The sequence below is a fragment of the Mixophyes fleayi genome, chromosome 4, assembly GCF_038048845.1.
Source record: "Mixophyes fleayi isolate aMixFle1 chromosome 4, aMixFle1.hap1, whole genome shotgun sequence".
NCBI classification, from domain to species: domain Eukaryota; kingdom Metazoa; phylum Chordata; class Amphibia; order Anura; family Limnodynastidae; genus Mixophyes; species Mixophyes fleayi.
In genome coordinates, this window is record NC_134405.1 from 62125604 (window position 1) to 62197692 (window position 72089).

Consider the following 72089-nt stretch of genomic DNA (forward strand, 5'->3'; position numbering starts at 1 on the left):
TCTTTTTTACAAAGAAGAACCCGGCTCCAGCGGGAGAAGTAGAAGGTCGGATAAATCCACGCTGGAGATTCTCTTGGATGTATTCAGATGTAGCTTGAGTTTCGGGTAACGAAAGTGGATACACACGACCCCTAGGAGGAGTCTTGCCAGGTAGAAGATCAATCGGACAATCCCATGAACGATGAGGAGGAAGACGTTCAGACTAAGTTTTATCATATACATCGGCAAATGAAGCATACTGAGGAGGGAGTCCCGGTGAGGAAGGTGAAATGGAAGATTGCTGTATTTTAAGAGGAACGACTTGGGAGAGACAACGATGATGACATTCAGCTCCCCAAGACGTAACTTGAGGAGTGCGCTAGTCAATCTGGGGAGAATGACATTGAAGCCATGGAAGGCCTAAAACAATCGGACTTGTAGTAACAGGAAGGATTAAAAAGGAAATTTCTTGGTGTAGCACACCAATCTGAAGCGTTACTGGAGACGTACTCTGGGTGATGAGACCATTGATAAGACGTGATCCATCAATAGCAGTCACAGTAATTGGTGTCTTCAGGGTAATCACTGGTAGGGACCATTGATTCACTAGGGATTCAGAAATGAAATTTCCCGCAGCTCCAGAATCAATAAGTGCTTGGGACTCAAAGGATTTGGTAGCGAAGGAAATTTTAACATCAAAAGCGCAGACTTTTAATTTCGTAGAACATGGAGAGGACTCCAGGGACCCTAACTTCACCTCTCCAGAACTAGTTAGGGCCTGGCATTTCCCGATTTTTTAGGGCATGAATTGAGCATATGTGTGGAGTCAGCACAATAGATACAAAGTCTATTCTTTACTCTTCGGTTTCTCTCCTCAGTAGTTAATTTGGAGCGTCCTATCTCCATGGGCATCACAGGAGATGAAGCTGGACGAAGTTGAGAAGTTGAACGAAGAGGTGCTTTAACTGAAGTTGTTTTTTCAGACTCCCTTTCACGGAATCTCATGTCTACTCGATGACAAAGAGAAATCAAATCTTCTAAAGAAGTAGGTAGTTCTTGAGTAGTCAGTGCATCTTTAATTTTATCGGAGAGCCCCTGCCAGAAGGCGGCAATTAACGCTTCAGAGTTCCACTGAAGCTCAGAGGCTAATATCCTAAATTGAATGACGTACTGTCCTACTGTACGAGAACCCTGACGTAAACGGAGAATGCTGGATGCAGCGGAGATGACACGACCTGGTTCATCGAATACACTTCAGAACGCGGAAATAAATTTGGCACTATCCTGTAATAATGGGTCGTTTCTTTCCCACAGAGGGGAAGCCCATGCGAGAGCTTGTCCAGAAAACAATGAAATAAGTTTTGAACGATGGGTAGAAAAATTTTGAGGTTGGAGCTCAAAATGAACAGAGCATTGGTTGAGAAAACCCCTACAAGTTTTGGGGTCTCCATCATACTTTGACGGAGTAGGCAGGTGAAGCGTGGAAGCCATAGACACCTGGGATGGCACTGGGGAAATGGAGGAAAGCGCACAGGAGCATCAGCATTAGCTGTGATATTCTGTCCAGGTGTTCCTTGGCAGGCTAACGCCTGGTAACATTGTAATAACAGCTGTTGGCGAGCATCCTGTTGCTCCATACGGGTGACCAGATGCTGCAGCATCTCTTTAGCTGTAGGTTCCGAATCTGGGTCTGTCATGGCCTGATCTTACTGTCACGGGCACTAGGAGTATTTACCCAGGGATCACCAGATGATGGACTTACCAGAGCAGTATAGGTGGTAATATGGTACTCTGGTAGCGGGGTGATCACGGAACAGGAGACAGCAGATGGTAGAGAATGCTCGTGGAAAGTCTATGACTAGCAGCACTGGTAATATGTAGGTAATAGTACACGAGGAACTAAATGGACAAAGGAAACGTGAGGGTAGTCAGTGGTCTGCGGATAGCAAGTTGTACCACTGCTATAGTGAGGAGGAATGTCCAGAAGTAACGAGGAGGTGATGAGAGTCAGCGGTCTGCGTATAGCAAGTTGTACCGCTGTCTAGGTGAGGGAATGGAATCCAGGTGGAGGTATCCGGGAAGTCAGTGGTCTGCGTTAGCAAGTTGTACCACTGCTATGTGAAAGGATACAGGAAACAGGTGACTAGGAAACAGGGAACAGTGGTCTGCCTCTAGCAAGTTGTACCACTGAAATATATATGTGAGGAGCAGCACGGGGAGAGAAATGCAATGCAGAGTATACACGGGCACACTGAACTTGATCCCACGATGATATGCACAATATAGTAATGACTGAACAGCACTGCACAATAATACAAAGTCACAAGAACTATCCAGGCAAAAGGTAACACAGTCAAATGATGGCAATAGTCTCAGCGGATAGTAAACTCCAGAGGAGAACAACTCAGTCCAGCAAGATATGCAATACACCAGCACAGTCAATGAGAAGTATGCATACCGTGGTTCAGGAGAGCAGGCTGTCAGACAGAAGTGCAGAGATACCTGAACGGCTGGAGGCCGGCAGGATACGAAGTCCCAGAAGGGTAGAAGCGGTAATCAAGTAGGTAGACCAGCAGGGATGGAAACAAATACTCAGGAAGCAGTAGTATATAGAACTGGACACCTGGAGAACTCTGAAGAGTAGAGATGGTCTAGACGAGATGAAAGCAGCGGAGCGTTGATCCAATGCAGACAGGCGAGTTGACACAAGCGGAGACACTGTAGAAGCACGGAGAGCGGATCAGCTGGCTGCAGACACGAGGAGTACTGGAGGGTTGCGATGAGCAGGGAACTGCAGATACCCGGAGGCAGCGGATAGGAATCAGCTGGTGCAGTCACGATGAAACACGGGAGACTTGAAGTGAGCAGGATACTGTAGATACACGGAGGCAGCGGATAGGAATCAGCTGGTGCAGTCACGATGAAACACAGGAGAGTTGAAGTGGACTGCAAACTGAAGTAGCACAGAGGCAGCGGATAGGAATCAGCTGGTGCAGTCACGATGAAACACTGGGGAGATGAAGTGGTCTGGAAACCACAAACGAACAACAGGAATCAGCAGGAGCTGAACACACGAGGAAACACAGGAACACCTTCAGAGGCTCATGGGGAATGAGACTCCAAGATCCAATTAACGAAAAGGAACATGTACTGAAGGTTTGAAAGGGCTGCGCATGCGCAGACCCTCAGGATGGTGGACGGCCACGGTTCCTAAACACACGAGAAGTAGAACTCACAGTCCGGTGAGTGACACAAACAAACTTATTTTTAATCTGTCATATCTGCTCAGGCTTCTAACCATAAATGTCTTTTTTAATACATTTAAATTTGTTCTAAACCCTCTCACCCCAAACCCTCTGACTACTATCTGTGCCCAAGATCTGGCTTCCTACTTCAAGGACAAGATTGATAATATTTTATTTAAAATGATGGTGCATGGGGTATGTGAGAGAGATAGGAGAGAAGATGGTGTATGGGGATATGTGAGAGGGGAGGAGATGTTGCAGGGGGATATTTGAGAGGGGACAAAGGAGAAGATGGTGCAGGGTGATATGTGAGAGATAGACTGGGAGAAGATGTTTCAGGGGGAAATGTAAGAGGGACAGGGGAGAAGATGATGCAGATGGATATATGAGAGGGACAGGGGATAGATGGTGCAGGGGGATATGTGAGAGGGACCCAAGGAGAAGATGGTGCAGGGGGATATGTGAGAGGGACAAAGGAGAAGATGGTGCAGGGGCTATGTGAGAGGGACAGGGGAGAAGATGGTGCCGGGGATTAGGTGAGAGACAAAAGAGAAAATGGTGCAGGGGGATATGAGAGAGACAGGGGTGAAGATGGTGCAGGGGGATATGTGGGAGACAGGGGAGAAGATGGTGTAGGGGGATATGTGAGAGGGACTAAGGAGAAGATGGTGCAGGGGGATATGAGAGAGGGACAAAAGAGAAGATGGTGCATGTGGATATGTGAAAGGAACAGGGGAAAAGATGGTACAGGGTGATATGTGAGAGAGACAGGGAGAAAATGTTGCAGGGAGATATGTGAGAGGGAAAGGGGAGAACATGTTTCAGGGGGGTATATGAGAGGGACAGGGGAGAAGATGGTATAGGGCGATATGTGAGAGGGAAAGGAGTGAAGATGGTGCAGGGGATTAGGTGAGAGTGACAAAGGAGAAGATGGTGCAGGGGGATATGTCAGAGAGACAGGAGAGAAGATAGAGCAGGGGCATAGGTAAACGAAATTGTAAAGGAAGAGACAGCTTAAGAATTGAAACATCAGGAATGCATCCACCATAAAAGACAAATAGTAATGAAGGATCGGACTGCACAGAGGGGACAAGTGTTAAAACAATAAATAAATAAAAATTCAAGCATTCATATTCCATTCACTTATATTTTTCATACCCCACTTCTATATTTCCACTTCACCCACTGATTTGGACCAAGCACTCGTCCTCCAGATGGTTACCGGGTCTGCTTCAAACACACTGTGCACTTGTTATCTTAGTCTCTTGTCCTCACATCGGCCACCAATCGCAAGCAATGGAAGAAGGACCCTTTAGGTTCACTCTAAAAGTTACCTCCTTATTTTGCAGTGTCTATATTCCTCAATGCTGATGCAATTTCAGGATTACAGTGTGCTTAGATGTGCTGTGTTCTTGAGGACACAGTATTATTATTATTCTTTACTTATATGGTGTCACAAGGTTTCTGCAGCGTCGTACAAAATACAAAAAATAGTAGACCAAAACAGTACATGGTACAACAATACAGAGCAAAACGAGTAAAACCAAGACTTCAAAAGCTCCAAACATGTCAAGTACAGTGACAATGGAGAAGAAGAAATAGTAAAGTAACAGAAGGGTAAAGAGTATTGCTCATAAGAGCTTACATACTAAAGGGAGAGGAAACAGACAGCAGGCACAAGAGGAGTCAGTGGAGGGGATCGGATGCAAGAGAAGACCGGGAAGTGGGAGGTAGGGAGAACGAGGGTGGTGAAAGTTAGGTGGATGGCTTTAAGGAACAGATGGCCTTTGAGAGCCAATTTGAAGGTGCTCAGATTAGGTGACAGATGGATGGAGCGAGGGAGGTCATTCCAGCGAAGGGCGGCAGCATGGGAAAAATCATGAATTCTAGTAAGGGATGAGGTGATCAGTAGGGAGGACAAGCGACAGTCATTGGCCAATCACAGGGAATTGGCAGGAGTGTGAATAGAGAGGAGGTTAGAGATATAAGGGCCAGTGGAATGGTAGAGGGCCTTGTAGGTGATGGTGAGGAGTTTAAAGAGGATTCTGTAAGGGAAAGGAAGCCAGTGTAGGGCAAGGACGAGAGGGGAAACAGAGGAAGAGCAGTGTGAAAGAAAGATGAGTCTCACTGCTGCATTGAGAATAGAGCAAAGGGGGCAAGATGGGAGTGAGGGAGGCCGGTGAGAAGGTTGCGGTAATCGAGGCGAGAAATTATGAGAACGTGGATAATGGTTTTGCGGGTAACCTGAGAAAGGAAGGTCCAGATGCGGCCAATATTCCGTAGTTGGAAACAACGTGATTGGGCAAGAGAAATGTGACTTTCCCGGTTGTGGTTCTGAAGTGCTCCAGTTTAAAGTGCTAACTAGTGCATCTTCACTAAGTTGTTGGCACTGAGGGAATCTCTGCAGGTTTTTCCCCATACTCTCCTGGGACAGAGTTAGTATGAAGAGGATGCAGAAAAAGCACAGAATATGGCACCTTTTTTCTGGTACTCTCAGGGATGGTACTCCTTGTTCCCGTTGTGTAGCAATGCAGCATTGACTCCAGCGGCTGTAGCAGCCTTGCCTGGTGCAGAAATCCAAGATGGTAGCCTGCAATTGATGGGAGCACTCTGTAAATGCGGGGGATGTCAAATCACTCAAGTGCACCCCTTATCAGGCTGGATTGGGTTACATGCCTCTCAAACAGCTTTTGCTCAATCAGTACATATACTGAATATGCTTCGCACTCACTACTCCACTCTGGGACTTGTTTATGTGGTGGAGCTGGGGAACGGCTAAGGTTAGGACATAATTAGCTTGCTCAATTACTACAATTATTAACAAAACAAATGTGTGTGTTTGGTAAGAAAACTAGAGAGATGTTCAGTCGTATGTCTGGGGGGAGCTGGTAAATATTCATGTGTGTATGAAATAGTAATGGTTATAAAGTGTGCACAAATATAAGTGAATAATGTCACAATTTGATAGAGATACACACTGATTTTTCCGGTGGTGGTCAGCATGTCAATGCTGACTACCCCAGCAACACTTACCATGACATGATGATTCCGAAGGGCTCCTTATCGACAATCACCGATCACGACTACTGTTGAAAGCGTCTTGAACCAATCACGAAGAAGTAAGAAGCCGGCTCCCCTTCATGACGTCATTCACCGCGGCCACGGTATTATCGATGTTCTTAATCGGGTAATGTAAGTATGCGCCTATGTACAATGTACTTTACAAAGCCTTCTACATTGTACATAGGCGCCTACTTACGTTACACCCTTAACAGCACTGATAATCCCGTCGCCATGGTGAATGACGTCATGAAGGGGAGCCGGCTTCTTACTTCTTCATGATTGGTTCAAGTTGCTTTCAACAGTAGTCGTAATCGTTCATCGTCGATAAGGAGCCCTTCGGAATCATCATGTCGTGGTAAGTATTGTAGGGATATTCAGCATCGATATGCCGTACCCCACCCGATTTTTCCTTAGGGGATATAATAATTGCAGTACAAACAAGTGCCACCTATGGACACTACAAGCAGGCACCAAATTAGTATCCCAAAGGTAGAAACGTCCTTGTCAATATAAACAATCTTAATAGAATCACCTCAGACCCTCTCCATGGAAACAATCAATAAAAGAATGAATGGATCTGTATCATACAAGCTGACTTGTATCAGTTCCCTAGATTGTTAACATAAATTGTGCTGTCTTACCCATAGTCTAGCTATTGGTGGTCTTCCTAGTAGGCAGAAGTTTATTTCATGATTTCTCCCTCGAGCATCCACATGCTGCCAAGTTGTCTCCAATATCAAAGGATCAGTTGCTGCCTCTCTCACCTGCATGCTGCAACTGACTTCTGAATCCCACTGGCTGGTTTTTCCCACTGTATTTCCTATGCGTTCCATTGAGAAGCACAGGATACTTAATGGTTTTGCTGAACAATAATCAGTTCAAAATAATTTTAAAAGGTTTCTCTCTTTATGCAAATGTGTATAGTAAAGTCTGTTTTCTACTGTACTGCCCGAATGATGATAGCATGTCTGTGTACAGACTGTGTGCTCTCTGGGGCTCAGTCAGGGGAGGGCAGTTTCAAATGGATACTATAACCACTGCCTCTGGTGCTGCTTGGACGATTAAACTTTGTAATGAGAGCGGTGCTAGGGCTAATAGTAACACATTGTGACCGCACTCAGCTCCAAAATACAAACCAGTCACCCTGTGTCTGGAAAATGTAGCTAATTCCTACACCTCAGAGATGAAAATCTCTAAGCAAGAAGTCAGCCATATTTGTACTCTCAAATTAAACCCCTCTGAGTACACCCAGCAGTCTCTATCGATTTGGGAAATAGCGATTTTGACAGAAACACATCTCTGGGGATTTTACATGAAATCTCAGATTCATACATATGCGAGTTTCAACTCTCCCGAGAAAATCATTGGATTTGAAAAATCACACCTTGATACATTTACCCCTGTTCTGGTTTAAAAGGATTGCCCAAAAGTTGGCAACTCTGCCGTAACACCAACTGTTTCTACTATCATCATTCAAAGAATGGTGGAGGATTATTTTAACAACAGCATAGAAATAGACACATCAGGTAGTCCCTTTGCATACTGGGAGTAAAAAAAGGGAATTTGGAGACCCATGTACAAACTCGCTTTGCAATACCTAAGCTGTCCACCTTCCAGTGTGTACTCAAAAAAGTTTGCAGCACAACCGAGAACCTTTTTGGCAATTGGCGTAGGAGGCTACTTCCTAAAAATGAGTAAATGACGATGTTCATCAAAATGAATTATAAAATCCAGAGGAAGGCCTTTACTGGCATTGAAATCAAAGTACAGAGACTTCTGTAATGGTGGTTTCCAGCGGAGAGGAATTAATATTGTGTGAGGATGATGTAGATTGCAGGTGCTGGGATCTAGCTGAGAGAAAGAAGCTAGCTGATGCTGGAATGCTTACTAATATTTTGGGTAAAATGGCATGTTTGCAATGTTATGTTTTTCTACAACAATGTTTCACCTTTATTAAAGATGTGTTTTTTTTCTTTAAAAAGGTAGAAGCTTTGTTTTACATTTTTATTTTTTACATTTATGTTACACAGACTTCTGTAATGGTGGATTCCTGATTATCATTCAAAAGCACATAAAATCGTTGATCGAGATTTTCAAACCAACTTGAAATTCTCGTTAAATGGTGGAACAATGTCGTTCCAATTCTGCAGTGTGTATTATCTGCAGAATTGGAACGACAATTTAGCAATTTACCTCACATTGGCAACTGGTGCCCGGAGGTGCTGCGAAGGTTCATTGGGGTTTGTGCAATGTGGTTGACAATATAATTGTAAAGTAAAGTTGTAAAGCTCAGCAGGGGCGGATCCAGAGGGGCGATTCGGGCGATCACCCTTCCCCCCCTAGCACACTGCTGCCTCCACAGTTTTAACAAAAATCCTGAGCAAAGGGAAAAAAAACGGAAATGTGACATCAATCTGAAAACCCTCTATACAACTAATAGAGGTCAGCTGTGATACTAGAAACAACAGGCAGACAATACAAATGGTGTACTTTTGTTTAGTGTTATCACCACAATTAGCTTGTGTTGCTTGCACACCTGACAATAACTATGGACAGGTGCAAACATTTTATATATGGATCATTGCATTTCCTTTTTTAAGCAAAATTTCCCAGACAAAAATATCGCCATTCATTTTGATTAAAGAAATCGTAAGGATTTGTCCTTTTATTAGTTTTTAAACTGCGTAGTGCCATTTCTATAGCACTTTTAGATACTATTACAATTGTTATATTGCACCATAGTTGACATAGTCTTTGGGGACATAGAATGGCAAACATAAGCTATAGCCTAACATTTTGCAAAGAGCAATGAGCATAATTGCAAAAGTCAGGCGCAAAAATTCCTAGTTACACTTTTGCTTTATCTTCATCTGCTTACAAAAAAAACTGTGAATTGTACATTTTCAAAAAACGTCTTTTATTCCAGTGTCACTCTTCAATATTGGTTTATTTCAGTGTACTCAACTCGGTAAGCACTCAACACATTACTACACTTCCCAGTTTCCATATTGCCAAGATTTATAGCAGATGCAGGTTTTCATTACCTATAAAAATATGATATTGTATTCTTAAAGTGTATAGAAGAAAGGGGCAGTATGCACTGTGCTGAAAACTGTCACTTTGTACATGCTGGGTACATATATGTTCAGCATGAGCCCCTTCACCCGTGAGACATTCATCTGATTCTCTTTATACCTTCATTAAATTGCAACTGTAGTACCATGACCTGAACTAATTAATTGATGTTGTTATTATAATTACTATTAACCTTTATTTATATGGAACCATAATATTATGCACCACTTTCCAGAGAATGTTTTTAATCATTCACATCAGTCCAGCGCCAGTGGAGCTTACATCTAAATTCTCAACCACACAAACACGAACATTAATCTCCCAGCAACAACAGCATTAACAACAAATATTCCATTCACCCATGACAAGTGGAAAAAATAGAAGCAGACAAGGGGATACTGCATTTTTATGTGACTGTGTGTTTCTGATACTTTGTATGAATGCCACTCCAAACCCTTATTCAAACCCTAGCAACTTTATTTACAAATGAAATGCAGGCACCCATGCAGAAAGGCAACAGACGGCTAGAGAGGCGATGGGGAGATTAAGGAACGGTGTGGTATAATGTAGTCCTTGCTAGATCTATGCGAAAGTCCAATTACATCAATAGTAGGAAGAGCTCTGGGGTTGTTGGGAGGTGCAATTACATAGTTAGTGATTTGTTTTGACACTCATGCAATTTGCGTTTGCTTGCCACATTCGTTAATTTGAACTTTATGTCAATATACTATTTTATCGTCTTCCGAATGCATTTGGACAATGTAACGCAATTCGCTGTTGATTAATTCACTATCTATTTATCCGCAAAAAGCTGTTTTATGCAGGTGGGATGAGCAACTATAAAAAGACGCAAACAGCATCAAATTTAACAACATAATTCATTAATTAAAAAAATCGCCACCTGAAGGAAACATTTTACACTTTGACGGACTGGAAGCTGTCAGTGATCGTTATGATAATCACATTATATAAGATCGAATCTGAGTCTAAAAACAAAGAATATGTTCTCTTAGGAGAGACAAACTTCCCCCGATGGTATAATGATGGTATTGCAAATGGAATTTCTATTAGTGGCTAACTATCACTATATAACACAATAAGTTCTATCCCAAAGCCCCTAATAAAGCATAACACATCCCCCACATTGGGTTCACATGGTAGGCAGTGAATATTATGATGGATCGCACATCACAGATAACTCATAACAAGAAATACTATACCCATAATAATGAATGTATAATAACATATGCATGTATTAGGGCACCTAAAAAGGGGAGATGTATTCATAAAATTGATTCAATATATCTCATCCCATCTGATAAAGACTAATATCTGGGACATAGTTCACTCCTTCTAGTAGCTTCACAGAAAAAAAAAATAACTTTATAGACAAATATGTAACCCTTGGATTTACAAAACTCATTCCCCACATTAGGTTCTCATGGTAGACAGTAAATATTATAATGGATTACACATTAGCTTAACTCATAGCAAGAAATATCATACCCATTAAAACAAAATATAAAATCCCATCTAATAAAGACTAAAAAACTGAGACTTGTTTACTCCTTCCAGTCTCATTATATAATTTTACAGATACAGAGAGATATACATTTTAATTGCCTTATTACCAAGTATATAACCCTAGGATCTACCCCATACTCTCATAATTTATAAAAAAAAAACACTTAAGCTCCATATTCCATATTCAGTCCATCCGGAGCCAACGTTTTAAGTCTGTAGATACTTTCCATCAAACCATGTCTTTGTAGTCCTTGCTTTGTGCACTGGGGCACAGTCATGTTGGAATAGAAAAGGGCTTTCCCCAAACTGTTGCCACAATGTTGGAAGCATAGCATTGTCCAAAATAACTTGGTATGCTGAAGCATTAAGGTTGCCCTTCACTGGAATTGAGGGGCCTAGCCCAAACCCTGAAAACCAGCCCCATACAATTATCCCTCCTCCACCAAACTTTACAGTTGGCATAATGCAGTCAGGCAGGTAACGTTCTCGTGGCATCCGCAAAGCCCAGACTCGCCCATCTGACTGCAAAACAGAGAAGCGTGATTCATCACTACACAGAACACATTTCCACTGCCCCACAGTCCAGTGTTGGTGTGCTTTACACCACTTTATCTGACGCTTGGCATTGGTCTTGGTGATGTGAGGCTTGCATGCAGCTGCTCAGCCATGGAAACCTGTTCCATTAAGCTCTCGACGCACAGTTTTCGTGCTTCCATTAATGCCAATGGAAGTTCGGAACTCTTCAGCTATGGAATCAGCAGAGTATTGGCTACTTTTATGCACCATGCGCCTTAGCAGTCGTTGATCCAGCTCTGTCATTTTACATGGTCTTCCGCTTCGTGGCTGAGTTACTGTTGTTCCTAAACGCTTCCACTTTCTAATAATATTACTTCGTTTACTGTGGAATATCCAGCAGGGATGAAATTTCACGAACCTTCTTATTGCAAAGGGGGCATCCTATCACAGTACCACGATTGAAGTCACTGAGCTCTTCAGAACAACCCATTTCGTATCACAAATGTTTGCAAATGGAGACTGCATGGCTAGTTGCTTGATTTTATTGACCTCTGGCAACGGGTCTAATTGAGACACCTCAATTGAATAATTAACAGGTGTGGCCAAATACCTTTGTCCATATAGTGTATATCAGTTATTTGGGGGCAAGTAGGAACACTGGTGTTAAATATATATTGGCGGTCTTCCCCATGTATTTGTGGGATAAGGCTGCACTGATGGATTAGGGGCTGAGTAACTCTGATGAAGGGGACTGGAGTGGGGGCTGGGTTACACTGATGCAGGGGACTGGAGCCGGGGCTGGGTTACACTAATGCAGGGGACTGGAGTGGGGGCTGGGTTACACTGATGCAGGGGACTGGAGTGGGGGCTGGGTTACACTGATGCAGGGGACTGGAGTGGGGGCTGGGTTACACTAATGCAGAGGACTGGAGTGAGGCAGGCTGTGTAACACTGATGCAGGGGACTGGAGTGGGAGCTGGGTTATGCTGATGCAGGGGACTGGAGTGGGGGCTGGGTTACAGTGATGCAGAGGACTGAAGCGGGGGCTGGGTTACACTGATGCAGGGGTCTGGATTACACTGATGCAGGGGACTGGAGTGGGAGCTGGGTTACAGTGATGCAGAGGATTGAAACAGTGGCTGGGTTACACTGACGCAGGGGACTGGAGCATGGGTCTGAGTTGCCTTGATGCAGGGCACTGGAGCAGGGGCCTGGGTTACTCTGATGCAGGGCACAGGGGTGAGGGCTGGGTTACACTGGTGCAGGGGACTGAGTTACACTGATGGAGAAGACTGGAGTGGGCAGTACTTATGGAAAGGGCTGAAGGTGAATGGAGTGGAGAACTAGAGGGCAGGACACGTCATGGGTGGGCAGGACCACACAGTAATGCTATTATTGAACCTATACAGAACTGCATTCTAACATTTGTCCATTCCACAACACTATTTTGTTGGGGTCTGGGATCATTTTACCTTTACAGAGCCTATAATGTGAAAGAAGATGTCCCAGAGAGTTTCTCACAGTTACTGCTCTTCTGCCAGCACATGTGTTAGGGTGGAATTGTATGATTATTGATTTAATATCTATCATGTGCTAAGCTTTAGAAGCTAATATGTTATGCTATAACTTTAAGAGAAATTAAGCAGATATTATTTTCAGTTTAAAAAGACAAATTATTTAAGGTTGACTACCCAGCAGAATGTTCCCATCAACGAAAACATTCTAAGAACATGTAGTAACGTTCTTGATAAGATAAAACCCAAGGACTCAAAGATGGGGGCAGCACAAGAATATTGGTAGAAAGCCTGGAAAGAGATAACACATAAAGAAGAAAGAATTGTTTGATCTTTGATGCAAAACTGAAATATATATTGTTAATTGATTTTCTCTCATTATTTTACTGTCTTATAATTGGTTGTTCAGTATCTATACCCCTAGACTTACATGTATAAAAATAGACGCTGAAGCGGTCTCAAATTGTAACAGAATAAAAGCAGCTCAGCATTATATTATTCAGGTGTTGAGTATTTTCTGTTCACCAGTCGACTGAAAACAAAGAAAGATCTGACTGACATTGAAGGTGATTGATAGAAGTATCGGTGAACCCCGATACCCCAACACATGGGATGATTCACTCTCAATTAGGGACTTGTCCAAAGCTTGTGCTTTTCCTCTGGTTAAAGTGCACTGTAGCCTGAGCAGCATTTATTCACAATTCAGGTAAACGCTAGACAGACATGAACCCAATACATGAGGACATGCTGCATCTGTCCTGTATTTACTGTTAAGACTTGCGTGTACTGCTGCTGCATTCTTCTTCGTGTATACTGAGTCCTATTACTGCTCAGTGAACGCAACACAACCAAACTTTTAACAGGCTCAGAGAAAGTGCTGAAGTGTCCAAGATCTCACAACCATAAATATGTATACTTGCCCTGACACAGACATGTAAATAAGGTCAATTTAGAAGAATCTATATAGTTGCAGCACACAGTATGTACACGTTTGTTTATCTGTTGCCTGTTTAGATATCTGTTTACTGTGCAGTTGTGTGCAGGTGACTGGTGCTCTTTATGTTGACAATATGAATGGACAGGAGCAAGATGTACTCAAATGAAACATCATAATTGGTGTACCCAGTGTTTACACTTTTTTTTCTCACTTCCTTCTTAGAATGAAAGGTTTGTCCCCACAAACTATGTTAAACTATGTTATTCCTTGATGTCCCATCATAATGTACAGTAGGAAATCAGTTGCTGACCAGTGCACCAAAACTTCAAGACTCAATAGAGTGTTGTTGTACAAAATAAAGTGTTTAATTCAGAGCAGTTCAAGACTCTTCCTTCTCATCTCCATGTGTGATAATGTAACACAGAGACTTGTAGTCAATATTTCCAGCCACATCAATTGGTGTCACAGCAAACATTTGTTCCACCTGGAAAATAATAAGGATTGTTACAAGGAGTTAATTTGAATATGTGATCAGCGGTGATGTAATAGGAATTGCTGACCTCATCTGCTGTGAATCTGTCCGCTTGTGTCATCAGGAGACTCTTTAACCTGAATGCAAGAAAATAATTACAAATCAAAATGTTTAGAAGCCTTTCATGTACAGCCAGTAGAGCAGACCCTGGGCAAATGGGACTCTAAGTATTGTCAAACTACAAGCCCCAGCATGCTTTGCCAGCTGATCAGTCAATAGCCGATTGGGTTTGCTTGAACTTGTAGTTTCACAATACCTGGAGAGCCACAGTTTGTTCAGGGCTGGCCTGCGGCAGAGTCCAAATTAAGTTCACCTGTTTCACTGGACTCAACTTTGGGTTCTAAATCTTGATAACTATGTTAATCCCATTTGTAATACACCCCCAAAAATAAATCTTGATGCTTCCCTTTTAATTAAAACAAGTTGGACATATGTTGGAGTATAGATGGCAGATACACTTCAAGTAAAAACTGTGTGACCACTAAACTTAAAATATAATTTATGAATTCTATCAGTAGCTATTTTATATAATGCAACTTGTATTTTAGTTTAAGCTTTATTAATCTATATTCACAATGCTGGATTCACGCACTCATCTTTGTGGACATTGCCAGTACCATTGGGGTCCAGGAGTTTGAAAGCGCTAACTATAGAATCTTCTGGGTCCGTACCTGGGAAGGAAATACATTGGGAGAGAGTGAATGGTTCTCTGATACAGAAACACATATGATTGAATAATACAGACCTGGGTCCAGATGGACAATGGGCAGTATGCGGCCCTCTGAGATATTTTATGACCCTGAACCTCCCAATAATCCTTCCACAATCCCCTCAGTATGAAATTATTTATTTAATAGGATCTGGCCTATAAGAACTTATTTATATAATATATGCGTCTCCACTTAGATAACAGCGATGAACGTAGACTGGTTGTGGGAAGACCTTCACCCCAAAAACAGGGTATGGGACCCCATGGACTTCATTAGTTCTGACTCACCATTAAGCTTTTCTCCAAAGAGTGACAGGAATATAGTGAAGTTGATGGGTCCTTTTCCTTCCTTCAGCATTTCATCCAACTCATCTTCGTTCACATTCAATTTACCTGAGAGAACAGATAATTGAGAGTTGTCATCATGAATGGATAACCCTTATTTTTAGAGCGTTTAATTTTTTTCTTCAGGTTCCTTCCTAGTAAAATATCCTCTTGTTCAGGTATAAAGCCTGTTATCCAGAATGCATGGAACATAAAGCTTTCACTATGCTTAAAATCTACTAAGATGTTTGGAAACCAGCTCCGTCTTTTCCCACACTGACCATTGGCATCCCAATCCCCTTTACATTGTTTAGCAGTGCTCCTAACAGTGACCATATAGAGCATGCACTTTGTGATCCCGGCTGTGTGTGTGTGTGTGTGTGTGTGTGGTATTTTCACAGTGCAACAGCAATAATTTACTTTTATTTCTTTCTAGATAACAGGTTTACAGGGAAAATATCTCATACCTGTAACACAAAAGTGATTCCTTAATTCCAGTATGGGCCTGATTCATGTTTGGACGCAACCTGCACACAACTTGCGTTTTCAAAAACGAGCCGACAACTCGAGCGTAATTCCGACCGTATTCAGATCCAAGCATACCTCAAGATACCATTTGAATATGGGAGTAAGTACGATCTGCCTAAACTTTACTTGCCGTATCTGGATAGTCAGACCAAATTCACATCCAATTAAAAATGTTTTTTAAAATATTTTTTTTCACTTTTTTTTTACATTAAATACATAGATCAGGATGTGTATCTTTACACTTTTGCCTTTTATTAGTGAACTATTGGGGCGTCCTTAGTTTTTTCAACTTCTATCATAGGTCCTTCAGAGTGTCGGCCACTCCAGCCTGTATCTAAGGAGATTACTGCTCAAAATACAATGAATAGAGACAGTGGAGGATTAATACCTCTAAAAGTGGCTACTGCTTTACATAAACATTAAATATGAGTACCCATCTGGGAGCCTCATTCACCCAATTCAACATTGCTACTGCACCAACCCTACAATACTATTCTATCTGGCGCCCCCTGCTGCTTTTTAAAAAAACAAACCAACAAAAAAAAACAAAAGGAAGCTATCCATTTGGGCAGAGCCTATACCTATATTCGCAAAGCGTTCAGTCATGTTTCAGCTCTACTCCATTTGCTACTGCCAGACTGAGCTAACAATATAAAAAACGGGCATACAATACGAACGTGTATTCACTCAAAATTCACTTGCGTTTATGGGTTATTCATAGGGAATAATTACCCCTATTTATAGCTCAGCAGAATAGAGTGTAGCTCAGGGGCTGTGAAATACTTGTGTGTGAAGTCTTGATTTCTGAAGTGAAAAGCTTCAGGATTAATCAAATGTTCTCTTTAGTCTTCTAATAATTTCCAGAGACACTGTGCTGCCGTGTAGGTAAATCTATGCCCGTTACATGCAGCATTCTTTATAGATGGACATAGAATATTACACTCTCACATAATGTCGGATCACTGGGCATTGTCATAATTTATTTTATCCCAATAAATAAATGAATAGAACATATAGCATTGGAGAGCTTACTAAGATGTGCGTACAGAATAAGAGAAGTGGGATTGTGCAGTAGATCATTGTTACATATTGTGGAAAATTTCAAGGACACAAATTTACAGCAGCATATCTTCAAACCAAGGGACTGTACCTGTAAATTAGGGACACTTTGCATGTACAGCTCTAGTAGATTTCTTGACTGATTGATGCCCAGAGTAGTGAACTGTGATAATGAAACTGACTGAACCTGGCTCCCAGGGATAAATATCAGTAGCCGGTGATTATCTGGGACATGGGGCGGTGATCAGAAATATTCTGAACAGTCTACAAATGTAGTCAACCTCTCTGGTTCTTAGAAAACAGGTGTTTTGGAAGTATGGTGACATGTTACTGAATCCTCATGCTGCCATGTAGGTACATACAGTAAATTGTCTGAAATATATATTTGTTTTGGTCATTGGTGCACCTGTTGCATGCGCAGAGTGAAGGCAGACATTTTAAAAACCAATATTCATGGGAATGCATCCTATATTATTATTAATTATTATTATTATTATTATTATTATTGCCATTTATTTATATAGCGCCACTAATTCCGCAGCACATCAGCCCCTGCCCCATTGGAGCTTACAGTCTAAATTCCCTAACATACACACAGACAGAGACACAGACTAGGGTAAATTTTGTTAGCAGCCAATTAACCTACCAGTATGTTTTTGGAGTGTGGGAGGAAACCGGAGCACCCGGAGGAAACCCACGCAAACACAGGGAGAACATACAAACTCCACACAGATAAGGCCATGGTCGGGAATCAAACTTATGACCCCAGTGCTGTGAGGCTAACCACTGAGCCACCGTGCTGCCCACAATCCTATATAGTTGCATCTACTGTGTGTAAGTACACTTTTAAGTTGAAATGTGGTAGTATTGAAATGGGGCAACTCACCTAGCTGCATGTAGGTCTCTTTCAGGTCAGACTTTGTTATAATGCCATCACGGTTTTGGTCTATACAGCTGAAAGCCTAGAAATAGGAGAAAGCAGCTGATTGTTACCCTGTGACATACCAGAGGAGTGATAAGTAATGCCTTGTAGTACACTTTGGTGCTATGTATTAGTATATATACTATATATACTTCTGAAAAATGTATGTCATACAGTAGAATCCATTGAGTATCTCAAGGGCAGCAAAAGGTCACCTTCGACCACCTATTGGGCAGAGCTGATATACAGTATTTCTAAGGGATGCCATGCACTACTGCGACACAATACAACAGTAGGATACACACAGCATTTGGAGAAATGCTCTACAAGTGTGTATCCATGTACAGGATGCCAGCTTGAAGAAATCATCCATTGTGCTCGATTTTTATCAGTGACATCACAACCTCTACATTCGCCACAGTGTTTGAGAAATAATATGAAGTGCTGAGACTAGTGTTGGAATTTACTTCACCTCCTTAAATTCTTGGATTTGCGACTGCTCGAACATAGAGAAGACATTGGAGGAACCTCGCTGGGCACGTTTGGCGGCAGCCTTGCCTCGTGTCACTGCTTTTCTGCTGGACTGTGAAATAATATATTCAGGAAAGAGTGAGAAAAACATTTGAGCTATGTGTACAGTAAACGGAAGTCATTGGGAGACGGAGGGGTAGGTGTATCAAACATCCAGAAAAGGAAAATGTATCTGTTGCCCATTTCTAGAGTGTACTAGATAAATGACAGCTACAATCCGATTGGTTGCTATGAGCAACACCTCCACTTTTACTTTATAGAAGGTTTGAGACATTTAACCCAGAGTGGGAAGACACTGAGCACAGTATCACAAGTAGTCAGAAGTACAGGGTGTGAATGAGTCCAGCGAGTACACTAACTGTAGACTGTAGCACTGGAATACATATTAGAAATTATATCTTGTTATTTTCAATATTTAAAAAAATGATATATATGTATAAATGGCATATGTATTTAATTAGCTTTCACTGAAAAGAAGTATTGATTCTCCACAAAAAAGAGTTAGGTTAATAGTGCAGCATCATGTTATTGACCCAAGGAGCAAGTGAAGGTAACCCAGTAAGAGAGAACACATATAAGAGTATCAATGGGTTACAGTGACAGGACAGGAAAGTGAAGAATAGAAAATGATGTGGGGGCAGATTTATCAAACCTTAAAAGAAAAAGTGGAGGTGCTGCCCATAGCAACCGGATTATAGCCATGTACATTCTAGAATGTGATTGGTTGCTATGGACAACAACTCCACTTTTCCTTTTTTAGACGGATTGCTAAATCTACCCCATTAAGTTACTATGTACAATGTATTTATGCATCTGTAAATAAATCAGTTCCCAATCTGTATAAATCAAAGTACAGATAGCAGACTGTTTATTTCATTAGACAATGAATTTATATTTCAAAGCAACAGGAACACACTAAGGTTTTAATATGAGCTATTGTTGAGAGGCGAAGATGAAAATCGGCAAACTTGACAAATGTTACACTTGACTTACAAGGATTCTAATTGAAAGAACGTGGGGCTTATTTATTGACATTAGCATAGCAACCAATCAGAAATTTGCTTTGATCGGTGTAGTGCGAGTCAGTCAATTTAAATGAAAAAAAAAAAATCAACATGTGTGGGTCACAATAAATTCAATATTGACAACTTTATTAACCAAAAGTGATTGTTATGAAGTGTGTATAATACAACTGATCTACGAATGTCTTTCCACTTCGTCAGAAGTTGTAATCACTTGTTTTCTACTAACAATATGTGTGTATTCAGCTTTATCAGGCGTTTGCTCAAGTGTTCCGCATATGTGAATGTTTTCTAATTGTTTAATTTCAGACTGGAAAGCAGGACAACTGTTTTTCAAGGTTACAAGTAACTGTGTTACAATATTGAGTAAAAGTAGAATAAGTATCACAGAAGTTTTTGTCAGTTAAGATTTATGAATTATACATTTTACAAACTATATTAGAAAATGTACTAAATTCCTTAAAAGTAAATAATTTGGTGCTCAGTGGAAAGTCTCATTGAATTGCAAATGAGAGGAGTAACAGCAATCTATTAGGTTTGATTAGAGATATCACACAATACCCTCCCTTACACAAATACACTAATAAAAAAACATTTTGAGACAGAGATGTGTTGTAGCGACTGAGCAATATGATTGAATTGCTCACAGGGTTAGTTTAGGAATAGCTGTGGAGTTTGAAAGTTTGTGTTAAAGGCCAATACAAGATTAAGACTGTAGTGACTGCAGAATTATTGATCAATATAGTATGTGCACCGTGTTAGTACAAGGGAAGCAGAAAGGACGTTTGGTGGATGTCCATTGGAGACAGACTATATATTGCGTATATACAGCACACACAGTCTACTTACCATTTCTTCTGTCTTCCTTTGTCTCCTGCCCCTTTCCTGCCAGACCCCCACTTTTTATACTGCTCTTTATCTGAACTCAGGTTAAAATAGCACTATGTGAGCGGCAGAGGACCAAAGATGGCCCTGCACAGCTAGGAGAGATAAGGGCTTAAGTGTTCAAATTCCAATCCATCCTGCTAATAGAAGCCCTTACTGATGTCCTACATAGAAACCCCCTGAACACTTAATACCAATATCTTATAGATAATCGTCTACTACTGTCCAACTCAGAATGTCCCTATCCGACCAGTATTGCATAACTAATCTTGCATTTCTATCCCCCTGAATATATAACAATATCTCATAGCTAATCTTGTATTGCTGCCCTAAACATAAGCTCCCTAATACAGTGATGTAGCAGAGACAGAATCACATATCAGGGCCCGGAGCCCCATGGGTCCTAGCTACCACAGCTATAAGCTACTCCATCTCAGACAGGGGGACGCTTGGTAAGATGTTAAAATATCTACATTCTGGCAAAGAATTTCTGGGTCACCGAGATTGCTGGGAAACCACGTAATACAAGAAAATATAAAGGTGCACACAGATATTCTGTTGTAATGTCATGTGGATTTATGATACCAAACGTTGCTTTGGAATGTCCTGTGCTAAGTGTCCTTTGATCCCATACTATGGATTTGTAAATTGGAAACAAATAAATCTTGGGAGACCCCTCTAGGTCCCATTGGGTTATAGTAGCATTGGGCATAAAGGAGTATTTTTTCATGCCTTTGCCCACAGAGCCCCGGAGATGAGTGATTTGAGTTCAGAGATGACTGAGATGATTGATGGTTAAATTCTGATTCTTTCAGAAGATATATAATCAAATTAAAGTTCAATAGCTTCATAGTTGGCTGCAAATTGGGCGTAATTTATGCTAAATAAAATCCAGACATAAGAAATAGCATATTTAAGATCCATGCAGGTCTGCACCAGTGACATACCTGCCCAGTGTACTCCAGACACATACCACAGACACTTACGTCTCATTTGTACCCATGTTTGTATTCATTTGTTTTATGAGCAACAAACTCATTTGTTGTTAGGTATCAATATAACTTTAAGAACCATTAATACGGCAGGAACAACACCCCTTCTTGTGTAACAATAAAAAAATAAAAAGTTTTGCTTAAACATGCACATAAAAGCATAATGGGCAGCACAGTGGCCTAGTGGTTAGCACTTCTTCCTCACAGCACTGGGGTCATGAGTTTGATTACCGACCATGGCCTTATCTGTGTGGAGTTTGTATGTTCTCCCCGTGTTTGCGTGGGTTTCCTCCGGGTGCTCCAGTTTCCTCCCACACTCCAAAAACATACTGGTAGGTTAATTGGCTGCTATCAAAATTGACCCTAGTCTCTCTCTCTCCCTGTCTGTGTGTGTGTGTATGTTAGGGAATTTAGATTGTAAGCTCCAATGGGGCAGGGACTGATGTGAATGAGTTCTCTGTACAGCGCTGTGGAATTAGTGGCGCTATATAAATAACTGATGATGATGATGATAATATATGCCCAAGTAAGGAATAAAGCACCAATCAGATTCAGTGGTGCAACTGCAAGCAGCCAATCATAAGCAGTTTGCTAGTGTTGGAGACCATCATCATCTGCAGACCTCTCCAGAAGCTGGCTGGTTTAAGTGGTAGAATCGTGGATATACGTACGCCCACTTTCTGGGCATGCACAGGGTGATTGTTTAAGATATGCTATGCAAACTGGCAATGACTGTCTATGAAGTCAGCTATTAAATGTATAATTTATATACATAGGTGTGGTTGTCTAAGATTGCCTGAGCATGCCACTGCGATGTCATTGGTTCTTAGTCAATTCATAGGCTGAATTCTAATGGCAAAATGGCTGCATCTACTGTGCATATGCAACATGTAGAGTTTAATAACTTTATTATATGTTCTGGAGGACAGAGATTCCAGGTAGTATATTTAATAAACTGCGGGTTTGAAAAAGTATAGATGTTGCCTATAGCAACCAATCAGATTCTAGTTATCATTTATTTAGTACATTCTATAAAATGACAGCTAGAATCTTATTGGTTGCTATAGGCAACTTCTCCACCTTTTCAAACCCGCAATTTAGTAAATATTCCCCCAGGAGTTTATCCCAAGTATCTGCAGCTCTGTAAGTTCCTGAATTGGTGATAATGTATTTCTTTGTAATGTGACACAAAGGTCAAAAATATAACACACTGGAACCAGACTGGTTAATAACTGCATTGTTTTAATACTTATACAACAGCTCAGAGACATCTTAACGGTGCAACCATTTACTCTCAAAGGAAGAGTGCGGCATCACAGTTCAACATAATGCCAGATATCAATAAACAAACTTACCACCGCAAGTGTCACTTTTTTAACCAATAAATTAAAACATTGAATTGAACAAAAGTTTAAACACTACTTGATTGTTTTGTCATTAAAAAAAAAAACCACAAGAATATGTATAAGGTTTGAATAACAGTCGATCAATTAAAACTCAAAAAACATGAAAATACAGATGTAAAATGATGTCACAGAAAACATAAGACTCTAATACTCCTTATTGAAGGGGTCTACAGCCATAAAATAAGTTGTACAATTGTCTTTAAGATGTGTGGTATCTCCTCTATCCTCCATTATTTATCTAGTTGCTTTGTGACAGCTACCAGAACCATTCACAAACATATATGTAACGCTGACCACTACCCGCTGTTATTATTATTAATGTTTACTTGTATATAGCGCCAATCAAGTTGCGTAGCGCTATACAGAGAATGGCCAGATCTCCCCAGGTTGCCGACATGTGACCAGTTTTCATTTTCTAAGCATATCTGCTACTTAAGTGGCCCACACACATGCCACTTTACGGTCTGAGTACTCAGCAACAGGTCTATGCTATGTGTGCCCAAATTTGTTGTGGACACTTTGCACATTTTCCAGCTGAACTACCAGATCCTTTGAGGCCCAATTATTATCGTCGGTCGATGCTGCACACATTAATCTAGGCCAACAGGATTTTCTGGCAATTTCTATCCAAACCTCATTGATCCTGATCAGATGTGGGTTGCAATTGGTGGTCTTTCTGGGCCCACACATGCAGTTATTTGGGGGCATACCAAATCTCTGGCAATATAGATAGGCACTTCATATTTAAAACACATCCTGGCAGTCAGCCTATTGAAAAAGAATGTAGTGAACCATTTGGCACCAGACAGAGCACAAATACTTGCAATAAATTTGATAACGAATAACACTTGTTACATTTAGTGCCTACATTTCCACATATATTTTTTTAAACTATGTATTTTTTTTTTATTGTTATAGAGTAAAAAACTGTTGACAAAAATATACCGAGAGCATGAATTATACCCCTAGTTCCTTAGTATACCATAGTGACTAATGTTCTAGATGATAGTCAGGAGAATGTATGTTTTAAACACAGTGAAGACTTGATTTTATGGCTGTAGATCACCATTCATAGTTGATGGATACCCATGATCATTCCAAGAGGAATGTTCAGTTATGTCCGATAAATACATACATGTCACAGCAACGTACGTAATACACATACATGCAGGCACTGTATGTCCGTATTAATATCTTACAATAAGCAGCATAATCTATAAGAGGTATAGTCTGCAGCCTGCCCCCAGTGGATGCACCAGGCTAAGTCCTTCAAGGAACAGATGCTACAGTTTGCAAACACTTTGTAATAACATTATCATCTTGTTGAAAAACAATTATTATGATTCTTTGTGAACAAACCAACATAGATGTCCACAAAGTTCCTGCCTGCCTAGAAACGCATATGACAGGAAATTAACCTATTAATCCGGACCATTATTATTTGGATATATAAGTTAAACCCATAACAAACATTGGAGAACACTGAAGTGAGGCTCAGACACTAACCATCTATGTACTGACCTATGGCCAGCTCTCACTACCTGCATATAAACAGCTATGAAATCCCCCATTGTAAGAGAGCTCTTCGAACACTCTATGGGACATTCATGAAAATTTGTGCACAGGTAACTGCAAAATGCGCTATAACATATCTCTCAACACTCCAAAATACAAAGTGGGGTTAAAACAAGTCTTATAACTATCTGCACCTAAACCAAACCTAAAAGTCACAACCAAAATACACACAACCAACATCCTAGGTAACCATGTTTATAACAATCAGACCGCACCTTGCCCATCGCAAATCAGGACGGTCCAAATGGAAAACGAAAGCAATGGTCCCATATGTTATATGGGTAGCAGCAGCTTTATTACAGTTACCTGTGCACCCATTTCCAGAAATATCCTCCATTTTCTTCTTACGTTCAGTCAGAAATGTTGCATTCTACCTTCAACTCTTTTGCTACTGCACTGTTTTATCTCATATATTGATTCACATATATGTCTAAAGCACTCTGCTATAATGTCTGCTTCCTGTTTTACTACACATTTATATTCACAGGTGACACAGTTAAGACAAAGTTCAGCGTCTAAGACATTATTTATCTTATTTTGGTCCTTGGGAGAAAAGATAACTGGTTACAATGTGTGAATGCTCAGTTTAAAGCAGGATTCTTGACTGCAAGCTCTCGTGTCATTCGTGTTGACCGCATTCTTTCTGTGTCACCTTGTTGTGTAAATTGAAGTATAGACATCCCACTAATGGACAGACATGGTTGTACTTCCTGTCCAGTCTCCAGGCTGGATGCTGAGTACAGGGTTTGTCAGACTGTCAGTGTCTGTAAACAGGTTGTTCCGCTCTGCATGTGTCCTCCCATTTATACAGCATCTTGGGACATCACAGAGCAGACTTGCTGTAAGTAATTACCTGAGAAATTCCACAGGGGTAACTTGTATAATGTTGAGAATACAGTAAATGAAAAGCAAGGAATAGAGACCAATGTGTTGCCTTTTTTCATATAGAGTGTAGTACACACCAGGACACATGGCTTTAAGGAGAACTACCATTGTTTTTTCCCTGCCAGTTGGATGAGTACATTATAATCATGTTGGACTCGGGAGGAAGGAGGTCTGCTTGAGAACAATGTTGTGGGCTCTGCTTTCTGCACATTTTGCATTACACTGATTTAGTAATAACAATGAAATAGCAACCAAACTAAGGGGAGAATTATTGGATTAAGACATGCTGATTTGGTGTTCATTCAGTAGCAAATATGTATTGCTGCATTGTAAATAGTGTTCTGAAGAGACTGCATAAATAACAATGTTCTGCAGATGTATGTAGATGACGATATGGAGAGAGGTTCTGTGCCTCCTGCATTACATGATGGGTTAGTAGTTGTACTCCAGGTTTATGGGACAGTATGGGGGGTTGAGGAAGCTTCGTAGATATTTGTGCTGGCCTACAGAAGCTCAGTAGATCTCGGGAGGTAGGGAAAAACGTGTTTCCAGGGAATAGAGTGAAACGATTGCTAATGACCAATAAGAGAAGCCATCTTGTGTGCCACTGCCGATATCAGGGCAGCGCCTCGCCCACTGCCTTCCTCTGATTGGATGAAGATGATGTCACACTTTGGCGTCAACTTGCGGACTGTAGCATGGAACTTGTCCTTGAAGCTAAAAGGAGACAAAATGGCATTAAACAAGCCGTCTTGTTACGTGGCTGAAGACAAACGGTACACAGGTAGAATATGCCATTAACAATAGCGATAACATAAAACAATACTTAGCTAACCAAGGGTGCAGTTTGTAAACAGATCCATCCACTCCTACTGTGATCTGCAGAATGTCTTCTCCCCGATTTTTATGCATGCGGTGGAGTACCCCAGCAAGACCGGCAGCACACATGACAGCTGCTCGTGTGGACACGCTTTCACAAGCCATGTGCACGGCCTGACAGTCCCCCAGCGTGTGCCGCACACCCAGCGTTCGCAAGATGTTGCAGGTTTGTTTGAAATCTGAAGAATCTCTGGAAGTGAGAAGAAGGAGAAGAAGCGTAAAACTCAGGGACGTAATAGAAGTAAGGTGAATCAGATATGGAGGAAAGAGTGCTTCAGAAGAAATACCCCAGGAGATTAAGTAAGATATGGGTAAGGAGACAGTGCGAGATAGGAAATGGATGCTGATGGGGAGAGTTGGGCGATTGGACTAATGAAGAAGAGCGATGAGTGTCTAAAGCTGGCCACACACATTCGTCTTTCAGCTTGGCTAATTTAGGCCACATTGTCTTGAGACTACCTTGAAGGTGGCCTCCACTTTTATGCTTCTTTGTTTTTTAACCAATCATCCATTCATTGTTGGGAGTGTGCGACAACTGAAGTTAGCCTCAAGCAGCATTTGGACAAGGAGTAGCCAAATTAAACACAAATCCAGTCATTTCGCGACCTGGGGATCATGTGTATCTGAACGTATCTAGCTAGCTAGGCATGATGGAGCGTATGAGTGCAGGATTGTGAAAGCATGAAGCTGTAGCAACACAAGGAGCAGGCATGTTTAGTCTCTTTACCCTTCTATCTGTGACACAAACTGAGAATCAAAACTTCCTCTTGTCTTCAGTTTTTCAGAAGCTTCTCCTCCAAATAACAGATTTTCATTCACCATCTTCATCAGGACCAGCCTGACCAGCTCTCCCATGTACTTTCCACCAATCATCTTCTCATAGCTGTGCCAGTCAAGATATAATCATGAGAGAGGGTAGCAGAGAAAAACTTCACCACAGAGGACACTGAAACACTCAAGCAAAGTGCACCCTACGAGAAACATGGTAATGTCCTAACATCTTGAACAAACATAAAAGAAAAGTATTTCTGGGGACCCTGGTTCCAGTCTCTGTGTTGGTTTCTTGAGAAAGCTTAAACAATTTATATATGCTAAAATAAATGTTCTACTGTAACATTCCTCCACTACAATTGTAAAATCCCATTAGGAACTATTTATGGTATTGATACACAGACTGGAGGATGGGGCGTATTGATTAGTTCTACCACTAACATAGACAGATGGGAGCAATGTGTGTCCTTACAGTTGCTGACCAGGATTTAGTGAGCCTTCATCTACAACTCGGTCATACTCCAGTCGAAAGTCTTCCAGCTCACCCGTGTCCCCAAACGCACCCCACTCAGTGTTGACGCACATACGACCCTCTTCTCCCTCCACCAGCTCCACATTACACATCTCTTCCATGTAACACGCATTGCAGCCAGTGCCTGGAAATAGATGTGACACGTTATTAGTTGTCCATGTGTAAGGACAAGTCTCAGTATTGTCAATGTGTCACTCAGAATGCTTGTAACCCTTTAGAACCTTAGGAGTGGGTACTGTCTGCACATGTGTCATGTGACAGAGTCAGCTGCATTGTTTTGTGTCAAATTTGAGTCCTTGTATTCTGTTTCTAACACATGAGAGCCTTTTCATGTAGGCACATCATTTTTTTTTTTATTTTAATTTTAAAAAATGTTTGGAATTGCCTACAAATTTTGTATTGGGTGTAGCAAAAAGAGTTAAACCACAAACTTTGACTTACTAGCTACTCTCTGTTCACTGGCTCCTCTGTGGTTCCAGATGGGTCTAACAATCTCATGCTACACTCTCCTCTCCTGCTTAGCTGAGCGGTTCCCAGAATGCAAGAAGAGCAGAGTGGAGAGTGATATGTGACCAATTATAACTATCGGGTGTAGCAGGTAAGTAAGAGTATGGGTTTTATTTAAACACTTTGTAATCCTTAACAGGATCAGCTATATAGATCGAGGCAATTTGGATTATACTAAATTATTATATAGGTATGTGAGTGCATACTTGCCTACTATCATGCCAACTTCACAGCCATGATCTTCATAGTAGCAAGAGATCATTGTTGCAACAGTATCATTCACCATGGCAACAACATCCATCTCAAAATCCTAGAGAGGGCAGAGATGAGATAAGGATAAATTCAGGAGGTCTAAAAGGGACATCATCATAATGACCACTATTTATAACGTACAGTACTTGTAATGTAGCTCAGCAGCTCAGCAGGCTTTCCTGGTAAATTATTGTGTCAAAAATACTTATTTCTGCATAAGTACATAGTAAGGTTGACTAAAAACACAGGTCCACCCCCTCTGCAAAACTTGCTTCACATGTCCTGGCAGCCGCTAGATGCCTGATTGCTAAATTTTGGAAACAAGCAAAAGTATCTCTTCTCTTAGATCATATAAATGGTTCATTGCCAACATGGAAAAAATCACGTCGCTGCTGCGAGACAAAGAAGACAAATTCCATCAAATTTGGGCCCCCTGGCTTTATGCCTAGGATTCCCACAGTTTTCTCTTCCTCCAAATAGTCTCTCCCTACACAACTCCAGATAACATCGGCCCCCTTACTTCTTTAAAATACTCCCATGCAGACCTGATAGCGCTCCCTTCTGAAGATGAACATATTTTTTTTAGTATACTCCATGAGACGGCCATCACCCCTCCCCCCCCTCCCTTACCTACCCTACACCTCCTTCAATGCCCACCCCCTCCCTCTCCCACCCCTTACCCATTACCACTTTGTTATATTACAATATATTCTACTGTTTTGTGAGTGACATTGCTGGATTTCTACTCTGCTCTGTGATTATTTCAATCAAAATGCTTGTTGTCCAAAGTTTATGTCATTCATTCTTTATTATGCAATAAAATTTTGAATTTAAAAAAAAAACACAGGTCCATCAAGTTCAACCTTCCAGATATTGTGTTGAGCCAAAGCATGGCAAACTAGAACCCTCTGTGTGACAATTGCCAATTTAGCCTCACGGGTGAAAAAACACCACATTGTCATCCCAATAATGGCCATTGAATAAATTCCCTGCATCAGTCATAATAGTCTCAACTAATTATAGCTACAGATACCATTTCTCGTAAGAAGAATATCCAATCCATCTTTACATTCTGTTAGTGAATTTCCCATATCCACCTCATGTGGTAAGGGATTTTACAACTTAATCACCCTGACCGTAAAGAACCCTTTCCCACAGTGGTGGTGAAATCGTCTTTCTTCTATTTACACTTGATGACCCCTTTTCATTTGTATGTTCATTAAATAAGTCTTTGTATATTGACCTTGACTATATGTTAGTGTAAATATACCATTAAGTTTGGCTTATTAGCTGAATCATTAAATAACTTATATGGCAAATGTCCAGTATGTTATAGATGTAGCACAAATATAATTGTCCTCCAATGCTGGGTGATTCCATCAATTTTCTGTGTGCTGTCGCTTTAAGGAAACAAATGAAATTAGTCAAGTGGAATTAGTGGCGCTATATAAAAAGCTGCTGCTGCTTTGCAGGGCATAACACTGAAGTCATGTGCATTACCTTTGTGGCACCAGATATCACTTTTATGGGACTGAACTGTGCATGTTTGAAAGTTTTCAGTCAGTCTGGTGACATAACTGTACATTCAGAAGGATCTGAATCATATACTGCAACTTACTGCATATTACTGTATATGTTCTTGTCTTGAGCAAATCTTTACACTGTATTTGTCTCTATTACAGAGCAAACGAATGCATGGACCATTCACACCTCACATATATCATGCTATCCCCAGGTCCAAAAAGCAGACCAGCCCGCTAGTAAACCCCCACTATACAATAAATAAGTGTCTGTGAAGGAGTGTCACCATTAGAATCATGTAACTAGTCGCTGGTCTCTCTAACCGCTCTGTTGTATTTTTATGCCGATATAGGCAACAGGAGTACTACTTCCTTAACACAATACAAAAGTTCACCAGACGACCAGCCATGTTGTTGAAAGAAGCAAAAATATGAAGGGTTTGGTGTTTAAAGCTATGCTTCTGTCTGGAGAACTCGCACTACGTCAGCGAAAACCCCAAGCGTTCAATGACAATTTGATGCGTGCTACATCTGTATGTTGGGTATTTCTCAGTTTGAAAATGTCAGTACTAGGTCCACCTCAGTGATTATATTTCAAAACTGTGAACTGAGAGACTCTGTTAGTAATTAGCAGATTTACTTGTCCCTTGTTCTGCCATTTCATTATACTGAACCATCTGTTTTTTGAACCACACTGTGCTATTGTATCTCACCCCTCTTCTCTTGATGGCATCTCTCAGCAGTCCAACCACATTGTTCCCCTCTGCTCCTGATGCTTTGAACCCTTTGGTCCAATTCAGAAGGATCCCCTGTATAGAAAAGATGATCAGTTACACGTTCAGTTTAACACTGCAGAGCTGACAACCTGGTGCACGTAGAAGACTCTGGCTATGTATTTGGGGTAAAACAGTGAAGTGCTGTCACAATTCCTTCTAGGGCTTCAATCTAATACTCTCATGATGTAATAGCTGTTGTCTGCATCCAGAGAGTCTGATAGGAAAGTTAGAGTTAAAAGCAAGTGATAGGGCTCCGAGCACATTTTGCAGTGACGGGTCTCTGGGCACGATTACCATACACACTGTAGTGACAGGGCTCTGGGCACATATACCATACACACTGCAGTGATAGGGCTCTGGGCACGTATACCATACACACTGTAGTGACAGGGCTCTGGGCACATATACCATACACACTGCAGTGATAGGGCTCTGGGCACATATACCATACACACTGCAGTGACAGGGCTCTGGGCACATATACCATACACACTGCAGTGATAGGCCTCTGGGCACGTATACCATACACACTGCAGTGATAGGGCTCTGGGCACGTATACCATACACACTGCAGTGACAGGGCTCTGGGCACGTATACCATACACACTGCAGTGACAGGGCTCTGGGCACGTATATCATACACACTGCAGTGACAGGGCTCTGAGCACGTATACCATACACACTGCAGTGACAGGGCTCTGGGCATGTATACCATACACACTGCAGTGATAGGGCTCTGGGCACGTATACCATACACACTGCAGTGACAGGGCTCTGGGCACGTATACCATACACACTGCAGTGACAGGGCTCTGGGCACGTATACCATACACACTGCAGTGATAGGGCTCTGGGCACATATACCATACACACTGCAGTGACAGGGCTCTGGGCACATATACCATACACACTGCAGTGATAGGTCTCTGGGCACATATACCATACACACTGCAGTGACAAGGCTCTGGGCACATATACCATACACACTGCAGTGACAGGGCTCTGGGCACATATACCATACACACTGCAGTGACAGGGCTCTGGGCACATATACCATACACACTGCAGTGATAGGGCTCTGGGCACGTATACCATACACACTGCAGTGACAGGGCTCTGGGCACGTATACCATACACACTGCAGTGATAGGGCTCTGGGCACATATACCATACACACTGCAGTGATAGGGCTCTGGGCACATATACCATACACACTGCAGTGACAGGGCTCTGGGCACATATACCATACACACTGCAGTGATAGGTCTCTGGGCACATATACCATACACACTGCAGTGACAAGGCTCTGGGCACATATACCATACACACTGCAGTGACAGGGCTCTGGGCACATATACCATACACACTGCAGTGACAGGGCTCTGGGCACATATACCATACACACTGCAGTGATAGGGCTCTGGGCACGTATACCATACACACTGCAGTGACAGGGCTCTGGGCACGTATACCATACACACTGCAGTGATAGGGCTCTGGGCACGTATACCATACACACTGCAGTGACAGGGCTCTGGGCACGTATACCATACACACTGCAGTGATAGGGCTCTGGGCATGTATACCATACACACTGCAGTGATAGGGCTCTGGGCACGTATACCATACACACTGCAGTGACAGGGCTCTGGGCACGTATACCATACACACTGCAATGACAGGGCTCTGGGCACATATACCATACACACTGCAGTGACAGGGCTCTGGGCACGTATACCATACACACTGCAATGACAGGGCTCTGGGCACATATACCATACACACTGCAGTGATAGGTCTCTGGGCACATATACCATACACACTGCAGTGACAGGGCTCTGGGCACATATACCATACACACTGCAGTGATAGGGCTCTGGGCACATATACCATACACACTGCAGTGACAGGGCTCTGGGCACATATACCATACACACTGCAGTGATAGGGCTCTGGGCACGTATACCATACACACTGCAGTGATAGGGCTCTGGGCACGTATACCATACACACTGCAGTGACAGGGCTCTGGGCACATATACCATACACACTGCAGTGATAGGGCTCTGGGCACGTATACCATACACACTGCAGTGACAGGGCTCTGGGCACGTATACCATACACACTGCAGTGACAGGGCTCTGGGCACGTATACCATACACACTGCAGTGATAGGGCTCTGGGCACGTATACCATACACACTGCAGTGACAGGGCTCTGGGCACGTATACCATACACACTGCAGTGACAGGGCTCTGGGCACGTATACCATACACACTGCAGTGATAGGGCTCTGGGCACGTATACCATACACACTGCAGTGACAGGGCTCTGGGCACGTATACCATACACACTGCAGTGACGGGGCTCTGGGCACGTATATCATACACACTGCAGTGATAGGGCTCTGGGCACGTATACCATACACACTGCAGTGACAGGGCTCTGGGCACGTATACCATACACACTGCAGTGATAGGGCTCTGGGCACGTATACCATACACACTGCAGTGACAGGGCTCTGGGCACGTATACCATACACACTGCAGTGACAGGGCTCTGGGCACGTATACCATACACACTGCAGTGATAGGGCTCTGGGCACGTATACCATACACACTGCAGTGACAGGGCTCTGGGCACGTATACCATACACACTGCAGTGACGGGGCTCTGGGCACGTATACCATACACACTGCAGTGACAGGGCTCTGGGCACATATACCATGCACACTGCAGTGACAGGGCTCTGGGCACGAATACCATACACACTGCAGTGATAGGGCTCTGGGCACGTATACCATACACACTGCAGTGACAGGGCTCTGGGCACGTATACCATACACACTGCAGTGACAGGGCTCTGGGCACGTATACCATACACACTGCAGTGATGGGCCTCTGGGCACGTATACCATACACACTGCAGTGACAGGGCTCTGGGCACAAATACCATACACACTGCAGTGATAGGGCTCTGGGCACGTATACCATACACACTGCAGTGACAGGGCTCTGGGCACGTATACCATACACACTGCAGTGACAGGGCTCTGGGCACGTATACCATACACACTGCAGTGACGGGGCTCTGGGCACGTATACCATACACACTGCAGTGACGGGGCTCTGGGCACGTATACCATACACACTGCAGTGACGGGGCTCTGGGCACGTATACCATACACACTGCAGTGACGGGCCTCTGGGCACGTATACTATACACACTGCAGTGACGGGGCTCTGGGCACGTATACTATACACACTGCAGTGACGGAGCTCTGGGCACAAATACTATACGCACTGCAGTGACGGGGCTCTGGGCACGTATACCATACACACTGCAGTCACGGGGCTCTGGGCACGTATACAATACACACTGCATTGATGGGGCTCTGGGTACATATACCATACACAATGCAGTGATGGGGGCTCACTGCATACACACAGATATTGATTGGGATTGGTTGAGGCATCTGCACTCATAGAGTGTGTTTCACCTTGTCAATATCTTCATGTCTGACTGGGAAGGAGAAGGTAAATCCCAGGGGCAGCTTCTTGTGTTTCATGTTTTGATGGTCCAGATAATCAGAGATACATTCAGCAATGTAATCAAACAGCTGGAGAGAGAAAGCAGAGTCAGTAAGAAAAAATGTTATCAGATATTTGAAATTGGGACATTTTGGTATAAGAATTGTTATCCACTCTATGGATATCTGAGTGTCATTGTCACTTGCAAATACCACTTCCCTGTATTTCCCCTATTCTATCCCTCTTGCGCCTAATCCTATTCCATTTTCTTTGGCTATCTGCATTTAGGGGGATTTAGACTCTACCCCCATTAGGATAGGGGCAGCAACCTCTTTCCCGTCCCCCAACCATTGGGAGCGCTGATCAATTGTTATTCTTGCAATAACACCCTGCCTGGTTTTCTCACCATTTCTGCGGTTCCAGTCATGGCGTCCTCGGGAATAGAATACATTTTGTGCTTTGTATCAACTTTCCACTGACCATCCAGATCCTCTCCAACTTTCACCAGCATTACACGGAAGTTAGTACCACCCAAATCCAATGCCAGGAAATCACCAACCTCTAGAGGAGACAGACAAAGAGACAAAATCACATATAGGTATTAATGCAAAGAGCAGCAAAGTGCTGTAACCCAGAGCAACTTATTAGATGTCAGCTTTTAGAATTCTTGTATAGCTTAACTATTCAAAACTGATATCTGATTGGGTTATAGCACATGTGTACCCAATGTAATATCAGGGTGTATTGATTAATTTACATCTTATAGACATCTTCTTGGACTATAATTAGAAAACAACTAATATTCTGAGCTGTATTTTACTTGTTGCTTATTATTATCTTTTATTTATGAGGCGCCACAAAAGGTCCACAGCACCGTAGATTAAATTTACAGTAGTATCCAATAAACAGAGAGCAATGATCCATAAAACCGTTACGTAATACATAAAAAAAATAATAATACAAAGACATCTACTAATTTATAGATTACACACAGACTACTTGGCAATGCAGATCAGGTTATTTACAAGACAGTGAGTGGGAGTGATGGTAAAGTCCAACACAAAGTTGTCAGCTTTTAGGAGCTATCTGCTGATTTTGGTACTACGCTATCTGGAGGCATGGAGTCCAACGTGCTGCCCCACAAGGGGGTTTGGATTTAGCTGCAAGAGACGTGCAGGTCGCGGTACTCCAGGAGATGGTCAGGAATGCCGAGGGCTAGCTATGCGGTCAGTACAGTACACAAGGAGGTTCTAAAAGAATAGTCAGGCAGGCAGGGATCAAATACTGGAGTGAAAATGAAGAGCCAAAGGGAGAATCCAAGAGGAGTGTAAGGAGTAGACGAGTCCAAAACCAGGGCGTCTGAATGAAGGTAGTAGAACCACATAAACGCCTGGAGATAGGAGACCCCAATGGTGCCAGAGTATTCCTAAAATAGAGGCAGGGGAATTGGAAACACCGGCAATGGTGATGTCAGCAGCCGCCACCGGCTGTCAGAATAGCCCTCCTGTTGACTAGCAATGGGATGTTCATATGCAATAGGAGCCGATGGGCGACCGGATTTGATGCCTCAGGTTGCTAACCAACCAGACGCGGCGTCCTGCAGGTGAGAAGGTGTCTGTCTCTGTGTGGACGAAAAAGCACAGGGACGGCAACTGACACAAGTAGGCCTGGATAGAGAGGAGGTTGGAGATGTAAGATGAGGACTATTGGTTGAGAGAATTGTAGGCAAGGATTTTACATTTAATTCTGTAGGCCACTGGGAGCCAGTGTAGCAGGCACAGCAGTGATAGAGAGGAGGGATTGAGGACAGACTGAAGAGGAGCAAGGCAGGATTTGACTAGGTCAGAGTGAAGTTACAGTAGACAAGGTAAGGGATTTCAAGGAAATGTATAAAAGTTTTGATGGCTTTCTCAATAAGAAATGGTCAGATCTTGGATATGTTTAGGAGGTGGAGACAGCAGGATTTGGAGATGAACTGCAGGTGAGGTTAGAAGGAGAGGGAGTCAAGGATGGCCCCTTGGTCGGGGACTTGAGGGACAGAGAAGAGTGTAATGTTATCAAGAGCAAGAGAGAGGGGGATGTGAGGGATTCCTGGAGACGATTATTTCTGTCTTAGAAACATTGAGTATAAGAAAACACTGGGACATTGAAAATGAGATAACCGAGAGACAGCAGGTGACAGAAGAGTGCAGACTTCATCTGCAGATATAGAAGTGAAGTAAGAGAAAGTGGGTAGGCTAGTGAGTGGGGGTGGAGATAGCATCAACAGAGGAGGTTTGGAGGGGGGACAAGGTATGGATTGGAAAAGTTGTCATGATGTATGGACTTGGATTTGAGGTAGGAAGCAAAGTCAAGAGCATAGAGAAAGGAGGGAAGTGGTAGTAGAAGAGGAAGATGAAGATGGCAAAGTGATGATGGGGGTTGTATGATTGGGAGGAAATGAGAGCCTTGAAGTAGGACTATTTAGAGAGTGATAAGACAGAACTGCAAGAAGAGAGAATGAATATGAAGTGCAAATTCCTAAAGAGATATTCCACGCTACAGAAGTATTTTGAAAGATAACAGATATGTTTAGAGTGTCAACACTGAGGCGGTGACCGACAAAGGCTGATAGTGACCGCTGGGGTGACAAAGTCAAGGGTGTGATTGTAGATGGGATGGAAACAGCATGATCAGGGCAACAAAGGTTGGTACTGGGGTAGAAAAGTGATACCAAGGAGAAGGAGAAAGTATTAGGATCAATGGTGTCCAGGTTGTATTTGGTGACAGTAACTTTAGGGCAGGAAGATGGTGAGATGGGTGGGGAGATGTTAACTGAGCGAGAGGGAAAGGTGAACTGTTGAAGTTGGAGACAGTACAGAGGTGAGAAAACACCAGATCAAGGTAGTGGCCATTGCTGTGGGTGGGAGACTATGTCCACTGAGAGGGAGAAGGAGAGGAAGAAAAGTTTGGAGGCAGCAGAGTTGGAGAGATTGTCTATAGGCATATTAATGTTCCCCAATATGATCGAAGGTCAGAGGAGAAAGTGAGGGAGCCAGGTGGCAAAGTGTTCAAGGAAATGAGAGATGAGCCAGATGGAAAATGGTTGGAGTATACCTCGAAGGAGAAGAAATAAAGGGAAGGCTCTTAGTTGATACAGTTTGGGAACTGTGCATTGTGTCAGTTGTATATAATTTGCAATGACAGCTATATGGGATATGTTTCCTCCACTCTTTAGTATAGACTAGCTGGCACTGCCTGTGTATCATTATTTACAAACTACACTCATATATTTGTACTACAGAGATATCACATGTGACATTGTCTAACCTCGTGTTACTGGCTACAGTCCCATTGTATGGCTGGTCACTTTTGAGGTAAGTAAATAAAAGATTTGCAAAGAAAATAGAGAGAACTTGAATCATTATTGCACTGTGCTGGGGGTGAAGGACATGAGCAGAGGTTCAGCACAGAGCCACTGTTTGAACAAGGCCAATATTTGTTTTCAGAGTGGTGACAAGTCCTGCACCCATTGATCATACTCTGTCTAATGAGCATATCGGACCATCTCCTCAAAGCTGAGACCATAAAATGACATAACTGACTGCCTAGTGCACTGTAATATATTTCCTCCTCACTAAGCACAATCCTCCTAAACACAAATCCAACATAACTGCACTATGGAATATTACTATTACAAACATTAACACTTATGTCATAAAAAAAACCTTCCCATGATAAAGATTTGTGGGGCTATACGCAAATTTATGTTTGTGTTCAGGTTCATTTTGACATCAGCAAAAAGGTACCCAAGTAACAAAAGTATACCTTACTACTTCCAGCAGAGATGGGCAAACTGTGACCCTCCCTCCCCCCAGAAAACAAGTGTCTAGCTGCTAAATCAAAATTAGGGTTTATTTTGAGGATCAGTATTAGGAACCCAGTTTAATAGTTTGCATTTGGTAGCACTTAGTTTTAGCTGGATGGAATTTGTTTTCTTTTTTCATCTCCAACAAGTTGAATTTAGGAACTTTGTTTCATCCAGAGATATTGGTGTAAAAGGAGCATCACATACAGGGGCAGGGTGGGCTGGGGGGCATCTGCTTCTCGAGCCGGTCCCATAGTGGGCTACCTTGGGCTGAGTCACTGGGCTACCTGTTTTTTATTTCTTTTAAAATGTCCCTAATAGGCTGCTAGTCGAGTCTTGCCTCCCGGGCTAAAGTTTGTCAGGCCTCCCCTGCTCACACCCCTGCTGTGCTATTGGAAAACCCTGCTCCTACTTCCATCAAACGCTGTATGTGGCTTCTTGTACAGGTGCAAAGTACTGGGACCCGGACCTGCTCTGGTCACACCCCCTTACAGCGGCTATGGAAGAGGCCCTAAGAAGCTGCTGTACCGGGGCCTGAAATTCCTCTTGGCGGCCCTAACTACATGCACCCCTTAACTCAAATAATCACACAAGTGGACCAGTCACTGCAAGATTACCATTAACTAATAAACATGCCTGTGATTGCGGCACACTCCCCACCTTTTGCAACCAGCGCGTTTCAGAATAACCGCAGAGCCTGGGGTAAAAAAAAAAAAAAGCGTCTGCATGGGGCAGTGCCCTGGACTCCCATGAAGAGATGGAACATTGCAAAAAAAATAGTTAAAAATAGGATTATATGCTTACACTACTGACATGAGACAGTCCAACTGGCATGTAGCAGTCCAACTGGCATGTAGCAAATTGCAAAAAGCATCTTTATTCACCCATAATTTGACATCCAACCGCTTTTGTATCATTAATGTGGATTGCAATCATGGATGAAGAATGCCCATATTTTGCATTGGGTTACATCTGGTAGTACCGCCTGGTCTTCTACTTGGACAGGTTATGTAAGTGTCTTCAATCTTGTATGTACCATATTACATTTGCTTTCTGTACCTCTATATCGGCCCTCTGTGTGATACAGTATATACAAGAGGTGGGCTATTTTGCCCATCCAGACCCTGATGATGTAGCCTCTGATTATAAAGAAAATGTTTTCGAGGTGGTGCCTACATTATCTCTGTGCCCAGGAAAGCATGTGTATATGTCGTGTGACACAGTCCTAGGCCTCTTACCAGAGCCGTCAGGGGTGGATCGCACATAGGTGGGTAGCATTTTAACACTAGCTTCTTCATTAGTCTCCAAATGAAGACCTCGTTCCATCTCAGCCAGCATTCTGCCCATCAGGACCTGCAAGTCTTCTTCATGGAGCTTGAAATCAGACAGCATCTGCTCCACCTGCAAATGTAGAGGAAGCCGTGAAAATGACGTGCATAAGGGACAACTGGAAGAAAGGGAACAGATTACCTTCAGTGACAAAGCATCAAAAGATTATAATCATACTCATTACAAATCTGAGTGACTTAACGACACAACTAACTGAAAGCTTTTATTAAGCCATTATTTTAGTTTTTTATCCTCACTTCTGTCGAAGTCAGCAAATTGGATAAAGTCATTTCAATTAAAATCGAGCAAACTTGGTTGTCTTTGTCTGAAAAGATGCGTACGGTACGCTACGGCGTACAAGGGCACGCTACGGCGTGAAAGGGCGTACGCAGCTACTACACGTGGCAGCAACAGTATTTGGTCTTTTACCATACATTCGCACATACACGCATACTTGTAAAATAGTACACATTAATGGTAGTTGCAACACATAGTCATTTATGTCGAAATATAGTAGTATTTATGTGTTATATTAAAGTTACATGCATATTAGTGAAGTATATATGGAACAGGTTGAAGGAATCATATCATATGTGGTGTCATAATAAACCTCTTAACATTTGACACTGTTTGGTTCACTCTGCGAAGGAATCGCAGAGTGCATACGCAAGTTATGAATGATAGGGAATTATGGACTACTTAAGACTAAGGAATCTTGGCGGGAAGAACCGAGCATACCCCCTGGAGAGATGACCCCCTCCTTTGGATTCCTTAGGATGAACTAGCCAATGATTGACAACCCCTTGGACCTTCCTGAAACCTGGACCAATAGAAGCAAGCTATACCACCTTCATTGTATTACTGTATTTCTGTGTGCATATAAGCAGCAGCTTCACATCTAGTGTTCAGACATCTTGTCCCCAGACTTCAGGATTGAATGACTGCACACTGGATCCAGAGCGCCTGCGATAAGTAACGGCTGTATTTATTATCACTTCGCTTGAACATATTATACTACTTTTTGCGAATAAATCTTTGTGCGTTGGAAACACAAATCGAGGTTCGACAATCGTTATTGGTTAGCGACAATACGCACATAACACTTCTTACATGACCATTCCCCCCACCTCTCCACCCCTCCAGATGCACCTGAACAAACATATAGAATTCACTGTGCTAAAGGAAAGCTTGCAGGATTCTGTAAAGATACATGGTGTAATAGTGTATATAGCTTTTTTTAACCTATTCTCTCCTGCCATCGGTACTGCTATGTTCATGACAGACAGCCTTGTGCTGAGTGGAGTTAGATTTACGATATAATATAGTACATAGCCACATATCCAGAACTCAGCTATCTATAACATCCCTGGCTTCCAATGATGTGGCCCTAATGATCAGACACAGTGTCTTACCATCAGGGCAGCTTAATGTGGACTTCTGTATTGATCACAAGAAATCCCCAGTGTGGCTTCATCAGGGATCTCCCTGTGTAGAGATGCCCAGTCTGTCAGCACTGATAAATGTAACGTTGCCTACATCTAACAGTGGCTGCTGTTAGATCACTTAATATTTTGTTTTAAAACTCATATAACAGCATCATATGTTCATCATTTATACCATACACATATTTGGTATCCATATACTCAAGAGGACTAGACTATTCATTTTTGGAATAAAAGCAATTTATAAAAAATAAAGGAAAAGAAAAGGGATGAGAATATACAAGAGCAAGCAAAGCAGTTAAAAATGACTCTTCCTAACCAACACGCAGCAAAATTGTGTAATGTGGTCTGGTCAGGTAGGCAAGAAATGCCTCAGGTTATGAAGGGGTTAATAGTTAATAAACATGACATAGGGTCTGCTTAAACTTATGGGCCAACCAGCAGAGCCAGCAGTAAATTTAATGACCATTAAGGGCAAGGCCTGGATTGCAGCACTGGTGGGCAGCAAGCAGTCTCAGTGGTGACAACTGTGGTCCTGCTCACTGGAATTAATTATCTCATTACGACACAAAGGTTCAGCACACTGTATTGGCAGTGTGACACCAACACTACCCTGGCAACCTGGACAATTACATGTCATGTATTGAGACGTCTGCCATTGATGACAATTTCTAAAGCAGCGTGATGCATTATTAAAAAAATTAAGGGACAGCCAAGTCCACGAAAATGTATTGTATTACCTGACACAGCATGGCAGTTACCTCATATTTCCTTTATATGAGCTATTTATTACAATGCTGATCCTATGGAATTTGGCTTATATTGAGGTATAGACAGATGCAACAAATTTCACTTAAGATGCAATTTTATCCAATGTTATTAAAAATTACCCAAGTGGATCGTTCAGGAATATGAGCATGTTTTGAGTGCCCAATACTTAATAATAGTTGTATTGTTATATGTGCGGGTAGACTGAATGATCATTTTTATGGCACATTCATAATCTTGAGTACGTAATATGTAGAATGGTCCATGTGCATACCAATCATTCAGTGAGTTTTCAGAATTAGATAGTTCTAATCAAGTTCATTGGTGAAGGGTGGTGGGAAGTTCCGATTATACAATCTCCGCCATTGTTTCAAAATTCTGGGGAACGCCCTACTGCACTTTATTTGCAAAATTCTATGTAAAGAGCTGTGGCCACAACAGTCAGATCATTTTGCTGTGTGGTATAATTGTAGTAGGATGGGGAGCACGTAAGGCTAAATTCCATTGGCAAAACCTATGAAAATTCTCAGCCACATTTAGAATGATCTGATATTTCTTAGAACAGTTTGAACAGTTTGCTCATCTGGGTGAGATCTTTAAATGGTCAAAGATCACAAGTCATAAACTGAAGAGTGAGACATCTCATTCCATGCAGCATGTACATAGGATGCAGAATAGCGACACTGCCAACCTTACATATCGGTGGCCACAGTGATCTGGTATACCATGGTATGGCATACCTCTCCTACTGCCATCATTTTAAAACTAGCAAATTCACTTAAATCACATTTTCCATACCGCCACTTCTAAATTTCCACTTTCGACCACTGTTACATATTATACTGTACCTGTACTTGTCCGATCTCCATTTACACAATAGTTCAGCCTGACATCCATAAACTAAAAACGTTTCCACTCAATGACCATCACAAAATGTACAATCCATGTCAGATAAGTAACTTAGTTGAAAGTCAAACAGGTTCAGAAACATTGGTTATGATAGCAGTCCCCCCTCCTCTTGTGAACTTACATCTTGAGGCACAAACTGTTCCATGCTTCCAGGCGTAGGATCTCTCAGCAGAGAACTATAACAGGCTGCAGGATGTGTGTGAGTCTATCACACTGAAATTCACTCTCTCGTCTACATATAAAACTGTCCAAATACCTGGATGTTTCTGTTACTGATTATTTCAGATCTATACTGGGCTCTATAGATAAGTACATGTGTGTTGTTTGGTCCTATGCTTTCGTTTGCCAATCCAGCATATATTCTCCAAAACCTGTCCATTTAACATCCATAGAGTGACTGTCGGTCTGCCTTGTGTAACTCTACTAACACTAGTCTCTACTATTTGCTGGGAGTATGATCAGTTTACAGTTCAAGTTGATAAGGGTTCAATGTGTGATGTAACTTAGATGGCAAAAGAGTGAGAAGGGAGGAGAGAAAAACAGAATTAAACAGGGGATGTCAGGTGCAGGGAGCTATAGACTATGGAGGATAGAGGAAATATGCTGGGGATTGACAATAAAAAGAGTGTATGAGTGGATGGCATCACACAAGGAAGGGAACATGTGAGGATGAAGAAGGTCTTGGAGGATAGAAAATTAAATGAGTGAAATTACAAAACACATATACAGGCAAATAAAGTCAGATTCTGGCTCCGCTCACAGATTCCTCCCTTTAACTCTGCTTCATTGAAAGGCACAGTCTCTGGCAGTGCAGAAGTTAATGAGTAACGCTCCCTGTTAATATGAGATGTGACCTTCCCTGTGAGAACTGCTGAGCACACAGAGGAACCCGCTCACATATAGCCATGTATGTAACATCCTAAGCTGCAGTCACGTGTAAAGAAACCTATAGGCACAGCAATGACCATGACGTGTTACTGTCACACCACAAAGGCTGTAGTAAGGATACTTTATCTTAGATCCTAACTTGGTTCTGAAGTGTTTAATATTGGCCTCTTAATAGCTTGTCCAGGTGCTCTCCCTATCACAGCTCTATGGAACCCAGTAACTAACAAGTAGGGTTAAACTAAAGACCAGGGTCTACACCAGTGAGGGCTAACCTGTGACACTCCAGGTGTTGTGAAACTGGCAAAGCATGCTGGGGCTTGTAGTTTCACAGTACCTGAAGTGTCACAGGTTAGCCATCGCTGGTCTACACGTTACTCGAGGTCAGTGCAGCAATTTGGCAGATTCTGGAGAAATGCAATGATTCACCGCTTCCGAAGAAGTTTGCGAAACTCTGAACGAACAAAAAAAAAGTTTTAAAAAGAAAATATAACACCAGATATAAATATATATATATATAATTTAAATATTTTTTTGTAAATTAGAAGTGTATATATAGGTCCAGGATAATTAAGTACATACTTTCCTCTGGGACATGTCAAGAGAAGTTATGTAGACACTAATTACATCATTATGCACCTGATACTCATTGGTGGAGGCATGGTGGCTCAGTGTCTCACACTTATGCGTCACAGTGCTGGGGTCATAAGTTTGATTCCTGAACAGGGCCTTATCTGTGTGGAGTTTGTATGTTCCCCTGTGTTTGCGTGGGTTTCCTCCCAGTCCCACACTCAAAAAACATACTAGTAGGTAAATTGGCTGCTGACAAAATTAACACTAGTCTGTATGTGTGTCTGTTTTAGAATTTAGACTGTAAGCTCTAATGAGGTAAATATTCTCTGTACAGCGCTGTGGAATTGGTGGCGCTATATAAGTAAATGGTGATGATGGAGGGGCTTGATGACACTTCATGGTTCTGCCCATCTTGCAGCCAGGCAAGTACACTTGCAGGATAATTGCCCACTCTCTTGGAAGGCCATTATAGGCTCTCCCTCTAATTCAACAGGCATTCTAAGAGAGTAGTCAACTATGAATTAAGTGTGTCCATGCATGCTTACAAACAGCAATTTGCTATCTCAATTATAGAGCTACAGCATGGCATCTATTACCTGTAATATACTTTTTTACTGTTCTGATAAAGAATGTTTCTGAAATTTCGAGCACCATGCCCAAAATATACTAGACTACATTGAAAATCTTTCACTGCTATGCCCTTGGCATTTCACTCCTACTTAAACGGTATAGCAGTACTCCTCAGAGTGACTGTAGGAGAAGGGAACTGGTGATCATTTGTGCATGTAGGATATTCACACGGAACAGGAACGCTTATTTACACTTCTGGGGCCTGATTCATTAAGGATCTTAAATGAAGAGGTATCTTATTCCAGTCTACTAGACAAAACCATGTTACATTGCAAGGGGTGCAAACTATTTTTCTGTTTTGCACATAAGTTAAATACTGACTGTTTTTTCATGTAGCACACAAATATCAACTTTAAATTTCAGTGTATAAATAAGCTATCGAGTATTTGTGTGCTACATGAAAAAACAGACAGTATTTAACTTATGTGCAAAACAGAAAATAGTTTGCACCCCTTGCAATGTAACATGGTTTTGTCCAGTAGACTGAAATAAGATACCTCTTCATTTAAGATCCTTAATGAATCAGGCCCCTGGTTATCTGGAAACAACGGGTTTTCAGATAAGAGATCCTACACCTCTATACCTAGGGTTTTAGTTATCTACAGTTAATTGAAAACAAAGAGTATTTATAAGACAATTGAAAAGAAATGTGAGTTGTAAGATACATTTGCCAAAATAAAGAGGGCATATGCACAATAGTATCCCAGACACTTCTGTATCTACCTCAATGCGCAACATTCCAATCACCAAAATAAACAAAACAAGATTCAGCTCCTCTCTGAGCCAACTCTTCCACTATTTCTCACTTTGCTTCCATCCCCTGGGCGTGTTACAAACACTGGGAGGTAAGGTCATGCTGCCCAAATGAAAACAGTCCTAGTGTCAGTAGATACCACTGTTGACTACACTGCCAACACTCCTTTGTAAAGAATAAAGCCATCCAGTTGGGGGGTGGAAAGAGGTCTCCAGGCTCCAGATGATTTTGAGTCATATTATGTTTGGAAATTTCACGCTCAGTTTTCAGAATGAACATAATTCTGGACACAGATTGTTGGACAGGACTTTGTGCAAATTAACCAATTTACCAAAGCGTTCCCTACTTTAGGGGAGGACAAACAGTTTGGGTCTTCATCCCATAGTTTTAAGGGGAAGCATTTTTCACCTTCCAGCCACACTTATGTTAAAGTCGTATAATTGGATGAACGAAAGTATATTGGTTTAATATTGTTTAGCCATGCAAATGCGATCCGTACGCCACGTAACACGTGGCGTGGTGCGTTCGCACGGTAAAGTACGCACGCACACACTCGCATTACAACATTTAGTTATTTATATAATTCATATTCATATTGGTTCCATCACACTGTAATTTAGGAGCAGATAGTATTTGGTTTATTATTAGTCTATATATATATATATATATATATGTATAGTGATTATATGTACACTTCAGTGATATTCAAGGTTCAGGTTATAGGAAAGGTACCACGCCTGGTGTCATATTAAAGCCCTATTCATCAGCAGCTGTCCGGTGCAGTCGGCGAAGAGATCGCACATTGCATACTTTAGTTATTGATATTAGAGAATAAACCTTTGTATGATGCTGGCTATGAAAGGAGCAGACCCCCTGGAGAGACGACCCCCACCTTTGGATTCCTTAGATTGAATCAGCCTATGATCTGTTTACCCTGAACCCATCCAACATCTGGACCTATAGAAGCAAGCTACATCATCTCTATTGTTCACAATGAAACACTGACTGTATATATAATAGCTGCATCCCCCACCAGCCTCAGTCACTTCTGACACAGTATTCTAAGCAGATATACTGTCCATTGGGTCCCGTGGTTGCGCAGCGAGCGCAATGCGATAAGAGCGCGGTATGTATGTATGTAACTTTTGGTATTGGCTGTACTGTACTTTATTACAATATAATAATGTATTGAATTGTTGACTATTTACATCTGCTAAAATAAATAACTTTGTGATTTGGAAACACATACAATTGATTGGGCAATGCTTATTTGAAAACGATAAAATTACTTTAATACTTATGCTAGCAGCATACTGTACCTCCTGCACCTTGAAATACGTTTTGGTGACAACCACCTCCCCTTCACCCAAAAGCTCTTTCAGGCCTTCATTCTGCTATTCAGTTCTGATTTTAATGAAAACCAAAGGAGTGACAAAAATTGCCATGATCTTTTTTAAAAGCCAAGTGTAGCTCAGTTTTAAAATCAAGGGATGATAAACAATGGGGGGCGGGGGTGAAGGAAACCGGATTTGAAATTAAGGACAAGATTTTTTACCTACCGCATATTAGCCTGGCGTGGGAAGGCGAGGGGTGTACTACGAGAGTATAAGCCTAGGGCAGTCTGACCCCTTAATCAGGCCCACAACGTATACCAGCCCATCTCAACCACTGTATGTATGTGTATGTATATTTCGCTATGAAAGAATGAGCTGTCTGGCTTGGTGGTTTCATACATGGGGGCGGGACCAGTGATTTCACAGCAGCTCAAAAGACTGCAGTCTCAGCGTTTTGTAACCAGTCAGGCACTTTCTGAGGAAACCATCCATTCAAATCTATGCACCAACCCAAACATGGGTGACTTTTGAAAGGATAGAGTGGGATTCAGGTCCAAAAGACATCACTCCAAAAAAAAAATAGCTGAGAGGTATGTGAATACAAAAATGTTAATTTTCTAGCTAATTTTTCTCTAGCTCTAGCTATGATTCTTCTCCAAATTTATAATATATAAATATATAATATGATAAATAAAGCACAAAATGGCTGCCTTCAGTACTTATAGTCTTCAGTGTTGTAATCAGGTGTAAGGTGATATCACTATAGTACTAGAGCTCAACTGCACAACAACACAGTCTGAATGTTTTAAATAAATAAATAAAGTGGTACACAAATGCCTCCAGTTTGAGGGAAAGACGGATGAAATGTAACCACAATATATAGGTAGAGCAGGCAATAATATTATTGTGATCGCCGCTATTGTTAAAGTCACTTGTCTACATGCTACTCACATGCTAATCCTGCTAATCCTTTTTATTCCTAACAGGCTGGCATTCAAACTATTTCCTGTCAGACTAATTTGAAGCAGAAAATAGTTGAAGTGCCTGTGGATATCTAGCTAGCTCAATCTACTCAGTGTTGAAGGACATGTCTATCTGCAGAATAATCTTTACTCCCAGCAAAGGATCCTGGGTTCCTCCCAGATATATTGGCTCTCACTAATAATGGAACAGAGACGTATATGTGTCAATCTGTATTTCCACGTATCTTAATTTGTGTCATTTGTAAGAATTACCCTGTGTTGAGAGGATGAGGTCGTATCCCATAAATGTTGTATAATTTGTCACTTTTGCATTTACTTATACCAACAATATATGTTATTATATTGTTGGTGTCTTTAAAAATGTATTAGTTTTATGTATATAGGGCTATGATATTTAGTTGATTAAGAGTGTCACGTACATATGCTATTCGTATAACACAACATATATTATATAAATATCTATAGATTTATTTAGCACTTTATCATGGAGTTACAGTTTTTACCACAATTAAATGTATATTATAAAATTAATCAATGTTAGTAAAATTGTATATAGTGACTAGTATTATGTTGACATATAATGTTATTAAGTATTATTACTGTTTGTTGATTTGTAAGGCACCAGTGCAGTGCTGCACAGCATCCAGACAATGGAGACAACATGGTAGACAATTAAAGGTATGAAAAGAAAAGGTAAGGGTTGCCCTGCTTGTGAGAGAGTTTACACGGTGGTGGGAAAAGGTGCTGAAACTGGGGCACTTAGTTTTGTGGGACAGAGCAAAAACTACATTTATTTTCAGAGCAGGTTTTAAAATAAGATAGATATGGAGAGGAAGCAGTTTTAAACACTTGAGTTTTGTACCAGGTTGATCTATGGATCTCATTCTGTGTTTATACTGGGATGCATTAGGTACCTTTTAGTAGCACTTTGCCCAGTATAAAAATAAAATCTTTACACACGAGTGTGATATGTAAAAAAGACAATTTCAATATTTCAATCAATCTCATAAAATACTTTCCTACTCCTCCGTAATGTCCAGGAGACTCCCAGATAGGTACATAGACTGACAAAGGGGGTGGGGCCACACACCCACCTCCGTAAGAGAGACTCATAAAGTTGGTAAGTATGAAGTATTGTAGGAGAAAAAAATAAAACATTTTATTGAATGAAAGTGGTGGTTGTAAGGTGATAGGAGGTTTGACTTTAATCATACTTTCCCACTCTCCCTGAATGTACAGGTGACTCCCAAATTTCGGGTAGGTCTCCCAGACCCCGGGAGAGCAGGCTATTCTCTTCCATTCATATGAAGTGTTCATGATGTAAGCCTTCATGCTGCAGTTACCGGTCAATCGCCTCATTTTGGCCCCACCCCTGCGGGCAAATTCCGCTTTTGTGTCTGCATCGTGGGGGCGGGACCAAAATGACATGATTCGCTGTGCCCCGAGATCCCTGAGGGAAAAAGTAAAAAGTTGGTAAGTATGACTTTAATGAGTAGTTTGCACTTTTGCACGATGCACCTCTGGAGATTTGTCCACTTATTTGCACACCTAGGTACACTTTTGTTTGTGGAGATGTTTCCAAAGACATTGAAGTATATATGTGCCCTTAAGTATGCTGAGTTGTCCAGATAGGTGCAATACTACAAAAACGAAGTTATTTGCGGTGCACATCTATTATGCTTCATAAAAGTGCTCCTCTGTGTAATTTGTTGTTGCTTTAGAAATAAAAAGTAATTATCAACAGTATGTATATGGTGCTATATACTATAAATATACTAAAAGTTTATGCTGCTTTTAATATGATAGCTATAAATAACATAGCACCACCTACAGGTTCCTAATAGGTACCACACCCCAAAGAAATTGCTTTGCATTATGTATTTTGCAGTTATAAGGATATCATTGTCAGTACCACAAACATGTATTTTTAAATTAAGTGAAGCTTATCCTTTAAAAACAAGATTTCATCATCAAACCGAATGAAATGCCAACAAAATATAATATTATAAGTAGAGATGGGCGGGTCCGGTTCTCCGAGAACCGAACCCACCCGAACTTTGGGTATCCGAGTACCGAGCTGAGCAGCTCGGTACTCTCCCGCCCGTTCCGAATCCAAATCGAGGCCGAACGTCATCGTGACGTCGTCGGATCTCAGGGCTCGGTTCTTGCGATACTTCAACTTTATAAATACACGCCTCCACAGCAATCCATCACCATTTGACAGAGGGAGAGAGCAGGGTGTAGTCACAGGCTGATTAGAGCAGGGACAGAGAATACAATATTGTTCTTGCAATTGCTCTAACCAAAATCGCTAGTGCAGAGAGGAGGATAGAGGTTTATTATTTTTTCTTAATATTTGGCACTCCCCAGCGCTTTTGGGGTGTCCCCCATAATTGTGCATAAATATTTCTGGCTGTCAAAAGTCATAACTGTCAGCAGTATCTACTAAATAATTTTTAGCACTCCTCAGTGCTTTTGGGGTGTCCTCCCTAATTGTGCATTAATATTTCTGGCTGTCAAAAGTCATATCTGTCAGCAGTATCTACTAAATAATTTTTAGCACTCCTCAGTGCTTTTGGGGTGTCCTCCCTAATTGTTCATTAATATTTCTGGCTGTCAAAAGTCATATCTGTCAGCAGTATCTACTAAATAATTTTTAGCACTCCTCAGTGCTTTTGGGGTGTCCTCCCTAATTGTGCATTAATATTTCTGGCTGTCAAAAGTCATATCTGTCAGCAGTATCTACTAAATAATTTTTAGCACTTCTCAGTGCTTTTGGGGTGTCCTCCCTAATTGTGCATTAATATTTCTGGCTGTCAAAAGTCATATCTGTCAGCAGTATCTACTAAATAATTTTTAGCACTCCTCAGTGCTTTTGGGGTGTCCTCCCTAATTGTGCATTAATATTTCTGGCTGTCAAAAGTCATATCTGTCAGCAGTATCTACCAAATAATTTTTAGCACTCCCCAGTGCTTTGCGCTCAGAATGGATTCAAAGCAGTCCAGATATGATCAGAATGAGCAACCAGGTTCTGTCACCAGTCCTGATGTTAGTGTTCCCAGTACGTCATCTGGCCAAGGCGATGTCAAACAACAGAGTGTTTCCAAATTAGTGCAAAATACAAAAACTCAAAATTTTTTTACTGTATTGAAGCGAAAAAGAAGTGTAACTGAGCAAAAGTTAAGTAACGATAAAAAAAAAATTGCAAGCATGCCATTCTACACACGTAGTAGCAAAGAGAGAATGAGGCCTTCACCTTTGGCTATTAGGGGCAGATCCCAAAAAGTTACCCAGCCTACAATTTGTGCACAACTACTGTTGCGCGTCAAAGCCGAGCTGCAAGATAACAGTAAGGTATTAGAGGATAATGTTTGCTCTGAATCAGAAATGACACCAATCCCTGTGGAGAGTCCATTCAACAGTGGGATGTCTAATCGTGACCATTCTGTTAGTGTACCCATAAAGAAGGGCCCTTTCAGCAGTTCTGCTGATGTGTGCCTGAACAGCCCGAGTGTAGCCGGTGATACACCAAGTGGGGATGACACTTTGTCTTTAGAAGAGGATGTGGGGGAGATTTGGGTATCCGACGATGAGGATGCAGTTGATTGTGTAAGTTCTGCAGCAGTGTGGCACCACTGGGAGCAGTTCTGGCATGTGAGGTTCTGGCACCAATATGCACTTTTCAAACACAAGCAGGGATGACGCAGGTGGCAGAGCACAACAGTTTGACATCTGGGCTGGTTTGAAGGATTTGTCAAAAAAATGTGTGACCTTGACCATAATTCCAACCAATCCTACTATTAACATGCAAAGGATGGTGGAGGGCCTATCAGGGATTAAACTGTATTTTTCATAATTTTCACTAATAATGTTTGGGTGTAATATACACCCAAAGACGAGTGCTCAATTGCTAAGAGTCATTGATGGAGAGGAAGACAAGCAGGCTTGTCTGTAGAATTTGCAGGCAAATTGTGCTGCGTTATATAGGTAACACCCAAAGAGAAGAGCTCCATTGCTCCATTGCTAATTGTAATTGCTGAAATAGAAATAATAGGGCTGACAGTCTTGGTCTAAATCTGCAGTTACATTTTATTGTACCATAGCTCACTGCGAAACTGGAGAGGTGGCAGGGTTTAGTGATAATCTTCCTCCAACAATACTAATTCATCCCAATATCATAGAAGTCTGTGTAGTAAGATGTAATTGCTGATAATGGCCTTCCAAAGGGAATGACTAGTTGATTTTAGGGCAGAGCTGTCACGATTTTTGGGCAATTCTTTTACAGCACAGCAAATATCAAAATGTTTAGCGGACTCATCTGCATCACCACTGGGTGTCTTGGGAAAGCAATTTCTTTTACAACAAGCAGTTGCCAGAGAAACTGAAGGAGAAGACGTCCCAACAAGATGTTGATAAGTCTGGGATCCTTGCAAAGAAAATTAAGTATTTCATCTACAATTAAAATATAGTTAGCACATTTACTTTGATTTATTGCACACTATAATTTTATGTAGCACCTTTTCAAAATCTATTATTAAGGCAATCACTTGACTCAAGCTAACCGTGTCTGCACTTTCTTCACAGGCAACTACTTCGCTGGACTAAAGTATATTCCCCTCAAATGCTAGTCTTCTTGCAGCTGCTGCATTCTCCTACATGCTGTTGCAGAAACCAGAAATTGACCCTAAATGTTTATGGACACAAACAGCATCTCCTGCATGTAATTTTTCAAAAGTTCTGTAACACCAAGTTGATAGTGTGTGCAAAACAGGAAATGTGATGGAATTCAACCCCGCTGTAATGCTGGACTAATATTGGGGTCGTAATCAGAAATGACATATCCTCAGGAGAGTCCAAGCAGGATTAGCCATCTTTCAATGACATCCCTTAGTTTTTGGAACAGTTTGTCAGCTGTATGCCTTTTACTGAAGCCGCTGATACACAGAGTAGCCTACTTCTCAAAAATGTGATGTACCGGGGTACATGCTGCTGCTGTCCATGCTGGTGAAGGCGAATGACCAACCCAGTGGGCTTTCACAGTCATATAATCTTTTGTTTGCCCAGTTACGCTTGTACACATATCTGTGGTTAAGTGTACAGTGGGTAGAATACCATTTTGTCACCCAATAATGACATTTTTAGGAACTTTCCGGTACAGGAGAGAATTAGCTTTTCTAGTAAAATGGTATAGTGATGACATTTGCTAACAGGGACAGAACACCTCAAATAAATGTCTTAAACCAACTGTATTAATAGTGGACATTGGACGCAGATCTAACACTAGCATAGTACCCAGGGCGTCTGTGATCCGCTTTGCGACTGGGTGACAGGTTTCATTCTTGCTTCCTCTTGCAGAGGATTGTTTAACTGCCAATTGTTGGGGGGAAAGATTGCAGGTGCTGGGATGTAGATGAGAGAAGGGAGGTAGATTATGCTGGAATGCTTGTTGTTATTTTTTTTTTAACCAAAGTTTCTGATTTTCCCAACAGTTTTCCAATAACTCGCTGAAAAATGACGAAACATGGATGAGGATCCCAGATGGTTAAGGTCCCTACCTCTACTGAGTGTGGCTTTAAAAACACTACAAATGGATAGACAACTCTTGCCAGGATTCGTGTAAAAATAATTCCACACTAAAGAGGTGGATTTTTGGTCTTATGCCCAGGCATGACAATGGCCTTTTTGTTATCACTGGCAAGAACTGCAACAATTTTTCTTTTCAAGTGTATGAAAATCATATTGTGACATAGGAGGTGTTCAAAATTGAATAAAAAATGACTGGAAATTAGTGTTACTGAAGTTAATAATAATGTAGGTACAAAATAATACCTAAATTATGTTATTTTAGCACCAATAAATGTAATTTTTATAACAAATTGCAAAACCAAACAAAACCAAAACCAAAACACGCAATGGCGGTTTTGCAAAACCAAAACACGATGGTAATCCAGATCCAAAACCGAATCCAAAACCAAAACACGGGGGTCAGTGACCATCTCTAATTATAAGTCACTGTGGTATAGAATAAACATTGGCTTCATATTACACAAACTGTATGGTTCGATCAGGACATAATATTTTCACTTTTGCAGTTTCTGCTTTAAAAATAAAAAAAATAACAAATTTGGCCAATTAGCCCATTTTTTTATTATGCTTATGCACAAACATTTGGTCGAAATTACAAATAAAGCGAAAATAAATGAGAAAAACTGTCAGGAGTCTTTTCACTGACATAAAATCCTGTCAAGTAAAAGGTTTGGTGAAGAGTTTTTCTTTTTAAATGAAACACATTATAGTTGCATTATCACCTAGGTAATATTTTTGCTCCCCGGAGACCGGGACGAGGGGCCGTCTGACAGCCCAGTTTGTATATAGACGGGGGTTTGAACAGGAGGACCAATCACAATCCATAAGCAAGGGGATAACAGTTACATGTAACAGTCCCCAGGACTCCGGCTAGGGAGAGGGGCTGCCTAGGAAATTTAATACATTGTTATTTCTGTCACTCGAGTTTACAAAATCACTACAATGTCCGGCTGCCTATATCATACTTGCCTACTTTCGGCAATATCTGTCCGGGAGAGGGGAGTGACTGGAGGGCGTGAGGGGGTGGGACACAGCCAAACGCATCATTTTGGCCACGACCCCGCAACAAAAATGTTGTTTTGTCACGGGGGCGGGGCTAAAATGACGCGATTCACCGCAAATCGCGTCATTTTCGGAAGGCAGTTGCGGGAGACTTGCCTGCTCTCCCGGGAGTCCGTGAGGCCGACCCGAATTTCGGGAGGCCCCTGGACAGTCTGGGAGAGTTGGCAAGTATGGGCTATATTGCCGGCAATTACAGAAGGAATGTAATTTTTCTACGCACTTCTATGGGGTGCGAGAACAAATGAGCAGCAGAGATTCCTGCCATAACATCGGCGCGAGGTGTCTCCGTATTTATACATATATATGTGTCTCTATTACTACAGCCTTACCTGTAATTCCATATTCTGCACGCAGATTGTATGTAGTGTGCAGTAAAAAAGTAATACACTTATACTCTGCATTTACCCGGGAGTGAGTACATCACTCAGTATATAATATAAATATATAACTAAAGTCACTAGTCCAGTCACTAATTCCTTCTTACTCCACAGTCCTCTCCAAATAGTAGAAATGTAGGGTTCTATACTACACTCTATATGGGGCACTTTTTAGGATGTGTCAGTTTTAACAGTATTCATTTTTACTTGTAATTTTTACAACTAAGAGTATAGACATACAAAGCAAACAGCATTAAGAAAAAGTAACAAATATTTAAGGGAGAGAAGAAAGGAAGAATTGCAAGAACAGGAAGACAGAAAAGTTGATGCACTATCAGTATTCATGAGACCCCAAATAGATCCTCACCACAATAATCTTTATCAATTAAGTTTTTTTGAAATACAAACCAATATGTTTAATACATGAATATAGAATACTGTGAATATACATTCTTCCATGTTCATTATTTGTTCTATTTTATGCAACCCTACCAAAGATGTAGGGCAGTAATCCATGTTCCAGTGACTAGGTATAATCGATAAGGCTAGATCTACAACATGTTTAAAAATTGATCTTTTATAGAACCAGGGTCTGGCTATAGTGCAAAAGGAACACCTTGGGATCAAAATGTTAGAGAGTTTGGGACAAAACCTGAGTGTGTTTATGAACCATTGTCCAATAAGACTATAACATCGGGCAGGACCACCAAAATGTGTTAGAAATCCCCCTGTGGTGCTCCTCCAACAATTAGAGTGGAATAATATAGGGCATATATACCATAGTGTCATCAGGTTGAGATTTAGCCACCCAATACATAATTACTTATAGTTGCCTACTTGCCCGGAATGTACGGGAGACTCCCAAATTTCTTGGAGTCCTCCCAGACTCCAGGGAGAACAGGGCAACCTCACGGATCCTTTTCCATCTTAGTTAATTAAGTGGTGAGGGTGGGGCTTAGGTTGCGATTCGACGAGCCTTGACCCCACACGCCTCCCGGAAAACAAATTGCCAAAGTCTCGTTTTGAAAAGTTTTGAAGTCTTATTGCCCACTTTCTAAACAGGTCATCATCTAACTCTGGGGAGAAAGCTGGTTTAAAAATATGGTTGTCAGATGGAAACATAAAGTGGATCACACATTTTGTTACAGTAGTTTAAACCAAATATAAAGTGCATCGCCAATAGTGTGAAGAGCCAATAAAGAGATTTTATGGCCGGTCGGCCATGACAAGATATGTAGGGGAATTAAGGACTATTGGTTTTCATGGTGTACCCGGGATATAAAGCCTGCCAATGTGAAATGTCCAATCTAATAGCTGATTAATGGGAGAAGCATAATAGTAATAATAGCATAATAGTAAAGTAAGATTTGTGGCCCCTGTAAAACATTGGTACATGTATAGGCACCTCTTGGTTTCTGGGAAGTAAAGGATTTGTTTTTAGCTTTGCTTTCTACTCACCCAGGTGTAATTAGTAATGGCTTGCCATTGTTTATGAAGGGGATTAGACAGAAGTATCAGAACAATCTGAAACAGGTAAAGTATGCTTGACTATCACATAAATTCATTAATGTTTCTAATTCTCTAAACCCTTCTTAATACTTAGAAGTGTAGCTTCTAAGTAATATTTAGCTCCCTCAAACATTTTAGATTGCTCAAGATATTTACACCCACATATTTAATGTGAGATGAAGCCCACTGGAAATAGAAGTCTGATATTAAAGAAAAATCATTTTAGGGGAAAGTGTACTTTTTACACTTTTGGACCTTAAAATTATAGAGATGACTTAAAACCACAACTTTCTTTGGAATATTAGGCAATGAAATGTGTGGGTTCAAAATAAAATGTAATATGTCAGCAGCATATAATAACACCTCATGCAAGGAACCACTATTGGCCCAATAATATATTCGATTGTACCCTAACAGCTTGAGAAAGAGCCGCTATACAAGGGACAAATAGGAGGTGTGAGAGGACATGCTTGTCTGGTTCCATTAGCTGCTGGATGTGTGTCTAATGAAGCACTGTTAATTATATTATGGCTGTAGGGACTTGATTAAGAGTCATTGTTCTATGCAAGAATACACTGCCAATCCCAATGCATGAAACAACACCTTAACAGAATGTCCAGTTTATTCAATCAAACGTCTATTCTGCATCAACTTCCAAAACCTTCCTCCACTCTTAAGTTAATGGATCAAGTAGATCAGCTTAGTGATATTGTCTCTTCTAATGCTTAAAAGGTACTTAACTAGCTGTTTAAAGAAAACAAATGTATGTGGGATTGATGTTTTAAACTGTAAAACATACATGGATGACATAAAGCAAACTGCAAAATAGTCCAGGTAATAAATATATAATTCTGGAATAACAGACCACAAAATAAATGCTTCACAGAATGTGAGTCAGCGATCGCAAATTATTATTTTTAAGAAACCTAAAGGAGATCCTGTAAAGTGATTGGATTATCACAAAGGCAAACCAGAAATCAGAGAGCTGGCTTATAGCAGCATCAGCTGCTGTACAGGTCTTATTGGTGATCTCTATCAGAAATGGTTTGTCACTGAAGGTTTGCAGCGAAATATTCAGCTATCACCTGTGGAGATATTTGTGGATGGGTCAGTGGAGATTTATGGCCTGAAAACCTATCGGTGTGCATCTTACTTTCTGCCAAAGTTCTAGTGAAGACATATCCATGAAGGTGGCTGAAGAACTGTAGACAATGCAATCACGGCAGACCCAGAGCCTTGGTGAAAGACAATAGATCATCTGTGGATCTCAACATCTACATTTATACAGTCCTTGTTAATCATCAGTGAGAATGGGAATGAATGTCTAGATGATAGTACCTTTATCAGCAGATGCCCTCCTTTTATTCAAAGAGAACAATGAGAGATCTTGAATGATGGTAATCCCACGGTTATCATACATCAGAGGCTTATGCTGTTTAACCTACCATTTGATTTTCTTTTTTGTGGAGTAACAATTTGATAGATAACATCCCTTGTATTATCTGAGGGCAACCCCTAGGGTTTAGGGCCTTATGAACTCCATATAGAAGTATTTCCACAAAGTCTCTTTTATATTAACAGGAGTCATAGATTGTTTATCCTACCTCTGAATTTAATGTTACCAAGTTGTTGGTGTAGTATGTATGCAGCTTGCCACCTCGTACAATGTTTTATACAGGCCTGCAGTGAGGTCTGTAAGCTGGTCTTGCTGAGTCCCTACATCTGAAACTGTCCGGCTGAGTTGAGCCAGACTCCCATTACTTCTAAGATCAGTGTTTATTATGACTAGATAACAGTTTCAAGTACAAGAGAGAGTCTACTCCCTTCCACTTATCCTCTGCTGCCTCAGAGTCCTTATAGTCACAGTCGGCAATGGAGAGGCAGACGGGAGCTCCATCTTGGCAGTTCCATGTCAGGAGGTGAAGGACACTAACCAAGCTATGTCCATTGCTGGCTTAGAATTAGTTTTTCATGGTATTTTTACCTGTCCTGAAGACTTTTCTCTTTCTCCATCTGAGCAGTGAGTGTAGAAGCTGTTAAGTGGTAGCTGGTATTAGACTGTGTAGTTCAGAATGATTTTACAGCAGACATCTAGACCAGTGTTGGCTAACCTGTGACACTCCAGGTGTTGTGAAACTACAAGCCCCAGCATGCTTTGCCAATATATAGCAGCTTATTGCTGGAAGGGTATGCTGGGACTTGTAGTTTCACAACACCTGGAGTGTCACAGGTTAGCCAACACTGATCTAGACCATGCCTCCATAAACTAGTTTTAGATTATGTTTGCCAGTGTGCTATATTCAAGGTAACATATTTCTAGGGCTAAGAAACAAAAGTACTCTGTTTTAATCTTGTTATGCCATTTGGTAGTGTGGCACATCTTTTTTGTGGGTTAAAAGATATTGTGATTTCAGTTGGATGTGCGACAGGGACATTTATAATTAGTTTTATTTACATTTTATTTATCTTTTTTAATTTTTCTTTGTACCTCTAGGTCACAGGAGGGAAATGGTCCAGGTCTCCCCTTATCCCTCAGCAATGTTAGATCACTTCTCATAGTGATTACTTATTAACAGTGGCATATTGATTCTGTGGTGCAGGGAAAACTTGGATTACATCAAGGTCCCTAACAAATCCGATACTTTTATTATGAGGAGATGAGTTTCAAGCTGAATCCTGGTAGTGGAATCGATTTGATATGTGTGGATTTTGTGAAAGTTGATACTGTTTCACATAACAGTCTGGTACAAAGGATGAATACTAGGTTTAGGGAAGACTATAGGTGCTTGCTGTTTGTCTCTTTTCCTTCTGTGTGATTTGTCTTATACTCTGCTGTTTGTTGATTGTATAATTATGTATCGTGTATTCATTGTTTTATTTGTAAATGTCTCCTCTGCTCACCCCCTTTGTACAGTGCTGTGGAATTTTTGTGGTGCCTTATAACAAAAATATTAAGATTATATACAGGAGTAGAGAACTAGTTCAAGCATAGAAGACGTAGGCCCTGAACACTCAGGTGTCTACATGGTGCTGATGAGGTGTTGGCCAACGGCTACAGTCTAGTTACAAGTGTAACGTATTCATACTGGGATAAAGATATTAGTGGTGTATCACAGGGATCAATATTGCGCACTATGTAAACCTTTTTTTTTTATTTACCTTGTGGATATCCTACAATTTAAGATGTTTAAGTTCACTAACGGCACAAAGTTATGTAGGGTTATTATCTAATTTCCCAATTGTAATAAATTGGTCTGATATTTCTATTTTCACTGAGATACAAGAAATAAGTGCTCAAAAATGGTTTGCTACACAATCTGGGGTGCACTTAATGCTAAGTGTCACAGCTAGACCCTTTCTCTTCATTGTAAAGGGTGTGATAGCAATCTATCTAATTGGTGAGACAAGCCATTCAAATGCAGAAATAATGACCAGAAATGTGGAGGAGTATGTTATTATAATATTAACAAGCAGAACATTATACTGATACCTGCCATTCATCTATTCCCCCTTCGCACACTCTCTTGTGTTTTAATTGCTTAGAAATTCACTTTTCCAAGCTTAACAAAATGCAATGAAGATTCATCTATATTCACACAGAGGTAGCAATGAGAACAGGTAGCAAACACAACGTCACCCATAAAGCATCACTACACAAAGTGAAATTGCATATTATCTTCAAAAGTCAACAAACATCCTTAATACACTGCCAGAGTGCCTGTACCTGCCCCTCCCACCACTATTACCATACACTGATGTTTATGAATGGATGAGTGCTTGCCGGTATATGTTGATGTGTTACAGCACCAGATGGCTGTTTTGCCCGTTATCTCCCCTAATAGACCCCTTGGTTGTAGTGCAGTCCTATTAATCAGCATGTTATGGCAGCAGAGAGGTGTTTACCTGGCAGTGTATGCACATGCTGTGACCAGAGGTCAGGTAGAACGATTGCGAGCATGACTGAGCTAAAGGCTACAAGTAATGTGGGGGTGGGGCATCTCATGTTATGGACAATTGGATTGTACCATTAAAGGAAGATCCTACTTATAAATTTCTTTAGTGATTAATCATTCTGAATGCCTAGCATAAGCATCATAAGTTTGCCATAGCCCATAGGAGACAACCTGTGGCTCTTCAGCTGTTGTGATTCCTAGAATGGCTGATTACTTCTGTCCGAATCATTGACTGCTTCTAGACTGTAAGCTGTTATGTATAATTTTGACATGATTTATAAACTCCCCAATTGTACAGCACTGTGGAGTATCTTTGATGCCGTAGAAATAAATGATAAAGCTCTTATTTTTAAGGAGCTATATCCTGGAATTTCTCCCAAGAGAAGCAACAGGTTGAAAGTTAAGGTAAGGGCACTGGCACAAACTAATGTATATATATATATATATATATATATATATATATATACACACACACACACGTCAGTCACAACATTAAAACCACTGACAAGTGATGTGAAAAACATTGATTATCTCATTACAATGGCACCTGTCAAGGGGTGGGATATATTAAGCCACAAGTAAACAGTCAGTTCTTCAATTTGATGTGTTGAAAACAGGGAAAATGGACAAGCGTAAGGATCTGAGTAACTTTGACAAGGGACAAATTATGATGGCTAGAGGACTGGGTCAGAGCATCAAAATGGCAGGTCTTGTGCGGTGTTCCCGGTATGCAGTGGTTGGTACATACCAAAAGTGGTCAAAGGAAGGACAACCAGTGAACCGGTGACAGGGCATGGGCGCCCAAGGCTCATTGATGTGCGTGGAGAGTGAAGAGATACTGTAGCACAAAATTCTGAAAGCGTCAATGCTAGCTATGATAGAAAGGTGTCAGAACACACAGTGCATAGCAGCTTGCTGCATATGGAGCTGTGTAGTTGCAGACCGGTTAGAATGCTCATGCTGTCCACAGCCGAAAGCACTTATAACGGGCACGTGAGCGCCAGAACTGGACCATGGAGCAATAGAAGAAGGTGGTCTAGTCTGATGAATCACATTTTCTTTTACAATATATGGACAGTGCAGTGAGTGTGTGTCGTTTACCTGAGGAACAGATGGCATCAGGATGCACAATGGAAAGAAGGAAAACCGGTGGAGGTAGTGTGATGCTCTAGGCTAGGAAACCTTGTGGATGTTACTTTGACACCCACCACCTACTAAAACATTGTTGCAAACCAAGTACCTCCTTCATAGCAATTGTACTCCCTGATGGCAGTGGCCTCTTTCAGGATAATGTGCCCTGTCACACTACAAAAATTGTTCACAATTGGTTTGGGGAACATGACAACGAGTTCAAGATGTTGACTTGGACTCCAAATTCCCCAGACACCTTCAGAGGTCATGTGGAGGCCATGCCTCAATGGGTCAGAGCTATATATATAAATGCATAGACTATTGGCGAACCTTTGTCCCCAATTACTTCAGAATCTTCATGGCCTTTATTATTATTATTATTATTATTATTATCATCTTTTATTTCTAAGGCACCACAAATGGTCCTCAGTGCCGTACCTGAAATTTACATTAGTAATAATACACAGACAGCAACGATCCATAATACATTACATAAAACATAAAAAACTAAATAATACAAAGACCCGACATCTACTAATTATACACAGATAACTCGGTAAAGCAGATCAGGTTATTTATGGGCAAGTGAGTGATGGTAATATCCAACATAAAGTACGCCTGGGCTCAAGAAGACAGGGCCAAGGAAGCCGGCCTCGAGGTACAGAGGATAATGTAATAATAGCATGAGAACACAAGGAAAGGTTATAGCTCAGGGAAAGGAGTTAGGAGGAGGGCTGATAGGCTTGAATACCCAAAATATTTTTTGGGTACGCATGAAGCCTTAGAAAATAGGAGCTAATCCGAGATTGTTCCACAGGTGGGGGGCAGCCAGATGAATCCCGGGTGGCGGCAGTGGGAAGAGGTAATTAGTGAGGTGGCAATCATTGGCAGAGCAGAGGGGGCCTTTATAGTATGACAATTATTGTAACTAATCTGGTCTGCAAGCATGAAAGAAGAAGGTTAAGGGTTCTGACCAGTGGCAGAACTACCATTGGTGAGGTAGGTGCAGTGCACCGGGGCCCATGGAGATAATGGGGCCCACTGCATGGCAGATGCAGAGGGTTGGGGTCCCGGTTCCCTTGTTCCCGCCTTTCTGCACCGGGGCCCACAGCTCGCTAGTTCGGCCTCTGGTTCAGACTGTACAACTATGACACTGCCAGCTTCTTTGTGACCTTGGAAAGGTGACTTTATGTTCATGTGCCCCAAAGATTGAAAGTTTGATTGTCTAGGAAATTATATGAAATAATCTTTGTACAGCTCTGCATAACAATACATATGCTATATAGAAAAGAGTAAATAAATAACAACATGTTGCGCTACCTGCAGTGCAATTGAAGCATCTTTGAATAACAGGAAAATATAAAGAATGAATTAGCGACAAGGATACAAGGAAAAGTAATTTCTAAGCAAAGACTTAGAAAAATACAAATATAAGTTTTATTCACTAATAATGTAGCATGCAATTCAGCGTGCAGCATATTTTAGATGATGATAAGATAATTAATGTATATGTTTCAAGTTACTAACATGGGTTGTAATTGTAAATTTGCAAAATGTAAAAACCTTAAAGAAAAAATAAAATTTTAAGCAAACATTTTACGTTGAGCTAATGTATTTCAGCAGCTCAGTTCATGTATAGTAATGCATATGCAAAGCTCATGTTTACTATAATAATAATAAACATAGTGTTCAAACATTATTAAACTTATTTAAAAAATGTCCTCCCTGTACTTATTTGTTCAATGATTTTCTGCAGTTAGGTCATTTCTCTCTTATACAAAAATCAGCTTAATAAATACTGACACATATACAATGCAAATATTATAGTGATAGTATAAGATAATTTTAACAGATTATAAGTGGCTGTACACGATAAATAAATGCTAAATACTAACAGTTCATGTGTATCATGTTCATATACTGCATTAAAAAAGTTAGACATTAGAAAGAAACTAGCAGAAGAAAAATATTTTTGGCACAGTATAACCCAGCATAAAGTCACATAACCATAATAGCAAGGACATCAGAACCCCCAGGTACAGGTAAGGGTTAACCAGGTGCAATAACACTTGTCATCAAAATATGTTGTGTTATACAATAGACTGCTTTTCCTAGTGTGACCAATAGGTGAAGCTATACAGAGAGATTACGTGAAAAGCCCCAGGAAAATATTAATGTTGTGGACTGCCATCAGAGTAAGAGATAATGTTTCTTTGGCGGAATGACTTCGTAATGTTTATAGGAGACACTCAAAGTAAGTAGATTGCTGTCCTCTCCCAGTCTATAGTAACTCTGGACAAGCCAGTCATGGGACAAAGATTGTGTGGCATCAGTTCAATACCTATAGTGTAACTATATAAACCAGGCACATATGAAATACACATGCTGTATGGTTACATTACAATTAGTTGAGGTATATGTTGCATAAAGCTGGATTACACAGAAGGCAAGCTTGGCTCTGGTCTTGTCCAACTGTCTGTGAAGGAGCCTGGGGCCAGGAGCAGTTGCAAGGGGCTCAGCTATTCACTACTACCCATGCCCTATGCAGGTAAATAGAACTGGATATGCAGGCTGCTGCAGTTGCAGTGGTGTCACTGGTAAGCATGATATTGATGTGCACCAGTCCTTGATATAACAATATCTTCCTACATTACATCTTGATATAACAATATAGCAACTCTCAGTAAGATAACCACTGTCTGTTTCATTACCCCCAGTCAGTTACTCATTCAGCTTCATATGGTCCTGTTAATCACATAATCCAAATGCACGTGTTCAATAAATCCAGTAGAAATAAAAATTATATATAGAGGAAGCCAAATAATAATGTGTACGCTATAGCAAAACACTCAAAGCCCCTAAATATGAAAAAAATCTCTATGAATGGTTGCATAATACAATGCAGAACAGTTATATGGTATATTAGGAAAACATACTCTGTGAGACCAGAAGAGCTTACGGGAAATAAAGCTGTGAGATAAGAAATATTAGATGTCTATAGCACTGGATCTTACCTTTTGCATCTGGGTGCCCTCCATTCTGCTCCTGTTATCCAGCATGAGGACCAGAGGAAGGTACAGATAGTATAGTGAAGTAGATCTGATGTCTGGGTTACTGTCCGTGGTGCTGATGCCTGGTGTATACACCAGTTCCCATTCCTCTTCAGCAGACTTGTCTTGTCTCTTATCACTCTGTGCCTATCACCTGTTTAAGGTGGATCCTATCAAGATGTCTGTCCAAAGTCAATCACTTTCTCAAAACGATCCTCTCTGTATACCTAATGCCTCCTACTGCCATCCTTACACAATGTATACAACAGCATATGTTCTCACACTGTACTATACCTCACCATATCTTGCAAAATAACATAAAAATGATCTGTTGAAAAAACACAAAAGTTTAGTAGCGATGTCCCCAGACACAGAGGCAATCTCAGTCCCCTTCCCCCTTTCTTACAACCTGCTGGCCTGTGGTGTTAGCGCTCTCTATATATAGAGGCACACGACTCACTGAACCATGAAATATGTTTCTCCACTTTTAACCCCTTCAAGGAAAGACTTGTTTCAAGGCTCTGCAGCTCCTGTTGATACACAGGAAAGTTTGTGGCTTACTGTGACATACTCTTACCGATGCAAACATCGCGCCTCTTTTAGAATAAATGTAACAAATATATATTTACAATAACCTTCCTTCCTCTCTGCATAGGATTCAGGACATTTATATTATGTATAAACATGTACGACCCGGGGCTGTAGGGATTTTGATTGTGTGAAATTATTACTACAGTCTATCCAAACCCCTTTACCATTTGGTTTCATATTTTGGTGTCCTTTCCCTTCCCTCACTCCCACCACTGCCAAACTAACTTTGCTCTATTGCAGATATTGAAAAAGTTTCTCAGAGTCATTTATTAGAAGTTAGAAGCAGATCACCAACATAGCTATGGAATCTGAACTCAGAGGATTTTTTTCCATTAGGCCTGACACCCCTTAATTTTACAGTGACATAGTGAATAGTTTCTTCTATTTCCTCCCTTGACTTTAACTTTTAGCAAAAATGGCTCCACACTAATTCATTACCTGTATGTAGCAAGTCTGATCACGCTTAGTCCGCACAGGAAGGCTCAGTATGAAGGCTCTGCTCACCCTGACACACCCCTGTGCCTTGGAGCTCCGCCTACCCACCTGGTGAGCATATCAACTTGCGCTTTGATGTCTCCCTGCTTCCCGCTGTGTCTAAAATGTCTTCATATTTTAGTTGTGTTACAGGTTTTGCCCCCAAATCATGAAAGATTTTGGTTTTGATTATGGATCTGGATTTGATTAAAAATTGTGAAAAATAGGTAAAATAAACTGATGTGAGCTGTTTTTGCTCCTATATTATTATTTATATAAGTAATAGTTATTTACAGTCTATTTTCTAATGATCTCTTTACAACTGTCTAAATTTTCACTAATTTTGGCCAATGTATTGCTGCTGAGCCTCACCAATGTGTCACACATACTGCCTAACAGTTACCTACTTGGTGTATCTTCTTTTTTTAAATTAAAATGTAAATGACGTTGACATCTTTGATGAGGGTGATGATAACATTGTCATATGTCACCATTGAGGAAGATAATCAGAGACCACTGTTAACATCCCTATGTATTCTCCACTTCAACAAACAAAATGTTGGCTTTTGTGTGGACCCAAACAAATCAAGCACTTCGGCCACAAAAGTGGCAGTCCCTGTCGCTGAAGTGCTTGGGTTGTTAAACTATGTGCATGTCCTTTTCAACATATAGGTGGGTGGGTGGTCAATACCATTTGACTTGCACCAGTTAACATTCTGCCCTTCCATTGGGGTCTTTGCATCAGTAATATGAAGTGCAACTAAATATGCATCGCTTGAATGCATCATGCTGGGGCTATCCTGGGAGCCCAGCGAAGTGACCCCCCTCTTGTGATCTAATTTTCCTATTTACTGGCAGCCTAGCGCTGCCGGTGATAGGAGGAAGTGCTGTGCGCATGTGCACAGCTCTATCCTTGTATCAGATTCTGTGAAGCTGAAGAGGCTTCAGCAGAATCTCCTAGGAAATGACAGGCAACGCCATCCTGAGATGACGTTACCTGTCTGCGCAATGCAAAGCTTGATGCATTGCAGAACATCGCAGTCCCTATAGTAATCTATGGGGACTGTTATGCAGAACGATATTTGCCTAAACGGAGGAGATTTCTGCCATATCTCCTCTGTTAGGCATGTAATGCATAGCAAACATACTTAAAAGATGCGGACACAGTAGTTTCTGCATTTTTTAAGTGTCAAATAAGCTTGATCCAGGAACCCTATTGTCTTTTAAATGTTTACTAATTTAGGTCTTGTGTGCACTCTCGTGTTAATGAAGGATTTTATAAACCTGCCATCGTTGCATTTGCTTTCTAAGATTCAGTTAAATAAATAATTAACCAGTCTATACGGTTCTCTAACTCTATCTTAACTTCACAGGTTGTGGACTTTCAATTGCATTTTTTTGTCAAGACAGCTTTTTTTTTGGACAACCAAATCTGCATTAATATCAGTTATACTACACTCTTACTTTTGTGGGAAGGCCAATCTAAACTGTGTGTGTTACATATTTCTTACACTTCCCTAAAATAAAGTATATATATATATATATATATATATATATATATTATTTATACATTCCATATCTATATACATTCCATATTTATATACATGAGTCTTCGGGACCGCCTCCACCCAGTGGCGGATCCAGGGGGGTGCGATCGGGGCGATCGCCCCCCCTACCAGGGACTTGCTGCCGACAGCTGCACACTGTGCAGGTCCGTTCAGCAGTGACAGTGTGCTGCCCGGCTGCTCTGATTGTGTTTTAAACACAATCAGAGCAGCGGGACAGCACACTTTCACTGCTGAACGGACCTACACATACTGTGCAGCCGCCGGCAGCCTTAGAACACAGAAAGGGGGCGGGGCCTAAATCGCCCCCCCTAAAATCGCCCCGGGTAGAGCAAATGTCTGGGTCCGCCCCTGCCTCCACCTCAAGTCTCATGCAGTCCCATTTACTCCAGGTTTGTGCAAGGTGAGGGTTCCAGAGCCACCATTACAATTTCAGGTCACCCACGAGCCCTGTTCCTCGGAGGCACAGGTACCTCGGGATCCAAACACCCACAGCCTTCTAGGCATCAGACCAAGGAGACCCGACCCATTCAGGGAGTCACAAACCAACTGTACTAGGTCAGCTACAACACTTGAGTTTAACCAAAAGGATGAATCAAGATTGATACTTTAATCTAAAACTGGACATTAGTATGTAGATAGACATTGTAACTGGATGTAGACATACATGGTAACTGCCATAAATATCACAGTCGCCTTGTTTGATTCCCAAGAGCAGCATTACAGCCCACATCTACAATAATCGTAGCATAAACTTAAGTAAAACAAGGTATTTGAAAGCTCTGCTCTTGGCTACCGCCCATCAAGAAGTGCATAGAACTAGATTTTTTTCATCTGTCATCATCAACATTTATTTATAAAGCGACAGCAAATTACGGAGCGCTTTACAATTGGGTATCTACTTCTCTAAATATGTACTGATGCCTCTGTCCATTGAATGACATGTTATTGCTATTCCCTCTTCACCCTCCATGATGCTGGCTGCCTAACGATCCAAATTTAGTGTGTGCGTAGTATTTCAACATTTTTATCTCTTGCACCTTAAACTAAATTTTTTGCTGTTGTTTAATTTATCAAATGGCTTGCTTCAGTTGGTGGCATGGCAAATGACATTTTTCTTGCAGCTGCTATAATATTCTACGTGGTCACTGAATGTCAAAAAAGGCCAGAAAAATCCTCACATGCAAATACCCTTTTTCCCCACTTAATACAGATGTCAATGCCCCACACAAGATTAGTTTTTCTAGAATTTCTTTTAAAAGGAAATAAAGCTAATTGTTTCTTGGGTTCTGCTGCTAATAGTCAAACGGCAAAAACACACTGTTTCTCTCCACTAAATATACCATTTAGTTCAGAATGATATCTATCGCAGTCTATATACTAGTACTATATATATATATATATATATATATATATATATATATATGCATTAATAACAACCAGTAGCCAGTATGCCATCAAAACTCTCTTACAGATTGAAATTAAAACCGATTGATCAGCAAACTATTCTAGCTGACTGATCCAGACCTGCTTTACAATAATCACAACTATTCTATTGTTTTCTATGTTCCTCCTTGACCCTGAACGCTGTTTTCAGAGCAGAACACTGCAGCTAATTTCCTCCCTACATGCTGCCTGTTCTAAAATGGCACAGTATATATATATATATATATATATATATATATATATTTGTACTCTGCATATACTCTCACTTTTCCCCTTGTTATAGAGTCCCTGGCGGGTACCATTGGAGCATCTCCAGACATAAAGGGGTGTGCGGACAGGGGATCTTGAGAGCAAATTATCTCTATTCGCAAATGATGTTCTTCGAAATCTCACAGCTAAGAACCTCTCTCCCAAACCTGATCAGAATTATGGATCATTATGGTGGTCTCTCAGGTTACAAGATCAATATTACAAAATTGAAGGCTATGTTGCTGAACCTAGCTGACCTGTCAATGCATTATCTCTCAATTTAATATTAGATGGCAAATTGACATCTAAATTTCTACTTCGACCACTGAGTCAGATTGTAACTTCCTTTACCCCTCTGTCCTCCTTATCGTGGGTGGATATTGAGTCTAGTCGCCTCATACTGGCATCCCTCTCCTGCATCTGGGGCCTTCCCAAACAGTCAGAGCTGTTCTTGTAAACCTCTCCCCAATCCTAACGTTTTTGGTTAAGATTTGGGAGAGTTGCAAGCCAAACTTAGATATCACGCCCTCTTCCCCATACATTTTACTTCTTTGGGGAAATGCCGACTTCCCCATGGGGCTCTCTATCATCTTTTCTGAGACCTGAATTATTCGGGCGCACAATTTGTTGGAGACCTCATACACCAAGGAACTTTCCTTTCCCTTGATGACCTGCGGAACAAATTCCCTAATCTCAACCTGAAATTGTTTTACTATATACAACTTAAGACACTTTGTAGGGTCTCTCCGGTCAGGCAGGCCAGCTTTTCCATTTGAAAAGTTATGTCGTTCCTCTCCTCTGCAAAAAGGCATGATCTCTTAATTGCATAGTATTGCCCCCGATGCTATATTGACCCCAGGATGTAGGCACAAGCAGGAGTGGGAAAAGAACCTGCCCCCCCATGAGGAAGACTAATGGGATGTTAAGACTATTGGGAAGGAGGTCTCTCCTCAGACCTTCCCTCCATCATCCTGGGTGACTTTAGCATACACATTTAAAACCCCTCTGACCCGGGATCCAACAAACTTCTTGCCCTTTCTTCCTCATTTGGCCTCTCACAATTAACTTTTTCCTCCACCCACTGCCTCAGTCACTGCCGTGACCTCCCTTCTCCCACCAATGTGATCTTTCTAATTTCTCCAACTCTCCCTTCCGACTCTCTGTCCATCATCTCCTCTCCTTCATTCTTTCCTTGTCTCCTGCATCTACTCAGGCCTGCCCTAACCAGATGACCTCCATCTATGACTACACCTTCACCACTGTCCTTGACTCTCTGCTGTTCCAAATCCCAACCTTGGTACTCCAAAATGCTTTCTTAAAAAATGTTTGCATACTGCCGAATGCCAGTGGAAGAAATCTTGTCCCTGGAAGGTTTGCTACATTTCAAGTTCATCCTCTCCTTCTATAGCTCTGTTCTATCCCATATCAAATGATCCTTCTTAAAGTCTCTCATCTTCCTGTCTTCCAGCTCCAGCTGCCTCTTTATCACTTTAAACTCCCTCCTCTACCCTCCTCATCCTCCCCTCCCCTCCTCCTTTACTACCACTGACCCACCCTTTCTTTAAAAAAACAATCTTGATCCCACATCCCTGTCTAACTATTGCCTCAGGTCTCTCCTCCCCTTTGCCCCAAAAAACACAAGTGGCTAGTCTACAACCGACTTACCAGCTACCTCTCTGACAACTCCCTCCTCCATCCTCACCAATCTGGCTTCTGTCCCTTCCAATCCACTGAAACTGTCCTGCTGAAAGTCACCAGTGATCTTCCATCAGACAAGGGCCACGTCTCCCTGCTTATCCTCCTGGTCTTTCTGCTGCCTTTGACACAATGTATCTCTCAATCCTATTGCGCATCGATCACAAAATTGGTCATTCTGTCTCTGTTCTGTCTTGGTTCACCTTCTACCTCTCCAACCACTCTATGTTTCTACCAATGGCTCCACCTTACCACCATTCTTTCTTCCCGTAGGAGTCCCTCAGAGCTTTGGCTTTCTGTTCTTCTCTCTGTACACCTCCTGTCATGGTGAACTCATGAGCTCCTTTGGCCTCCAGTATCACTTCTATGCCATCAACACCCATCTCTATCTTTCCGCTCCTGGCCTCCCCCTTTCTCTCTTCTCTCCGGTGTCCTGCTGCCTCTTTGCCATCTGCTGCTGGAAGTCCGAACGTTTTCTTAAACTTAAATGGCCAAAACTGAACTCATTCACTTCCCTCCCTGAAAAGTCCCCTCCCCTCCCCACATGTACATCACTATTGACAATACCACTATATCCTCTGTCCCTCAAACTCGCTGCCTGGGCATCATTCTTGACTCCTCTCTCTCCTTCACTCCCACATCCAATAATGTAGTAATTACATAGTTGATGAGGTTGAAAAAGGACACCAGTCCATCAAGTTCAACCTAATCTCTTGCCCAATCCTGTCGCTTCCAACTCCACAACAACGCCCATGTCAGACCCTTCCTGTCCCACAATGCCACCAACATTCTAATCCATTCACTAATCATTTCTCATCTCGATTACTGCAACCTTCTCATTACTGGCATCCTCCGCTCCCATCTCGCTCATCTTCAATTGACACTTAACGATGTGGCAAGATTGAACTCTCACAGCTCCCCTCTGTGCCAAGTCTTACACTGGCTCCAATTCCCATACAGAATCCTCTTCAAAATCCTCATCCTCATATACAAAGCCCTCTCCAACACCACTGCTCCATATATCTCCAATCGCATCTCTATCCATACTCCGTCCCACCCTCTCTGATTTTTCCCTTGCTGTCTCCCCTCTGAGATGACCACCTTCATTTTATCAGGCTATCCCCTAGCCTGCAAAGCTTCAAAACTCCCTGAAAACCACCATGTTCATTAAATATTTCTGTTTAACTACATCCTGCATCTTTATCATGTTTTTTGTGTGCCTTTCACTTATGTAAAGTATTCCTCACCCACTTTCATTTTGTCATGTTCATGTCACCCACACTTGTTTCAAACCCACCTATATGATTTTTAGATCACCCTTATACTGACTCACTCCTATGTGTCTCCTGTTTGTCTGCACATGGGAACCAGCATGTAAGTTTTTGCGAGAACCCTCTTATCTCCTGACTTCCTTTTTATTAGTTATGCCTTTTTCATGCGGCTTTGTTTTGCACCTCCCCTCTGGGCTCTCTGCTCTTGGTCTCCATATCTTCCTTGTCTTTGCACCTCTATCAGTGGCTCCGATCCTATTTGCAGTGCCCATACTCATGGTCATAGGTTTCAGTTTACGCTGAATCATTCTCCCACCTCTCTTTCTTCCTTCTTCTAGTATGTTGCTATACCCCCAGTGCTCAGTTTAGCTACTAGTTGTATCATGATTTGAATTGCTGTGTTTATCTTATTGTCCAGTAATGCTATTTACTGTTTTGTTGTATGCTCTTTGTACAGCACTGCAGTACACTATAAAAAAAATATGATAATAAAAATATTAGATAAAATGTTCCCACCAGTTCAATTTCTACACTAATTAAATAGAAAGCATACAAAGGTTACTATAGGTGGTACGTCAAATAAACTTGTCAAGGTCTTCTCCTCTACTAGCTCTGCCTGCTGGTGTGTGTGGACAAACGGATACGTTTATACATGTATGGGTGCCAGCCCCAAACATATCCTCC

At 41.4% G+C, this 72089-nt stretch overlaps 2 protein-coding genes across 2 annotated transcripts; both read right to left on the bottom strand.

The window, feature by feature from the left end:
* Positions 1 to 14196: 14196 nt before the first annotated feature.
* Positions 14197 to 18505, bottom strand: MYL7 (myosin light chain 7). The gene is made up of 6 exons (XM_075207241.1): positions 18400 to 18505; positions 17892 to 17967; positions 15383 to 15487; positions 14978 to 15056; positions 14414 to 14462; positions 14197 to 14337 (listed from the first exon to the last, which is right to left on the bottom strand). Exons 1-6 carry the CDS (start codon positions 18433 to 18435, stop codon positions 14233 to 14235), a joined length of 450 nt encoding a protein of 149 aa, XP_075063342.1. The 5' UTR covers positions 18436 to 18505; the 3' UTR covers positions 14197 to 14232.
* Positions 18506 to 22588: 4083 nt separating this feature from the next.
* On the bottom strand, positions 22589 to 43039 carry GCK (glucokinase). The gene is made up of 10 exons (XM_075207240.1): positions 42409 to 43039; positions 39078 to 39240; positions 34399 to 34553; positions 33962 to 34081; positions 30398 to 30493; positions 28123 to 28222; positions 27346 to 27529; positions 26830 to 26985; positions 26059 to 26292; positions 22589 to 25940 (listed from the first exon to the last, which is right to left on the bottom strand). The coding sequence occupies exons 1-10, from the start codon at positions 42430 to 42432 to the stop codon at positions 25796 to 25798; spliced, it is 1377 nt and encodes a 458-aa protein (XP_075063341.1). The 5' UTR covers positions 42433 to 43039; the 3' UTR covers positions 22589 to 25795.
* Positions 43040 to 72089: the final 29050 nt, after the last annotated feature.

Excerpts from the sequence above, each read along its gene's own strand:
- GCK (XM_075207240.1), bottom strand. The coding sequence starts at position 42,432 with ATGGAACAGTTTGTGCCTCAAGAT. Across the intron at positions 26,986-27,345 it reads CTAAATCCTGGTCAGCAACT|CTATGAGAAGATGATTGGTG; the intron begins GTAAGGACACAC and ends TGACTGGCACAG. Across the intron at positions 25,941-26,058 it reads GTTTACAAACTGCACCCTTG|CTTCAAGGACAAGTTCCATG; the intron begins GTTAGCTAAGTA and ends GTCTCCTTTTAG.
- MYL7 (XM_075207241.1), bottom strand. The coding sequence starts at position 18,435 with ATGTTCGAGCAGTCGCAAATCCAAGAATTTAAGGAG. Across the intron at positions 15,488-17,891 it reads AGAGACCTACATGCAGCTAG|GTAAATTGAATGTGAACGAA; the intron begins GTGAGTTGCCCC and ends CTGTTCTCTCAG. Across the intron at positions 15,057-15,382 it reads CTTTGGAGAAAAGCTTAATG|GTACGGACCCAGAAGATTCT; the intron begins GTGAGTCAGAAC and ends TTTCCTTCCCAG.